Below are 69,386 nucleotides of genomic sequence, written 5' to 3'. Positions count from 1 at the left end.
TACTGAGCAGCAAGTGATGATATTGATACTGCTGTTGAGCCTGGTGCCCAGCTCACCCAGCGATGGCTCTGCCAGCCCTGAGGCAAAGCACAGCCTCCATCCAGGATGAAGGATGAAGAGGGAATAACAAAGAACAGGGTGTGATGGATCTATTTACAGCTGCAGCAGGAAATAATAATTCCTACTGAAATTCATGGCATATGTGGTATTCACAAACCGCCTTATTTCTTTAGTCTTTTTTTTTTTTTACTGTATCTGTCAACTCCTTCACTTTCCAGGTGTTCCTTTTTTCCAAACAGTACTATTCAAATAACAACATTGCAAGTAAAACCATTTTAAAGTTATTATCTCTTTAGAGAGGTTTTTGCTTTCAGATTAAAAAAAAAAAAAAAAACCCAAAACAGAAAAAAAGATAAATCTATGAGGAAAAAAAAACCTGCAGGAGCCCCTGAGCCTGGAGCAGCCAGAGGGAGCCCAGTTTCTCACAGAGCTGTTAAACCTCACATAAATCTCCACCAGAGCATCTGGTTTATTCTGTAACTTCTTGGGAATTGCTGTGTTTGCAGATTCAGCACAGGTCCCTCCTGGGCTGGGGTGCAGAAGTTCTTTTCATGCTGGTGAACCCTTCCCCTGCAGGGTGGTGAGAGGCAGCAGTGACCCTGGGATGGACGGGGGCCCTGTAGGAGAGAGAGGGCATGGTGCAGATCCTGCGTGGGCTGGGTGCCCCTGGCATCGCTGCAGCCCAGCAGAGTCTCCCAGGGGCAGTTTTGTTTGGAGCTGTCATAGCTGACGTGTGACAAGTAGGAGACAAGTGCCTGGCAAAGCTGCCACAGACCCCTTGCACATGGAATCTCTGCGTTTCAGCCCTGTCCCAACAGATATTCCACACACACCTTGCTCAATCAAATTAACCTTTTTTTACCCTTTCTTAACCCACAGGGTCACTCTGTGTGGTCAGAGGCAGGTTTGACCTGGCGGTGGTGAGGAAGGATTAGGTGTTCACTTCCAACAAGCCCTGGGATGAGCTGGGCTCCCCACTCTCTGAAACAGTCACTGAATTCATCCCATCCTTCAATTACAAGTTAGTGGCTGAAGTCCAGCCCTGGTGCTGGAACTCTGGTTCTATTCCTGGTTGTGTTGCAGCCTTGCTGGGCTCCTTCCCTATTCCATGGATCACTGGGGAGCCTCAGTGCTTCTTGGGGACTGTGCTGGGACCCTCAGCCATCACCCTGCTCATGCTGTGCTGAGCCTGTACCACCACCACCAACAGCAATGGCAGGAGGACACAGACAGTAGCATAGTGATGGAAATTGGGTGCTAACTTCAATTGAGTGACTGCTGCTTGTGTGCCTGGGAGTGCCAGCATCCAGTCCCTGCAGGGTGAGGTGCCTTCTTTGCCCATCCCAGGTCCTGCTTGCTCCCACTCGTGCTTCCACACTTGGTTTGCTCAGTGATGCCATGAGCTGGATCTTTGTGGCTCCTGCTTATTCAGTAGAAAACCAGCTGCTTTCTTCCATCCCATGTGGTGCTGCAAGCCCCTCTCCCACCTGCAGTGGATGTGGGTTGTCCTGTCTTCAACTCTCACATTTAAGTTTCAGCATAAGGAGTGGCTTAGGAAGGTCTCCATCTCCTTGCAACGTGAGAGCAGGAGAGAGACACTGTCAAAAATAAAACTGAGCTAGTCCACAAACAGATTTGCAGCCTGAAGGTTGGGGTTTTGCTCTGTGGATGTTCTCTGATGTCTTATTAGGGTGTCTAGAGCCCAGTTTTTGTCTGGACTGCCTAAACTCCTGCTTCCACCAGGACGGTGTCAGAATTTAATTGTATTGCTGAGTCTGCCCAGTGTCCAACTGATTTGGCCCAAATGGGTGGATGTGCAAAGGACTCATTAGGGAGAATGGATGAACAGGATGGCAGGCACACAAAGATCCCCTTTCCTGGCAGAACCAGGCTGCATTATGGGGGTTATGTAAGTTGCTGAATCACCAGAAATCCCTTTCTGCACATCTGCAGCAGTGGTGTGCAGTATCTTGTCCATGCTGATACACCCAGGGCAGCCCCAGGAAAATCCATGGAGCTGTTCTGAGCTTGCTCCCACTCCTTCCCACAGCAGCACTGCTCTCAGCATCAGAAATTCAGGAGAATATGGGCAAACACGTCTGCCAGGCAAACAAATGGCCAGGTATCATCCCTCTCGACTCCCTGGAACAGGATTTTGTAATTTTGGGTGGAGAAGCAAATATTCACAGCTGTGTTTATTCCCTGCCTATGGGCTCTTCTGCAGAGAAAAACACCAGGAACTTGTGAGCAAACTGCCGGGCATGGGCATCCTCCCTCAGAGAGCCACCTGCCCCCCACGGCCCAGGCAGAGTTCCACAGCTCACCCTGTGTCCCTGTGGAATAACAAAGGACCTTTGACTGTATTTTGCTGCTAGAAAGCAGCAGGTGCTGTTTGCAGACCCATGGGATGTGCATCTGTGGGTGCTGATGGCCCCAAGCTCTGTCCATATCTGGAGGGACCAAGGAGAGATTCAGGCTGGCTTTGGCCGAACACCCCTGGCCCATTGAGCCAGTCCCCAGGAGTGCTTAGGGCTTTCTCCAGTGCATCTTTAAAGACTGCACCAAAAGCACTGCTCTCTGTCTTAGCTCAGTACAGGGAGAAGGAGAATAGCCCTCTTGGAGGCAGAGAAATGTGCTCATTCCAAGGTTTTCTGCCCTTCCACTGTTCTGATCCATGCACATTCAAGTGATGGCACCTTGGCTTTGGGCCTCCTAGCGAAGAGCTGGGCTTTCCTTAGCTGAGCCAGGCAGCCTCTCCTCTGCCCACTGCAGGACCTGCAGCTCTGCTCCTCTCAGGGACCGTGTGTCATGACACAGGGGATGTATGGTCCATTTTCCCGGGGCACATCTAAATCCATCCTACTCTTTCTACCGAGCAATTCCACCAAAGCCCAGGTACTTCCCAACAAGAAGAAACATCCTGATGCTAAACAGGAAGGATGTTAAAGCCAGTAGGAGCCTCCTGACTGTCTTTCCCACTGGTCCCCAGGGCATTGCATGCTTCTCCTGAGGTGGCTGTGTGTCTCCTCTGTGCCCTTGGGGATGCTCCCTCCCTTCCACTGCTCCCCTTCTTCCCCCCTTTGCTCACCCCTATCTGCTCTCTCTGCCAGGCAAGACCAGGACAAAAGACAAGTACCGGGTGGTGTACACGGACCACCAGCGCCTGGAGCTGGAGAAGGAGTTTCACTACAGCCGCTACATCACCATCCGCCGCAAGGCCGAGCTGGCCGCGGCCCTCGGGCTGACCGAACGGCAGGTCAGTGCTGCAGAGTCCTGGGAAAACCACATCCCGGGTGGAGATGGGGATGGGGAAGAGCCCAAGCCCCACCTTGCTCCACAGACATCCTTTCCAAATTTTGGGATGCCCTCCCTGCCCCATGGGGACTGAGGGTTGTCATCCTTGCCTGAGTCCATCCTCATCTTTGCATTGCCGTCTTTTCCTTTCTGCAGGTGAAAATCTGGTTTCAGAATCGGAGGGCGAAGGAGAGGAAGGTGAACAAGAAGAAGCTGCAGCAGCAGAGCCAGCCCACCAGCACCACCACGCCCACCCCACCAGCTGTCAGCACACTGGGACCCATCGGAGGCCTCTGCAGCAGCAATGCCCCCAGCCTCGTCTCCTCATCTCCACTGACGATCAAGGAAGAATTCATGCCTTAACCCTCTTCACCAGCTACAGATCCCAAGAGAAAAGCACTATGCAGCAGAGCCCCGCCAGCCCATGTGCTCTGAAGGGTGACAGCCCCTTCCCAAAGACATGACTGTCCCTGGCTGAACCGATGGGGCAGACAGCAAGGCTGGGCCAGGTGGCACTGGGACCTTCCCAAGGGACTGGTGGGCTCTCCCCTGTGTAAAAAAACATGGGTTAGGTACTGCTCTCCCATAGGAACCACACACCAGTTTGGTCTCTGGTCTTTGTAGCCCACAGCAAAGTCCTGATGTCAGCAGAAGGAAGGGGGTGATAGTGGAGGAGGGCTTTCCTGTGGTGCTCCAGGTGCTTCCTTTGGTGCTCCTGGCAATCCAGCTGCCTGGTGCTTTTGGGCAGTTCGAACAAGACTGAAGTAGAAAAAAGACCTGGCTGGACTCAAGGCAAAATGGATTTCTGCTGAGCTGGTCTTCCGGGAAGTGGGGTGAGGAGGGCAGAGCAAGTTGGGCTCTGGGAACCAGGCAAGACCCTCAGCTGTGGGACGTGACATGGGAGCCCTTCAAACCACAGTGATGGTGGCAAGCTGGAGCGTGTCCTTGACAAGAGTACCTGAACATCCCCGCCCTTGTCCCCAGTGACCCTGGCAGTGCCCAATCCTGCATCCTCAGCTCTGCCCCTGCAGCCACGCAGAGCCACGTGCCCCTGCAGCCCTGGTTCCCCTGGCTGTGCCATGGCAAGGTGGCACTGCAGGCATCCTCCCCCTAGAGCACAGGGAGAGGGTAGAAGGGAGCCCAGCATAGGCACAGTGGGGGCAGACCACCCTGCTGAGCCCTTCCATGGGGAAGGGAAGGAGAACGGAAGGTTTGCCATCGAGACAGGGTCCAAGAACAAGCCCTGGGCTGTCCAGAAGGGCCAACACCAGGAGAGATTTGGGTGCTATTCCAAGGGAGCACAGTAACTGCAGGTACCAGGAGCTGCTGCCAGGTGGGCAGGGGCCTCCTCAGGCATGCAAGAAATGACTGGCATGTGGCCTGGTGTTAGGTGATGGAGAGGTGGTTTTCAGAAAGACAGAGAAGCAATTCTTTTCCTATTTTCTTTAAAACTACAGATTAGAGGACTACAGATTTTGTCCTCCCTTTCTCCCTGCTCCTCCATGCACTGCACTCCCTCTCACCCACTGTGTTCCCTAGGCCACTTAGCTAAACCCCATCCATTCCTGCTGGTGAACTGCAGCTGAGGAGTCCCTTCATCCTGCTGAGTCTTGACCTTTGTATAGGCCCAGGTTAACATACAGCCCAGTTTCAGCAACCCCAAAGGCCAGTGGGGCACAGCTAGGGCACAGCTGGGACACAGGAGGGTCTGTGGCTCCTGCTCAGGGCTGCACCAAGTGCTCCTTGGCTGTGGCTTCTGAAAACCAAGACAGGGATGAGGGAGCATGAGCTTTGCATGGTGGCTTGTGTGACCTTTCTCAGCATTTTCTCTCTAAGCTCTGGGAAGATGGAGCAGCAGACACGTCCCTGCTGCCTGAAGAGCACCCAGACAAACCCTCACACCCCACCTGACACTGCTTGTGCTTCGCATGCCTTGGCTACACCATCCACTGCCAGCCCCCACCACTCCCAGCCCCCAGAACACAGAGTCCCCAGGTGTGCTGTGGCTTTTACAAGTCCCTGTTATCCCACTGTGTCCACTGCTCTGCTCCAGCCCTCAAAGGCTTTGGGTCTCCCTCCTGCCGGTGACACTTCCCACGGCCTCTGTTACCAGGTGCGCTCGGTGATGAGGACAAATGTTTGCGTCGACTCAGGACATCAGCTCGGTTTTTGTGTATATAAGGCAGAACTGGTTTTCCTTTTTATTTTTTAGGCATCAGTGAAAATAAAAACAAGCAGGGATCCTGTGTGACACAGGTTTGTTGCTGTCATTCCTGGCCTGTGGTGCTGTGGCTCCGAGGTCACGCTGGCGCCGATGCCCCTGGGCGCAGCCAGGGTTGGGAAGGGCATCTTGAGGCAGCAGCCTTGTCCTTGTAGCACACGGTGTGCCTGTCCCACAGGGGCACTGCTGGCACTGGCATGGCTCATATCATGGCATGGCGCTGCCACGTCTCATTCCTTCGGCACCAAGAGGGATGGCAGTACTGGATGATCTGATGGCTGCAAACTCACAGCACTGGAGACAGAGGGGGAGAGGGTGAGGCTGTGGTTGGGCTGGCAGAGGCCAAAGAACAAGGCCAGCTGCCCACGGATGTGGCTGCCTCCCATTGGTGCCTCCTGGTCTCTAATCTCATTTTATGGCTTTCGATGGGCTGAATATCCTCCTTGTCCAAGATGAATAAACAGAGAATGAGGATATGAGATAGTGCCTGGGACAGCTGGCATCGGTGCCTGACACTTTTCCCTCTCCATCCCATCGGTGTTCCCCTCGTCTAGCAGGGCACTGAGCAAGGGGCTGCCCTCAAATGCCTGCCCCAAATGGCTCCTCCAGCCACAAAACTCCTCCCTGTGCCAAGCATTGTCTGGGATGTCCTGAGGTGCCAGGGCAGGGCAGCTGGCTTTGGAGGGACACCTGAAGCAGGATAAAGTCCTCGTGGGTGGAGGAGATGGAGGAGTGGGAACAGGATGAGGTGGCATTGCTGAGAGAGGGACAGAGCAAAGGGTTTGTTCCTGAAATTGCAACAGAGGCTGCACCTACTGCTGCACCTACTGCTGTACCCCGGTGACCCCGCACTCACCAGCACGGTGCCAGGCTGCCCATGGCACAGGAGAACCACCTCACTGCACCCCTGTAAGGAAACGTGGGGAATCAGGAACTAAAACAGGCAGGGGGAGGCAAAGGCAATGGAGCTGGTGCCATATAGGGAAGGGAGGAGACTGGATTAGCCACCTGCCTTAAGAGCTGGGATGGACTGGGGAAACTGGGGCTGCTTCTGTGTGCAGACTCCAGCATGGTCCCCATGGTGGGGGCTCCCCCACACTCGTCATCCTCCCTCAGTGGGTTTTGGCTCCCTTTAACGTCCAATTTTGTCTTTGCCACATGGGAGACCAGCTGTGGGATCCTGCCCCGGCAGGGGATGGGGTGATGGCAGCCCAGCACTGTGCATCGCTATTGTCTGCATGGGGGGAGCCTGCAGACAACAGTGGGGAGGGGAACAGAGCCCTGGTGGGCACAAAATGTGCATCTCCCAAATTCACCTGCGGTGTTGGGTGGCCTGCAGGGAGACGAGGGACTGGGACAGAGGGAAGATGCTCCACCGCCCGCCCAGAGAGGCTGCGGGTGCCGTTGACAGGATGAAATTCCAACTGATACCCTAATCTGGCGCCTGCCTGTTTGCACAGCAGGGTAAAAGTCCAGGGAGCCGTGGGCTGTGCCCTTGGGTCCCTGCCACCCGTGTGTGCACAGGGAGCCAGCGCTGGCGGGAAGAGGCAATAAATGCACCCACACACCCAGGCACCCCTTCCCCCTACACACACACACGCCCCTTGACCGGGTGACGAAATGCATCTGCTGCGTTCCCCCTCCCATGTCCTCCCCTGCGCCCTGCATCTGCCGTTTGGGCAGGGATGGGTGAACCATGCAGGGCCCTCCCTGTGCCAGGAAAGGGGCACCATGTCCCCACCAGCTTTGGAACTTGTGGTTCAAACCTCCTGGACACGTGTCCCCTTGACGGTTTCTCCCCTGGCAGGTGACGAACACCTGTTTTTAGCACCTGCAGCAGCTGCCTCCTAAGTGACACATCCCACATGGAACCTGGCCCTTCTGGGGATAGCCTGCCCTCATAGCCAGGGGTCCCTGGGGGCTGTCCTCTACGAGTTCCCACTGTTTCTCCCTGCTCCTCCCTCTGCACTTTCCATCAGCTCCCACTGCCCAGCTTTACCCGTCCTTGGAGGAATCTTGAAACCATCATTAAAATAAGGCCACGCACAGCAGGTGGCTGAGCACACCCGGCCTGCCAGCAGCCTGCAGCATGGCACACTTCCCAGCAGTGACTAACCAGAGCACCGCTGCCTTGTCGCCTTCCTCGTGTCTGCGGCGCAGATCTGGGCACGGTCCCATCCCGCTGCCAGCCACCTTCTCGCCTCTTCCCAGGCGGCTGCCACCCGGATGTGTGTGGGCTGACCAGGCAGGGTGGGCAAGGGTGTTTCCCCAGCCTGTGTTCTGCCCTCTCCTTGCCCTCCAGTGTCACAAAGAGCTGACAGTGCCAGTGTCTGTCGGTGCTGCACTGGGATGGAGGATGTGTGTTGTGCTTTGGCCTATGAGAAGGGAAGGGTTTACTGGGTGTCCCAGGGGTGGCTCAGAGGTGTGGAGTGGGAGAAAACAAAACTTGCTATAAAATGCTTGCAAGCCCTGTGTGTGCTACCTAGTGCCAGCCCCCTGGGGATCAGGGCATGGGGATAGTTGCACACACTCCTGTCCTCGTCTCCTGGGGTTTTTGGGGTCCCTAGATTGCACTGCTCCTTCTGGCTCTTACTGCCTCTGGTGTGTGCTGTTCCATGAAGTGCATTTCTTGCCAGCTCCAGGGTAATGCAAGACTTGGTCCAGCCCTGCAATGCTAAGCTGGGACATCCCAGGTGGCTGGGGTGGGACATTTACTCCCTGGTGGTCCCAGGCAATGAAGAGCTGATGGTGCTACCAGAGCAGCACCAGAAAAACCAGAAAAGCAGGTTCCAGATACAGGACATCCCAGAAGAAATGGTATCAACATGGACATTTCAGGGCACCATCAGCCCTGGGTGCCTCTAATGAAAAATACTGCCCTGGACACAAGAAGATGAGGCTGTGAAGTGTGTCCAGGAATGCTGAATGGCTTGTGTTGAGATCAGTCCATACTAGTGACATGGGGCTGGGACAGCTGTAATAAGGTGACACCAGCCTCTCCCCCCCCACATCACAGAGGTGGCCGTGGGACATCTCTCTTTAGGTGGATCCCAGGGGAAGAAGTCAAAGGGCTAATTCAGATTGCACTGGCACTAAAGGCAAACAAAGCACCCCTGCCCTGCATGAAGGCTGAGGTTGGGACAGTGCTTGATGCAGCCCCTGGCCGTCAGCCTGGCCAACCCCAGGCTCAGCATTCCCAGCCAGCATCCTGGGAGAGGGAGAAGGGGTGGGCAAGTTCAAGGCAGGTAAAACCAGCCTGAGTGAATTCCCAAAGATATTTTTATTTTTGAGGAAGCTGTGAGTGTGTGAAAATTTTTGAGGAAGATGTGAGTTTGTTGGATTATGTAGTTTTGCTCTTTCCTCCTTTCCCTGGAAAATCCAGGTAAATATTAGCCCTGAAAGACCCACTGTGCAAATGCTGAGCCACTTCATCATGCTGGACTCCTGCAGAAATGTGTCTTTATGCTGAGGATACCTTTCCTTTCAGGGAAAATTTTCAGAAGTGCTTAGAGGGCTGTAGGAGCACAACTGCCATTAGATGTCCTGGAGATTTGCTTTTACATCAGGCAGGCTGGGTTCTCTCTGTTCCAGCCCTGTCATTGTCCTCCTCATCCCCAGTGCTGCCCACTCACCTTAAACCTGAGTAAAGCATCTGGGCAGACGTTTGGCTCAGGCTGGAGCCAGTAGGTGCTTGCAAGGACAAAGGACACATCTGGTGTCAGAGCACTGGGCACAGTCCAGGGATGAAGAAGTGATGGACAAGTGGATATTATCATGGGGAAGAGGCACCACTGTGGGTCCTGAGCTGTCCTGGTCCCACACTGGCCCTGGAGCATGTGGGATTGTCCTTTCTCCCAGCCACACGGGAGACAGTTCCACCATGAAAGTGGGAGGAAAGGCACAGACCAGCTCTGCCACCTTACTGGGAATTTGCCTGAGCACGAGGGTGAAAAGCCGGCATCTCCCTGGACGTTGGGGCTCCAGTACCCCACTGCTGACTCAAACAGGGACATCTGGACCCTGGAGATGTGACCTATGCTCCAGCATTGGGCCCATGACATGCTGGGCCCAGATGCTCACCCTGGGGACTGCCCAAGGATTGCTCTTGCCCTCAGCATGGTGGGATGTGTTGGTCCTACCCAAAGGGATTGATGGCTGTGGAGCATCCCCCTCCCTTGGAGTGAGGGCTGGGCTCAGGCAGCATGGGGGACAATCACTTCTGACCTGCTCAAGCTCCAGCTGTGTCCTGTCACAGGAAAATCATCTCAGAGCTGGACGGGAAGGTGCTGTGAGCTTCTGGCATCTGCATTCTCACTGCTGCCATCACTACGTGGGGTGCCCAATGACAGAGTGCCCCCAAAGTCAGGTCCTTCCCTAGGGACACCTGATGCATTTGTGGCACAAGTGAGGCACCAGCCATTCCCCCTCGCTGCCCGGGTGGGGGGCTGAGGTCTCGGAGCCCCGCTTTCCCCGTCAGGAGTGCGTTTGACAGACAGACCTCCCTCCTCCCTCCCTGCTCCGCACGCAGCCATCCTCCACTCAAGGCAAACCTTTCCTTCAGCCTCGCTCCTCACGTCCCCAGCGGTCCCCGGCAGCAGGTGCGCGCCCACCCCTCCGTGCCGGCCATCGTTTCCCCGCTCCCCCTTCGCCCTCCCCAGCGCCGGAGGGAGCGAGACGAAAAGTGTCGGAGCGGGGAGCGCATAGCAACAGGGTCTGGGATGAAGCAGGTTCGGCGGCAGCATCTCCGGAAGGTGAGAGCCGGGAGCAGGGATGCCCCAGGGGTAGGAGCGGGGGACCAGGGGTACCCCCGGCAGGTGAGAGCCAAGAGCGAGGGTACCCCAGCGCTGGGAGCGGGAACAAGGATAACCCCGGGCTGGGAGCGGGGAGCGGGGGAGTCATGCCCATCGCCTCACATCCCGTCCTCGGGAGCCTTCGTGGGCAGCCGACAGGGATTAGTCGGATATTAGTGAATTGTGTTCGTGCGCGGGGGCCAGAGCGAGATCGTGGGCAGAGGGATGGGGCATTTTGTGCCCACCGCTCCTCCTGATCGGGAGGCACCGCTGCCCCCCCAACCCTCCCCTGCCAGCAGGTGCTGCCGGCGCTGGGTGACTCATGTTGTGTCTGGCCGGGTGCTGTGGGTGGCATCGGGGGCAGAGCTGGCTCCCCGCAGCCTGGCACCCCGGGGACGCTGCTCCCACCAGCCCCGGGACTGCCCGGGCTCGGGGTCCCTCCCGCGGATGAGCGCAGAGAGCCGGGCAGTGCCCTTCCCACCTGCAGCTCGGATTGCCTCCTCATCCTCCTCCGTAGGATTTAAAGGGGTGTGGGTGATGGGGGGTCAGCCGGAAGCTGAACTCTGGGCTCAGTGCAGAGCTACAAACCCTTTTTACATGCTGCTGGAAACCCTTTTTAAACCCAACTGGCAGGCTTTCCCATCCTAGGCTCCCCTCCACTGCCACTTTGCTCTTCCCGGTCTGAGTTCCTATTTCCCCCACACTGGGGACTGAGTCCTTTCTCTGAGGACATGGTGGAGCAGCGTGGCAGAGGTGGTGTCTGCCACAGCTCCATCATGGGGATGTGCTGCTGAATGGGTCAGCCCTTCCTGGAGCATCCCGGGCAGTGACCCAGGGCTGGGAGCCTCTTCAGCTACCCCCTCTGCCAAACCATACCCATTGAACACAGGGCAGGTTGACTCTGTTCAGATGAATGAAAACCCAGGAGAGTTTCATCCCTGCCAGGAAATTCCTAGGATATTGGGAAATGACGTAAAAACCCCAGCAGTATCCTGGTGACAGCCAGCAGGCCCTGACAGCCTATTCTTCCACTCTTGTTTGGAGGCACCGTTTGGCTCTTCTCTCTCCTCCTCTTTCCTACAAATTGCTTTTCCAGATGGCTTTGTGACTGCAAGATCCATTAAAAGTGGTCTTTGCCCCTTCCAATGCCTTTCTGAGTTACTTGATGCTGGTGACCCTCTTTAGCATTCATTCAGGAATTCATTTAGTCCTGTGGTGATCAGTTGGGATGGAAAGCAGATGTCTCTGGAGTTATTTTCCCCATTCCCAGTGCTGCTCAAAGCCCTCTGTCCTTCATTACCCAAAAATACCATTGCTGAGCTCCAGATGGAGGACCTTGTGCTCACAGCCACCTTGGGACCCCTGTGTCCAATGCTGGCACTAGGCTTGCCTGGAGCTGGCGGTGGCTGATGGAGAGATGTGCCCAGCCCCACTGCAGCACCTGCCCAGGATCCTGACAGCCTCCTCTTCCTCTTATTGTGATCTGCTTCCCCTTGGTGAGTTGGAGTTTTAAACCTTCTTACCAGACATATTTTAGACATATGGAAATACCTCTTCATTAGAGAAGACCTTTCTCAGGCTCTAAGGATTTCAGGTTGGTTTTTGCATAATAGTAATTCCAGAAGAGCTGAGTGGTTGTTTTCATTTATTGGATTATTTTCTTTGGGGTTTATTTGGTAGAAATGGACTAAATCCCACCAGAGCCAGCGGTGGGAGCCATGGTTCGTGCTGTCCCTTCCCATACCTGGCCAGGCTGCTGAGCAGCATCTTCCTACCTGAGCAACTGCCCTCCTCTGCCTGCCACAAACTGCCTCAAAACTTCCCCAGGGTTTTCAGATGAAAACCACAAGCATTTGTATCCGTGCATACTCCCTACACTTTGGACATTGCTGTAATGAGTTTGCTTCAGCCTCAGCCATCTCCAATCTCCCTGTGCTGGCTCCACCACCACTCATGGCATCTGCTGTGATCCTGGGCTGGGGTCACCCAGGGTCAGTGCAGCTCTTTGAGGGGCTCTTCCACACCATAGCAGTGCTTTATTTACTTCAATTTCTAAGTGAAGATACTGCATTTGAATTAATTTTTAAGCTTTTTAAATTTTTTTTCTCTCAGAGATTAACAAGCAATTCAAACTAATCTGAAGTGACTCACACTTTAGAGACTCACTGTGCTCAGCTCCGCAGGGGAGAAATCTGGTGCCGGGTGGCATTTCTCTTGCTCACAGGCTGTGATCCACGCACAAAACACTGGCAAAATAACCCCACAATGCCAGCTTGAATGGAGACAAAATAGGATGAAGACATACCTTTGATCTGGCTGGAGGTTTTCCACTCAGATACAGCTGAATTTTGGTTTAAGTAAATTGGTTTAGAGAAAATAATTAGCACAGAGCCATTTCCTTATAGACCTGAGCTGTTATCTTGGCAGAGACTAAAGTGCTTTTTCTTCTCAGTGACCTTTGCTTTGCTGACTTCTTTAGGAGCATCTCCTGGTGAAAAATGGAAAGCGATGCTGTGTTCAAAGAGGCCGTGGTTGCCAAGGGAGCTGTTAGTCCCCGTCTGTTTATAACTGCGAGACGGGAGCCCGGCTTGAAGGATGGCAGCTGATGGTGGAAAGCACTAGAGCAGTACTGGAGCACTGGAGCACTTCAGCTACTGCTGAAAAAGAGAATTCCTGTTATGACAGAGGCTGAAAGAGAGCGTTAATCCCAAAAAAAACAGGTCTAGAATCAACCTGGTGTGTGAGATTTCCAGCAGTCTGAAGTAGGGAGGTGTGCTTCTCTCTGCTATTTGGGACAAAGATGAGCTGGAAGCCTTAAGTATTGTGCTTTGTAATTCATTTCGAGTCAGGCAAATAGGCCAGCTTTTCTGTGATGTCTGTGGAAAGGCTGGGATTTGGGGGAATTTTGAGCATTGCAGTCATGGAGCCTTTGTGTGTGTTCTCCAGCAGCATCCCTGACCTGTATCTCCTCAGCTCGTCCAATGTGGACAACTCTCGTTGTCCTTGGGGTTTATCTGACACTTGAGTGGTTTCTACTTTCTGCCCTGGGGTCTCAAATCTAAACTGTAGAGCTCCAGATAAGGATATTAAAAAGGGGGGCAGTCACTATTGAGACACAAGTGACAAACCACATCCCATGGCCCTTGAAATGGGGACTGTGATGGGGATCGAGCCATTTACAGTTTGGAAAAGGTCCCGTTGGTTCCTTTCATTTCCTGTTGTTGCTTCTGTGTTGATTTCTGTGCTACATCTGATGGACAGGCACCAGCATGTAATGAGATCTTGCAGCTCTACCTGTGCCCTCCTGAAGGTGTTTAGGATTCAGACAGAGATGGAGGAATTAGGCAACAGGATTTAACAATCTCCCAGCATCCTTGCTTGCTGGTTGTCTGTGATTCAAACCTGGAAAACAAGAGCTCCCCAAGCAGTGGGATGGACTGGGAAGCATTTTTTTGCAGGGGGAGGACCCGACTGTGATGGCCCCTACCTGGCAGGGATCTTTGTGAATACGGGTTTTAGCTGCTGCAATATCTGGGAGGGAGTTCAGAGTAGCCTGTCCATCCCCTGCAAGCACAGACAGCTGTGGGTCATGCCCACTCTGTGTTCTGGGCTAATTAGCAGGCACGGCCATGGCTTGGAGGTGTTGCTAAACCACAGAGCTGTGTTGAACAGCTGCAGGAGGGCTGCCAGGTAGTGACGGTTTTATAGCAACAGTATTTCATATTTTGACTTTTCAGCCTGTGTTTCTGCAACTTTTTTCTTCTGGCCCTTGCCTTGTGATGGTGGCACCCAGCAGGGATGGATGGGCTTTTCACAGAGGAGCTTGTATAAGAGCTTTACCGGAGCTGTACATTTCAGGTTGTCTCTGGGAAGAGTTTTTCCTGGTTTGTCCTGTCCCTCAAGGTGTTTGTGCAGCAGGTGGGGATGGGGATGAGTTTGCCTCTGTGCTTGGTGCCTTTGGGCTGCAAGCAGCATGTCTGCAGTGCCAGCAGCTGGGGGTTTGGGGTGCACCCTGTGAAGGGTGGGAGCTGGCAGCCCTCTCCATCAGCATCATGGCTTGGTGTCTCCATGGGAACCAGCAGCAGGAGCATCCTCCAGTCCAGTCCAGCTGGAGAGGAGGAGAGGAGGTGGCTGCCACCTTCTCTGAGGCCGTGAAAGGGCAGCACTGAGCTCTGGCCTCCTGGGGACTGGGGTGTGCTGCAGGCTCTGAGCACATGTGCACACTGGTACAGGAGACCCACAACTCCTTCTGGCTGATCCCTCCAAACCTTGGTCCCTCTCCCTCAATCGCATGCCGTGGGTTTGTTCCCTACGATGATGAACAGGGAGATGGCTGCTTTTGTTTCTTTGGAGAGCCCAAGAAGAGAAGGTTCCCAAATGGGGTCCTCCTGCCCTGGTCCTGGTACCTTGTCAGCAGGGACACCAGAATCCTCCTGTGCCTCAATGCAAACATGATAAACTCCCATGCCAGGGCACAGCAACACATGGGACAGGATCCTCGTTCCACCCCTTTGCACTGCCTGGTTTTGCTGTGGGTGTAGCTGGTTTTGCTGTGGGATCCCATCTGGGAGCTGCTGGCTCAGGCTTTCAGCTCTGGAGGGAGGGGAGTCAGTGGGGATGCCTTCCCTGCTCTCCTGAGGTCAGGAAATTGGGGAAATTCAGACTGGACACCTCACTGCAGACCTGATGTACACCCACACACAAACACGGAGCTGCCCTCCTGGTGCATCACCCCAACCCAAATGGATTGCAGGACTCACACTTCCACTTGCAGAGCTGAGGTAATGGGGAGGAAGGGAACGGGTTAATGCCCTGCCTGTGCTGCATTGATCCAGAGCACATTAGGAATGCTGGAAGGAGGTCTCTCCTCTCTCAGCAGGGACAACTGGGAGTATCACTAAGTTCCCACAGAGCAAGCTTTTGGCAGTTGGAAAAGTGTGAAAAATGCATGGAGCATTTAATAGCAGCCACCCGAGTGCCTGGCATGGCAGCACACATGGGGCTGGGTGTCACGCTCCCTGGCACGCCACAGTGGCTCTCCCGCTGTCCTCACGCCCATATTCTGCAGGAGATCCAGAAAGTTTATTGTGGCCCCCTGAAAAGATGTCTTTGGAACTGGAGTTGCAAGCTGGGTCCTGGTGAACCTTCCCAGGATGAAATGGGACAATCCTGCCTTTCCCAGGGGAGCCCTGGCCGTGGGGGATCACATTTATCCCTTTTGTTTGCTCAGTGGCAGAGCACAGCATTGGCTGAGGTGGGGAACAGAGAGCTGCTGGGACAGGGTGCTCCCAAGGGACCAGAGTCAGTGCTGTGGCTTGGGGTCACAAATTCACACGCGAGTTCTTGGCACTTCTTCCTTCTCTCCCATTCTTCATTCTCTGTTTTTATTCCTTGCTCAACCCCTGTCTGCCCTCTCCCATGCCCTGGTCCCTCGCTCAGCCAGTGACACCAGATCTCCTGGTAAGCCCCAGCAGCCAGGATGGGGACCTGGGCTCCGAGTGCCCAGAAGACAGAGGGAACTGGACAGGGCGGCTGGATTTCCTCCTCTCCTGCATTGGATACTGCGTGGGCCTTGGAAACGTCTGGAGGTTTCCCTACAGGGCTTACACCAACGGAGGAGGTATTTGGGCATCCTTTGGGGCAGTCAGTCTCCCACACACTGACCTGGGCTGGCAGGATGTCCCTGAAGAAACGTTCCTTCCCCTTCCTGGGGCTGGAAAGTAGCAGTTGTTGTGGGGTGAAGCCTCCTCCTGCCCCCCATGCTTGTTTAGCGCTTTAACTACCTGTACCCATGTGTGGAAGGGACTTGCCAGCCCATCTCTGTATTCCTGACCTTGGAGAGACCCCTGGCTCCATGCTGAACTGAACACCAGCTCTCCTGGTATCCAGTAGCTTCTTGGTCTGGTGTCCTCCAGGTCTCAGCAGGGTCAGCAAACACTTCCCAGCTACCGAAGGAGGGAGTGAACCTTTTGCAGTGCAAGAGCCCCCGGTGATGGTGCAAAGTGTTGGTTCAACTCCTCCCAGAGCAATAATAACTGGAGAATTTCATGGTGTTCATGAAAGATTCAAAGAGAAAAGGAAGTTGGGAGCAGAGGGGAAGCACAGCATCAGGTGAATCACAGCCCCTTTCTCCTGCACTAACAGCGAGCTCTTGCTCCTCGCTGCCTTCCTGATTTTGATGTAGATCCCTCAGAGCCACACATACTGAACGAGCTTTATTCCCTGTCACAGTTGGGCTTTAGGTGTTTGTTCTGTATTACTTTCAGGATTTTTTTTCTTGCTTCTTGCAGGAGCTTTCTTGGTTCCTTATTTCATCATGCTGGCCATCTGTGGGATCCCCATCTTCTTCATGGAGCTCTCACTTGGCCAGTTCTCCAGCCTGGGGCCACTTGCAGTCTGGAAGATAAGCCCTCTCTTTAAAGGTGCGTGAGTGAAGTCCAGAGCCTCTGAGGGACATGTGCAAGAGCTCTTTGATGAGGACATGCACCAGCAGCTGCATCCCGTGATCCTCAAAGCTCTTGTTAGAATCAAAAGAATCTGGGGGAAAGTGTGGCAGGCTGGAATGTTGAGTTAGCTGTTTTAGTGGCTGCAAGATATGCATGAGATTTGTCAGTCTTTGAGGGCTCTGGATGGCATGACCAGCTCTAGAAATGGTATGAAGATTATTAAGCCAGCTATTGTACAAAATAGAGCATGAAAGCTAAGCAATACCTGTTAAAAACAAAGGTAAGAATAAAGCATTCAAAAAAAAAGAAAGTTCAGAGCAAATACTTTTATTCTCAACATTAAGCTGGTATAAACGTTTTTGTATGAAGCAATAGATCTTCGATACAGAGAAGGCATGTCCAGATGTTATAATGCCAATAAGAGGCTCCCCCAGCAGGTGAACCTTGGACTGGTTGAGCATTTGGCTGCTGAGGTGCAGTGTCTGACCCTGCTTTTGGATGTGCTTTGCTCTGCTCCATCTCACTCCTTCTTTACCCTCTCCTTCCTTCAGGCGTTGGCATGGGCACGATCCTCATCGTCTCCTTGGTGGCCATTTACTACAATATGATCATTGCTTACGTTCTCTTCTACCTCTTTGCATCCCTCACAAGCGACTTGCCCTGGCAGCACTGCGGCAACTGGTGGAACACCGACCTGTGCCTGGACCACCACGTCATCAAGGCGGGGAACAACACCCTCCCCGTCAACATCAGCAACACCGTCAGCCCCAGCGAGGAGTACTGGAGGTAACGAGGTCAGCCCGACCCGCGTGTGGGGACGTGGCTGGTGCCTGGTCAGGGAGAGGATGGGGATGGGATGAGGGGTGAAGGATCTGCACGTCTCACAGCACAGATGCTGCAGGTCTCACCCATGGTTGGTGGTGTGGGTGCAGTGATGGGCTCGTGCTCAGCTGTGGGTGACATCTCAGTTGAGCCACTGGGATGTGGGAGGTGTCCATGTTCTAGTGCTGTTTTGTTGGCCTGGAGATATGCTAGACTAAAATGCATCCCAGGTCTGGAATGGCTGGGAATTTGCTCTCAAGATGCCAGGTATCCCTTCTAGGCTCTTTAATACATGGTGGAGAAATCGCTCCAAGTGCTCCTGTTTGCTTGGCAAGGAGCTGCCAGTGCCTATGATTGTTGACAATGTTATTTTGCAGCAGGGGCATTTCTAGGGTCAGAGGGCCTCTGGAAGGAGGCAGGGGCTGCCCATGGCTGCTCACTCGCAGCTTTCCTTCCTCCCTAGCCGGTATGTCCTGCACATCCAAGGAAGCTCGGGGATTGGGGATCCTGGGAGGATCCGCTGGAACTTGTGTCTGTGCCTGCTCCTTTCTTGGACTATCGTTTATCTGTGCATCCTTAAGGGAGTCAAATCCTCTGGCAAGGTAAGGGCTGGCTGGTCTCCTTTGGGGGGACCTACAGCGATGCTCACCAGTGCGTGTGACTCTGCACCTCTGGGAAAAGTGAGACCCACAAACAGCATCCGCAGGGAACAGGATATTTTGGGGATGCCTTGCACACCAGACACCAGCAAGGCTGACACACTGGCCCTGCTGCAGCCTGAGAGCCCCAGGACGATGTGTTCCACCCTGGGGACAGGGCATGGGGGCAGCACTCAAGCCCTGCTCTCATTCCGAGCTCTCCCAGTTGGCTCTGCTCTCCCACAGGTCGTGTACTTCACTGCCACCTTCCCATACCTCATCCTGGTGATGCTGCTCATTCGTGGCGTGACCCTGGAGGGGGCCTGGAAGGGGATCCAGTTCTATCTCACGCCCCAGTTCGATCATTTGCTGTCTTCCAAGGTGAGTAGGATGTTGTGCAATTTGTTCAAGACACAAAGATGAGTCCTCTCCTTCCACCTCCTGCATGCAACAGAGGCAGTTCCCTTACTCAGGTGTCTTTTCTGGCCACACCCTAACCTAAAGCTCTCTTGATTGCTCCTAGACCAAAAATCTTTGTCCCACACCTTGTCTGGGCCACTATTCCCATATGCTCCCACTCCATGCATGCGTTTATGGCTCTGCATGGACGGACAATACCAGGGCTCCCCTGAGTACCAGGACCATGGGCAGGATCATCCCAGCCCCTGTGATGGGCTGGGGGTGGCAACAGGTGCCCATGGTGGATTTGACTGTTTATTGTTCTCAAGAAACCCCACCATGTGGAGTGGGGGTCAGCAGTCATGGTCACCAAGAGACCACCCAACTTTACAAGGCCATTTAATGCCTCACTGGGCTGGCCCTAAAACATTCTTGTTAGCCCTTCCATTACCCAGCTGATCCATTATGAGTGGTGAGTGTGTTAACAAGGAAAGGCAAATATCCCATAGGCCGTGCATGCTTGGAGTGCTGGGGAAGATGTGCCCAGGGCTCTGGGAAAGCAGATTTCTAACACCATCTTCCTCATGTGGAGGTTTCCCAAGCCCTGCTCTCCTCAGAAGTGCTTTCTTCCCCCAGGTGTGGATCGAGGCAGCCCTGCAGATTTTCTACTCCCTTGGGGTGGGCTTTGGGGGCCTCCTCACCTTTGCATCCTACAACACCTTCCATCAGAATATCTACAGGTGGGAGCCAGCTGCTGTCTTTAAAAAAAAATATGGGTTGGGGGGAGCCATGAAAACCTGAGCTGATGGGTTCAAAGCCAGCAGAAGCATGTGGTGCAGCACAGTCACCCTGCTCTGCTCCTTGCACTGAGGGGATACCTGGCAGCTTGTACAGGCTTGAGAGGAACAGAGGGATCTATGGGAGAAAATTCTCCTGAGAACCAAGGCAGAGCACCCAGCTCAGAAGTTTTGGGCTGTAGGTGCTGAAAGCTGAGGATATTTGAAGCTGGAGTTTGCCCTGTCCCCGGTGTAGTTCACCAACAGAGGTGCGTGTTAGATATTTGGTCTGATCCCATCCACAGGGGACAGAAAGTTTTGGAAGAACCCCACAAAATTATCCATGAAATATATGCTCCTTTTGACCCTGGCAAGCCTTGCCAAGAGAGGCCCTGAAGGACAGTCACTGGGTCACCTTACTGTGGCACCTGGGGCTGGCAATGTCCCCATGCACTTACGTGGAGTGGGAAGGAGCGAGCACGTTCAGAGCATCTTCTTCCTTCTCTGTAGGGACACCTTCATAGTGACCCTGGGCAATGCCATCACCAGCATCCTGGCAGGGTTTGCCATCTTCTCTGTTTTGGGATACATGTCCCAGGAGCTTGGGGTCCCTGTTAACCAGGTGGCAAAAGCAGGTGAGGCCAAACAAAGATGTTTTCCCCTTCCCCCTCTGCCTGGGTGTGCTGAGGAGCATCCCTTCCTGGATGGAAGGCACCTGAGGGTGTCAGCATGAGGGATGAAGGTGGATGTTCAGCTGGCGAGGGGGAGGGAAGGGGGGAGACAAGTTCCTGTGGTGTAAATATTGAGTAACAAGTGATGTCTAATGAAGGTCTGAGCAAGGAGCAGGCTTTCTCCACCCTCTGCTACAGAACCCTTCCTGCCCATCCTGCCAGAGTCCTGGCAAGTCTCTGCCATGGTGCTGCTCTGCTGAGCTCTCCTCTCCTCTCCTCTCCTCTCCTCTCCTCTCCTCTCCTCTCCTCTCCTCTCCTCTCCTCTCCTCTCCTCTCCTCTCCTCTCCTCTCCTCTCCTCTCCTCTCCTCTCCTCTCCTCTCCTCTCCTCTCCTCTCCTCTCCTCTCCTCTCCTCTCCTCTCCTCTCCTCTCCTCTCCTCTCCTCTCCTCTCCTCTCCTCTCCTCTCCTCTCCTCTCCTCTCCTCTCCTCTCCTCTCCTCTCCTCTCCTCTCCTCTCCTCTCCTCTCCTCTCCTCTCCTCTCCTCTCCTCCACCCCCCCTTGTCCAGCTCTGTCACCACCTTTTCACCCTGCTGTCCTTTTCCTCCCCTAGGTCCTGGTCTGGCTTTTGTGGTGTACCCCCAGGCCATGACAATGCTCCCCCTTTCTCCATTCTGGTCATTCCTGTTCTTCTTCATGCTGTTAACCTTGGGCCTGGACAGCCAGGTAAGGACAGAGCCCACGGAGCCAGCCGTGGACTCCAGGCAGCCTGAAGGCTCAGGGGACCCTCTCCTCCTGTGCCTGCAGTTTGCATTTATGGAGACCATCGTTACGGCAGTGACAGATGAATTCCCCTACTACCTGCGGCCAAAGAAAGCTTCATTCTCAGCTGTCATCTGCATTGCCCTCTTCCTGATGGGGCTCATCCTCACAACAGAGGTATGGGTATGGATCCATTGTAGGGACCAACTAGGGACTCTTTTTAGGGAGAACTTAGGTCAGGGCCAAGTTTTCAGACATATATTCATATCAGACCACCAGGTGAATGAGAGGCGAGCCTGGACTTCCAGAAGGTGTGAGGTCCAAGGGGACTGGCACTGTGTTATTCCCATCCCTACCCCGACCCCATAAGGAGACTGATGCCTCTTGAGGCTGCTGACTGCTGTCCTCCCCAGGGTCCCCAAAAGTCAGAGGGTGTGGGTGGAGGTTTATTGGGATGATGGTCCTGGAGATGCTGGCCTCTGTGCTTTGTCTCCGCAGGGTGGGATGTACTGGCTGGTCCTGCTGGATGACTACAGTGCTGGCTTTGGTCTCATGGTGGTGGTCATCACTACCTGCCTTGTGGTGACACGTGTCTATGGTAAGGGTGCCTGTCCCCACAGGGGCACAGGGAAGGATGGGCTGTCTGTATGGAGAGAGGGATTTAGAGGGAGCAGTAGGGAAACCAACAGCCTCACAGTGGGGCATGAGACTCTGCTCCCACCAGCTGTTTCTTCCTGGCTATCACTTGATTCACCTCTCCAAAGATACATGTGGTGCTGAGCCTGGTCCTTCAGGCAGCACCAGCTGGGCTCCCCTCCTGCATCTCCCAGATGGGTGGGGGGAGACTCTGCTGTAGAGGATGCAAACCACTGCTTGTGGTCAGCGCAGGGCAGCCTGGTACAGGCACAAGGCTGCAGGGCAGGGATCAGAGATTCTGAGTCCCTCTCCCTCCTGCAGGCATGAAGAGGTTCTGCCGAGATATCCACATGATGCTGGGATTCAAACCAGGGCCCTACTTCAGAGCCTGCTGGATGGTCCTATCCCCGGCAACAATGATGGTAACTGCTCAGCTTGAGCTGCTGGATGGTGCTGGAGAACCATGGTGCTGCCAGTATCCCTGGGTGGCCTCCCAGTGCGACAAGTTGCTCTGCTGGCATCTCCCGCCCTGGAGACCATCCTTCTGCTGGGAGGTGCCCATCATCTCCAGGTGTTTTTTGAGCATGAGACCTCTGGGATGACCTCACTTTCTTCCCATCCCACAGGCTCTGCTGGTGTATAATATTGTCAAGTACCAGCCCTCTGAGTATGGCAACTACCGCTTCCCCACCTGGGCCGAGGTCTTGGGCATCCTCATGGGAGTCCTCTCCTGCCTGATGATTCCCATGGGCATGGTGGTGGCTGTGCTCCAAGAAGAAGGGACGCTGTGGGAGGTAGGAGGTACTGGGGCCTGCCATTTCTGGGGAGCACCCCAGAAATGTGCAGCAGTGATCGCGACCCCCTGCCAAGCCAGTATTCCCTGGAGTGTCTGTATCCTCTCTGCTGGAGGTGTGTGTCTCCATTCCCCCTAGCTGCCCATGGGGTGTGAGAGATGGCACACCCCAAAGCATTCCCAGCAGCGCTGCTTCCCGTGATGCCAGGCGGGTACGGAGTAAAACTGCTGCCCAAGGGGAAACCCAGTGTGCATTCCCACTCCCAAACAAGCCTGCTGTGCCCTGTGGGGAAGCACCTTGTCCCCAGCATGGGGCAGCCATGGGCACCTGGGACTTCGCACCCACTCGTCAGGAACAATGACACAGCAAGGCAGGCAGCTGCCAGACTGCACAGGCAGCCCAGATGGGATCCCTGCACTGAAAGGCTTCTCCCAGGAGCAGGTTACAGAGCTGCTGGCTGCTCACAGCTTTCCCAGCCCTTCACTGCTCTCCCCAGGCTGTTAAAAGCAGAGAAGCAGAGCCTGATGCCCTCCCCAGGTAGCAATCCCTTGCTGGAGCACTTGCTGGCTGTAACCTGGCTTGACACAGCCACGGGCACTGTGACATGGCCAGAAGCCACCTTGGCTGAGGCTAACCCCTTGTCTGGGTGGCTCTAACCCCACACCACAGGCTGTAGCCCTGCAGTAGCCCCTCACTCCTGCAAGCCCTCACCACCAGCACCCCCCCAGCCCACAGCAAGGCACTTAGAGCCACCTTCCCAAAAGGTTTCAGGACAAGCTTTTGACCCCATCCCATCCTCACTGGGGGTTCTTTCAGTCCCTGGGGGCTGGCAGGGCACTGAGAGGGGTGGGTGAGCTGCGAGGTGGGGTGCTGCCTGGGGAGTGGAGGGTTCAGAGTGCCTGTGCTCCCCCTGCCTGTCCCCTCACAGCGAGTCCAGCAAGCCAGCCGGCCGGCCATGGACTGGGGCCCATCCCTGGAGGAGAACCGCACGGGCGTGTACGTGGCGAGCCTGGCCGGCAGCCAGTCCCCCAAACCCCTGATGGTCCACATGCGGAAATACGGGGGCATCACCAGCTACGAGAACACGGCCATCGAGGTGGACCGGGAGATGGAGGAGGAGGACGATGAGGAGTCCATGATATGAGGGGACCCAGTGTCCCATAGGCTGGGTGGGAGCTCACCCTCCCGTTTTGCACAGGTTGCACTGCAGCACTTCAGGACAGCTTGGGGAGGTCTTTCAAGGAGTAGTCAGGAGCTGCTGACCCTGCCAGGTTCCTCATCATCACCCTGGGCCTTGCCAGGACAGAGCTGCTGCCTGTCCTGGTGTCCCCTGTGTTTCTGTTCAGTGTGACAAACTGTGTGATGAGTCCATGTGTTTGTGTGACAGTGTCTGGTTGAAGTGTCAGAGCTGTCCCACTCCCACCCTCAGCCCCAGCCCTGCCATCCCCACTCAGGGATGTCCAGGCTGCAGGAGGTGGGGAGGAGGAGAAGGAGCTCCTGTGTGTTGATCTGTTCTCTGTTTGTCTGTATTTGACTCCAATAGCCCATAAACACGTGAGATAATCTGTAACAGCCTCCATGCCCCGAGGACAGTGTGTGCCAGAGTGCTCTGATCCCGTGGAGGTATTCCAGCAAAACCAGCACAAATCGGTGTCCTCCCAAAGCAATTTGACCTAATAAAGGAGCAGTTAAAAACAAGTAGAAGAATAAAAGAAAAGGCTTTATAAACAAACCAGGCTGTACATCCCCCAAGGACCTTGGCGTGGGTCAGGGCAGCTCTTCCCTGTGGTGCCTGGCAGAGTTGGGGTGACTCGAAGGAAGAGAAGAGATGTAACCTGTCCCTCATGTGTGCAGGAGGTCAGGGACAGGTTTCAGCTGGACCCAGTGTCCAAGGAGGACATGTGTCTAGTGCCAAGGGAGATCCAAGGTGTGGCCCCAGCCCTGAGTGCAGCTTTTCCCAGTGAAAGGAGAAGGGCTGGGTTTCAGTGTCTGTGTGATTTTGGGGTAGAGCAGCCCACACCCCACCTCCTGCCGACACTGAGGGTCTTGGTGACCTCCTGGGTGGGGCTGTTTGGACGTGACACTGCCAGTCCCCATCATCCCGGTGTCATATGTGCCTTCTGCCACGTGCCATCAGCTCACCAGTAAAAGTGCTGTGTGACACAGCCTCTGCCTGGGTTAACTGGGGAGTCCTCAGCATGGAAGAAAGGCACATCTAGAGGGGCTTCCAGGGCTTCCCATGCACATCCAGCAGGCCACAGCTCCTCCTGGTCTTTTTTCTACAAATCTTTCTCCTGGTAAACGACAAAACCCTAGGACAAACCGAAAAATTAGGGTCTATGTCTAGATTATGGATGTGCTCCTGATGCACTGGGTCCAGCACTGTGGCCTGAGCTCCCAGGATGAATTCTGGCAGGAGGCTGCAGTCTTCCTCTTTCCCTACAGGAGATTTAATTATTGCCTTTTCCCCTCCTAGAGCATAGGATCAGCTCTTACACCGTGTCCTCCTGCCTGCTCACCTCCTCTTGTCCAGGGATGCTGAGTTCATTCCTGGATGGCTCTGGCCTTCCTTTCTCCTGCAGGACCACGGACAGCTTTCCCCATCCTCCTCACCATACCCACCAAGGCTGCGGCCAGTGGGGGCGATGGCGGTCCCCCAGCCCCAGCTACTCCAGGCATGTGGGGCTCCGGCAGCACAACTATGAGGTGCCTTCGACTGCTGGCCCCGGGTTAATCATTAGAGTCCGGCCATAAAAGCGTGGCTGATGAAAAGTTCAGACCATGGTGGCTGGGGAGCGGGGAGGGCCTGCCATAAACATTTATGGGCCCAATGAATCCCTCACTCTAACCTTGACACTATTTACTGAGCAGGAGGCCTCAGGAGGTCACGGTGCTGCCCAGCCATCGCTGTGGGTGCTGGCCAGGGAGCCTGGGCTGGGCTGGCCCCTGGAGGGGCACACAGGGCTCTGTGTGGGGTGATGCACTCCGGTGTTTCATGATGTCGCTGCCGGCCTCAAAGTACCAGAGAACCGGGAGAACCTGATGCCTTCCCACAGCATGGAGTTGAAGCTGCTCTGGGCTGACCAAGATGGTCCAGTCTCTGCATGTTTCTCAGCTTTTCCTACCTGCATGTGGTCATGCCATATTCCCCAAATCCCCACTGCAATCCTGGGATCCTCAGGGCTCTCCCTTGGCAGCTGCCATCAATCAGCACTGTACTGCAGAGCGATGGGAGGGATGGAGCCGAGGCTGTGCCAGGGGATGTGGTTGGGAGGCAAAGCTGGCAGTGAGGGAGGACACCAGGGGCAAAAGGCACTGGGGCAGTGGCACATCCGGAAGACACGTGTCCTGCGCCATGCGTGGCTGCCCGGGGCTGGGGGGGATGCAGCAGTGGGAATATTCCAGTGCTGACACCTGCCGGGGCTGGGACAGATGGCAGGAAGAGGGGGCAAAGGGGCACCCCGGGGCCTGGGGTGGGGCAGGAACAGGGAATGTGGCAGCCCGGCTCCAGTCCCCCTGAGGTACCAGCCCACCTGCATGGGCAAAGCCCAGCAGGTGCCCCTGGGAGCCCCCCCAAAATCTCCCTGGACTTGGCTGGCGGTCCTGTGCCCCTCACCCTGCAGCACCAGCTTCCTCCAAACTCCCCCAAACTGCCCAGAGGTCACCCCCACCCCCCATCTAGCCTGAACACCTGCTGGGGGCTCCCAGACACCTGCAGCCCGCAGAGCCCTGTCCCTGGGAAAAGGGCTGGATTGCAATGAGCTGGGTCTGGGCATGACACTGAGCTCCCTGAAACCCCAGAGATACTGGACACCAGGGGTGGGCCATGTCCAGAGTACCAGCATCCTGCAGGCAGCAGGATACCTGCAGCCCCTGCCCAAGGCTTGGTCCCAGCCTTAATGCTTTCGAGGACAGGAGTGTGGTGACGGAGGGACAAGGGGGTGGCAGACGGTCTGAGTCACTGCAGTGACGGAGAATCATCTGTTTCCATGCTCAGAAGTTGGTAGCTATTTATTGCACTTGAACACCAAGAATAAAACTGACACTCGCCCTCCCTCCCACACCCACCCTGCTCCCCGTCCCCCTCCACCGCCCACCCCAAACAGAGCATCCGATTTGAGCAGTGATCATTCTGTTCACAGCCGCAGGTTCAAAAAAGACAACGGAAAAGGAAACAAAATCAATCCTCCCCCCCCCCCACCCCCCCCAAGTTCCCACTGAATCCAACACGGTCACACTGCTCAACAGTTCGAGTGCACTTACAAAAAGAGAAGAGAAAGGCTTCAGCTGCAACCGTACAGACGGACAGACACGAGGGGACAGGCAGCTACCCCTCCCCGGGGCCTGAATTTTTGTTACGTGACAAAGCTTGGTATACTCTTAATTATAATATATTTTTTGCAATCATCTTAAATAAATATTTCCATAGAGATTTCCTGTAAGTATATATATTTTATATATATATATAATATATAAGAGAGAGAGATAGATCTCATTTTTTTTTTTCCTTAAACCACTGTTAACATATTTTCCCTGCTCGTCCAAAAAATGTTACAAAAGCCCTAAAATTGTGCAACAGTTAGAAAAAAGGGACAACAATCCAAAGAAGGAAGGAGCCACTCAATACAGTCCCCTCCACTGCTCCCTCTCTCCCACTCCCTGTTGATGACCTGCACGAGGGAAAGAGATTCAGATGAATCTGGTGGCAGAGTGGCCACCAGCCCCTGCTCTGGTGTCCCCACAGCCTGCTCACGTCTGTGTTTCCCTGTCTGATACAGATGGACTGGGACCTGCACCTTGGGACATGGGCAAGGGTGAGGTCTCTACTCTGCTGGCTGGAGGATCTGTGCAGCATCAAGAGCGTGGGGTACACCATGACGTGTCCTGTGCTGGGGAAGAAGGGTCAGTCTGTCTCCTGGGGTGGTCAGAGGAGGTTATGGGATCTCCTGCTGGCAGACACCTCTTGGTCCATGGGGCTGTGTGGTTGCCCTCTCACACATGGCACTGCAATCCCACCATGGGCTGCAGAGCCCACTGGGAGCTCCAAGGGGGAGTAGATGACTGCTGCCTGCTCCAGCTTCTGGGGATCCATGGGCCATCCATGGGAGGAGAGGAAGGTTTGGGATCAGACAAGGGTTTGGTGCCTGGCAGAAAGGGCACTTCATGCGGGTTTTGTGGGGAAAGAGAGCTCTCCCAGCTGTGCCTGGCTGGGGTGAGGAGGAGGGTGCCTGCTCCTCCAGCATAGAGCAGAGGCCCAGGAGTGACCTCTTGGTCTTCCAGAGGGGTTGCATCAGCAAGATGGGAGAAATTACGATGTTGCCCGTGGACCTTGGCAGCCAGGAAGGGAAAACAGGCAGCTCCCAAGCCCACTTGTGGAGCTGGGAACTCAACACCACTAGAGCAAATGCTCCCAGTTAGACATCCCCTGTGGTCTGGAAGAGGTGGAAGAGAAGATGAGTTTGGAGGACTTCTGAGTTTGGTTTGACCCAGACACCAGGAGACCAAAGGAGAGGAGTTCTGTCTGTGCCAGTAAATGAAACATGCCATAGCCTGATCTCCAGCCTTGAGGCTGATGGGACTGGAGGTCCATGGTGGTAAACTCTATCCCAACAAGGTGGCCTTGTCCGTGTTGCTTATTAGGAACATCCCTGGACCTTGTCATTCCCAGAACCATGATGGGATTGTTGGGGCCATGCCCGTTTGCAAGTGTCAAGGACAGTATCAACAGCTTAAAAGTAGAGATGTAACAGCAGCATCCCTGGCTCTTCCAGCCAAAGAAGGATGGTGAAAACTTATTTATATAGCTCTCCTGCAAGTTTAGGAGAAATTAACAAATGCAAAGGAAGACAGAGACAGATGTTTTCCATGGATACTGAAAGAAATGGTGGTGGTCCATCAGTGCTTGCTGAGACACTCTGGAGATACAGGAACCTGCTCTGGAGAAGCAGGGCAAGGTGGGGCAGAGACACCAGGCAGGACAGACCCCTAAAGTGCAGGTGCTTAATGCTGCCAGCATGGGCATGTTGGGAAGTTGAGTCTTCCTTGGTCAGGCTGCAGCTTGACTGGAAGACTAGAAGGAGTTTAAACTTCAGACTCTGCTTCCCTTGGAAAGGAGTGTTGCAAGGACATCCAGCTGCCTCCTGGGGAGATGACCTTAGGGAAACCTCAAGGAGAAGAAACTCCCTCCAAGAAGATGCCTCAAAGCCTTCCTGGGAGCCAAGATGCTTCTCCCTAGAAGTGACTGTGGGTTCTCAATGAAAGGAGATTGTATCTACCCCATCTCATCTGTTATTCCCAGCGAATCCCACCACACCCCTAGTCCCAGTCCTTTCTCCAGTAGCAGCTGCTGGAGCAGCTTCACTCTCACAGCCCACCCAAGGTCCACAGCTATCAGCAGCTTCAAAACCAGGCTGAGATGGCATCTGCCCTTCAGCCCCCATGCAGAGCCCTGCTGCGATGTCTCCATCATCATCCACCTTATACCAATTCCCAAAAATCCTCTTGACACCTGGAGAGCTTGGACATCAGAAGGTGGATGACACTGACCGCAGCTGGCTTCAGAGCCAGCTCTGGAGAGGGGGAGAGAGAGAACTGTGAAAGAGCTGAGTCCTTCCTTTAAAAATTAAAAAAACTTCAGCACTACGTGACTACAGGAAGAAAAACAGATCTGTAAAAACACCCAAACTCTACCTTAAAAGTTAATCCTTTCCCTGTATGGATCTCCCTGCTTTGGGGAACTCTTGCAAGCCTGTGGTGCACAGGTCCACAAAGGGCATGGGGACCCCCACAGGCACCCATGGATCAGCTCTGTGATTTGCCCCCAAAAAGGCATCTCCTACATACATCACCAGCAGCCATTGCACTGCTGGCACAGAGGAACACATCAAAACACTTCTCAGGGCCTGTCCATGCCCCAGCAGTTTAGATTTCTTCCCCTCCATCCAGTGGGAAAATATTTTTGCAGTCTGCAAGGATGCAGCTGCATTTGGCATGGTGGCCGTCCCTGCCTCAACAGAGAGCAAAGCATTCAAAACCACAGAAAAGGCAAAATACACGCTCAGAATTTACATGGAGGAAACATTTCCTCTTTTTTTTTTCCTTTTTTTTTCCTTTTTCTTTTTTTTTTTTTAGGTCCAAAACAAGCAGTTTTTGTTCATTTCTTTGTTTTTCAACACACGCACCGTCTAGAAAGTTAAACACCATGCAGACAAAGAGAGTGGAGCTAGAAAGTACCCCGGGGCAGCAGTGCTGCAGAAGCCTCACGTCAGTGAGTGAAGAGGCTCCAGTCGGAAAAAAAGAGAATGTGAAACGGAAGAATTGCCGGAAAAACACCCACCCTTGGACCTCTGCCTGATGGCAAAGAGGTGAGACCAACATTCCCCTTCCCGGCCATGTCTTCTGTCCTGAAAACCACATGCTGGTGGCACTCCCAGAGCCACCGCTGTGGTTTGCCCTGCAGGAAGACCCATGGGGTGCAGGAAGGCGCCATGGCAATATGGGTGCCCCTGGAGGTGGGTGCCTCTGCCATCCAATGCTGTGGGACAGAATGGGACAAGCCACCACGGTGTGAGGAGGGGGCTGGCAGCCGTGGGACCCCTGGCAGAACAACCCCACTTCAAATGTAAACGCAATGAAAAACAGCAATCCCCGAAAATCCCCCCTCCCTCCCCACTTAAACAGTTGAATGTTTCTAGTTATTACATAAAGATCCATTTCAGCAAATACTCAAAATCAAGTTACGAAATACACGGTAGGTTGGTTTCTTTTCCCTATAAAAAGGCATGCGCTCAAAGGAGAAGACAGCGAAAGGCTTGTTTGTTTTTGCCGAAGCACAATCAGATTCTGCAGTTTGTCACTAAAGCTTGCATTCCTTGTTGTCGCTGGAAGGAGTCACATGGAGGTTTGTGCCCCGAGCCAGCAGCCAGCTAGACTGCCCCTGTCCCATCCTGGGAGTCAGGAGCAGGGGAACACCAGTGCTGTGGCGGGGGGGCAGGGGTGGGTGCTGGGGTAAAGGATCCAGGCTGAGTGGTGGGTGAGCAGGAGGGCGCAGGGGCAATGCTACTGCCCGGATATGGATGGGAGAGCCCCAGCTCCCGTCTGTGACGATGTGGTACTGCGAAGCAGTCGTCTTTCTCATCCTCTCTTCTCCCAGCATTGCCAGTCTCTGCTCCAAAGGGAGAAGGGAGGAAGGAGGGAGAGCATCCTTCTTGGCACAGCAGCTGCCTGGAGCCAGGGTGCAAACCTACTTGCTCTCCTGGGAAGGAGCCAGCCTGCGCTGGGAAGGGAAAAAATACAGACAATCTTTACTCACCCATCCAAACACGGCCCTCCTTGCACAGGTACGCGTGAAAAATGGACTTTGCAAATGGATTGAATTGCAGTTCCCCGGCCGAGGCTGCTGGGAAGCAGGAACTCAGGTCGGGAGCAGGCGGAAGTCATGGTGGCAGATGGGGACCTTGAGAGCAGCAAAGCAAAATCCACCAGCACACAGGGAGGATGCAGCAGAGAGCGGCTCAAAACTGCCCTCCTCTTCCTCAGAGGGCTTCCAGCAGAGGTGGGGATGGAGGCGGATGATGAGTCTGAGCCCAGTTCAGGAGATGTGCTGGGTAGTGAGGGGGCCCACCGACGCTATGCAGCCGATGAGGGAGGCCTGTACACCTGCCAGATGCTTGGGGTTAAGTTCATGGTTTCTCTTTTTCTGATTCATGCAGAGGAAGGGGGCCCAGCGCCATGACCCCGGCAGGGGGGGGGTTTGATGGGATGCTTGCGCTGCACTGGCGGGGCTGTCGTGTGTGTGCGGTGAGAAGCGAGGGGTTATTCCAGCGGGAACCAAGCAGCAGAGCCAACAGCCAAAGTCCCGTAGGTGAACATGTCGGAGGAGGTCTCCCCTTGGTAGTCAGTCAGTGACAAACCCAACCCGGGCAGGGCCACGCTTCAGCTGCAAAACACAACCCAGGAAGAGCCGAAATTTGCTTTGACCATCCCTTTGGCAGAGCATCCCTCTCCCCTCATTGCCATCTCACAGCAATCAGCCACCTCCTCCCCATCAGGGATCCTTGGGACAGGATCCCACGTGCTGTGAGCTTCAATGCTGCAGCGAGCCCACACCCAGCCCTCCTTATCCCCTGTGCCCCGTCCCCGGATGCTCACAGGGCTTACTGCGGTAGGACCGAGGGCGCGCCAGATCTGTGGAAGTGAACAATCTGCCATTTGCCATCCCGGCGGTGCCAGATGCGGGTCTCCTCGGACTGGGCAGTGCGGGGGATCCCTCCGGAGTCCACGTACTGCGTGATGCGGATGTAGGCAATGCAGGCGGACTCGTCTCCCATCAGGTGGATGTGGGGGTTCAGGATTGTCGTGTGCACAGGCTTGCTGTTCCGGGACCACACTGGAGAGGGGACAAGCACAAGGGGATTTAGGCAGGGGAAGGAGTTTGGGTGGCTCTTGCCCAGGGTGGCAGCAATGTGGGAAGGGGAGACACTTGTGTTATGCTCTCTGCTTGATGGGGCTGAGTAAATGCTGTACATGTGGGTTCAGCATGGGCTCACCTAGAAAACAGCTAACCCAACAACTCCTCTACAGACTCCTGGCCCCAGCTGACCTAACACCTCCTGCTAGGATCCCCCAAATCAGCCAGAGATGCTCACACAGCCACCCTAACCCTATTCCCTTCAGCAAATTGATGGAGGTCAAGACAAGTACATGCGAGGTGGGAGGGGTCCCTCAGAAAGCAAGTGAGCTGCTTACGGTTTTCGAAGTAGAATCGGTGGAAATCCAGGCCTTCCACAAGGTTACCCAGAGCCTCAGGCTCAAAAGCAGTCATTCCAGGGTCACACATCTTCCTGGGGAGCCGGGAAGGAGAGAGAAAAGGGAGAGGTTATCTCACCACTTCTGGTATGAGAGCCTGAAGAATCCAAATGCCTCCTGCTCAGGATGGTTCCTTCAGGATGAGGAGTGTCTGCACCAGTGAGTAATTCTTGCAAAAATCTGACCTCATCCCTGCATTCTGCCCAACCCACCTCAACTCCTGCCCACTGGCTGCAGCCAGGACCCCACCAAAGCAGGGTGCATTCTCCATCAGTCACCCTCTGCAATTAAAACTCCTCAAACATTGCCATCTTCTTTACAAGAAAGGAAGACATCAGGGAAAAAACTCGTATTATCTGCTCTGTATCAAAATATCCCTGCTGCAATCCTCTGAGGCAGGGACGAAGACCTGCACTCACTCAGACATCACTAATTAAATCAGCCTTGGACACAGAAGAGGTGTACTCTGAACAGCATCAGCTCAGCAAGAAGAAATCATCTATGCTTCAGAACAGCCTGTGGCAATCTGGATATAATGGATTCCATGGATGCAAACACTTCTTTCACCATAAATCACATTTACAATTATTCCTCCTTCTGCAAACCAAAAATTGGGCTCATCTGTGACAGTGAGACCAAAGAGCTGTGGTCAGCTGAGCAGGAGAGCAGCATCAGGCTTGGAAACTGATGTCCCCTTCTCTTGCACGGTCTCCACTCTCCCCCACTACATCAACCTGGTCACCCTGCCCCAGGCAGCAGTGAAACCTCCTGGGCAGTATTGTAAGAGTCCCAGACCCCGGTCTGGGAGGCTGAGCCCTCACCCAGCCCAAACCTGCACTGGGCACACTCACGTGTAGGACTCGAAGTCTCCATTGCTTATTGCTTCAATCAGCTGCTCTGTGACTTTAATGATTTCTTGCTTCCGTACTGTTGGTTCAAAGAGAAAAGGGAAATAAAAGCATAAAACAAACCAGAAGTAGTTGCTGGTGTTACCATATTGGTGAGAGATCTTTGTCTCATCAGAAAAAGACCACAGGATGTGGGGTGACTTTGGAAACTGTACAGGGAAAAAGCAGGAGAGCGACTTGGGATAGAGATGTGGGGAAGGGCTCCTCATCTCCAGATTTTCAAAGTCAGGGAAAAACTGAAAACTTCTATAACTTTCCAAAGAGCCAAAAGGTTAATCACCAAGTGGGAAGCTACCCTCAGCCCAAAAGTTGGGACAGGCTGGTCTTGGCTGAAAAGTGCTGCTAAGCTGAGACCCTTTACCCCATGAACTCACAGCAGAGGCCAGCTAGGGCAAGCTGGACCAAGGATGCTCTCACCTCCCTCTGAAATGGGAGGACAGGGTCTCAGCAGGGAGGAGAACAAGCAAATGACATGTGCAGCCACACCAGGAGACACAAGAAGGGACCCAGCAAAGGGCACAGACCTGTGCATCTGCTGCCAGGGATTCCAGGCACTGCTGGTTCATCTGGGAAGGGATGGGCTGCAAGAGCAACTTTGGCCCCCAGGGATGCAGGAGGAGCTGTCAGAGGTAACCCTGGGCTTACTGACAATGCTCTGCTTCAAATGCAAATTGGCATCATGCTTGACTTTTTTCCCTTTGCATTGTGACCAATGAAAGGAGAAGGAGCGTTCCTAGGAGTTGTCCAGAAAGGTGAGGGAATTCCATCACTTCCTGAGCACCACCTGCCTCCACATCCAGGCTCAGGGAGCCCCTCTCCAGGAGGATGAGTTGTCCCATTAGCTCTCATGTCAGGCCAAAGTCCATCTTACTTTGTGCCGAGATCACTTCATCGAGAGACTTTACAAATTAACACCGATAAATTATTCCCTGGGTTATTCTTAGAAAGCTGCCTCTGGCAGGCAGGCGGGCGGCAGACGGGGATTTCCCCTGGAGGCTTTTCCCGAAGGGACATTTATTTTAAAAGAGCAGCTGGGCTGCTATCCCTGCAGATTTCTGCCATTTCCACACCTGCTTTCAAGGAACATCCCTGTTCACAGGAGCACCCTGCTCCTCACCAGCAGTGCCCCAGCTGCTTGTGTCAGCAACCCAGCAGTGAAAACACCTGAGGAGTTAAAGCAACTTCTTAAGGGCCCTGAGGCAGCTCGATGGTGGTGGGTTTTGCTGTAGCAAATATCTCGTGAGGGGTGGCCAGACCCATGGGCAGCCCTCCTAAACAACCTGCCCACCTTCCCATGTGCCCCCACTGGTACCTTTGGTGTCTTCGTCCTCAATGGTGGTGTTGGTGCTCTCCGACGATTCCTGAGCAAAGAACAGAAAGGAGAGATGGGGTGGTGAGAAGGGTCTTCTCCCTGTGACGGACGGAGCTTGTGTGTTCGACAGCCCCCCGAGTCCGACCCCACAGCGCTCAACTGTGCCAACAGACAGAAACCAAGGAAAACGCCAGCAGGTCCAACCTGTCCTCAACCACAGCTCTAGGGCAGCACTGGCAGAGCCCTCCCTGACCTCCACCCCTTGTCGCCAAGGGCACAAGAGGTGGGCTGTGGAGGGTCTCGTAGGAACGGCGCTGCCTTTCCTACCGACACCTGTGGGGACAGAGATGGGGGCAGGTCCAGGGGCCATGTGGTGGGTTCCTAGGAGCGTTGCCGGAGGGGCAGGGAGAGGGGCTGTGCAGGGGTGGAAGACACCATGTTGACTGTACAATAAAGAGAGAGATGTACAAATTAACAGCGAGGAGGAGCTGGGATGAGAAAGAGGGGACTGTGCAGGAGTGAGAGACCACACTGACCGCAGAGTAGGGAGAGAAATGTACAATAAAACAGTGCTTCCAAGACCCACATGGACCACTGAAGGCTGAGACACAGCTCTTTCAAGAAACAGCTGAGCACTACACAGATTTGGGGGGAGAGGGGTACTGACCCCCCGTCTCTCTCCGGGAGCCTCATCAAGGCAACTCTGCTAGCGGAGCTAGAGCAATGGCTCTGCTAGCTCTTCCCAGCAGAGCCTTGCTTGTGTATTACCCAGAAGACCCCGATGTAGGTTGGCAAGGTGTCCCATGACCATACAGTCCCCGCAGAGGCATGGAAGGTGTTTCTCCAAGGCTCCTTGGACCGATGCAGCCTGCAGACCTGAGTCAGGAGAACTGGGAGAAACGGCATGAGAACCCATCAGCAAGAACCAGGGCTGGCTTCCCACCAGCTGGTGGCCAGCAAGTGCCTGCACCAACCCTGTTAATGGGGTTTGTGGGTGATACGGCTTTGAGGATGTTCCCTCCAACCCCTCTGTCCCTTCTTCCCTACCCCGAGGTAACTTCCAAAAACGGGGGAAGCTGGAACATGTGGAGAGGCCCAGCAATATCGGCATTTAGGAAGACGAAGGACACTCACCATTAACTGAACGCTGGAACTGGACTTTCTTTTCTGGAAAAACAAGGAGAAGAGATGGAACAGGAAGAGACACAGAGTGAGAAAGGCTGAGAGCTGCACATGAAAGGCAGCAGCTCCTGAGCCACCCTTCTCAGTCCTCATGGAGGGGCAAACGAAAGGCGCCGAGGGACTCGTTGCTCCTGTGGGGATGTGCCGCCGGCCGCAGTGTTGGTGGTGACTTGTCAGCTCCCTCTCCACATTCCTGGCAGCACCTTTCTCTCCTGACCTGCCAATATCTCTGGGGCTGCTCATCCCAAGGACCTGGCTAGTCCAAAAGGGAATCCTCTAGGAGTCAATGACCGCTCTGGAGGCCTGTGACCAGGCCAGCAAGCTCACAGGAACAGAAGCAGGATACTGAAAAGCTAAGGCAGCTTCACCACAGCCCTGTGCCCAGCGTGAATGCTGTACTGACTTCTCTGGACCTGCCCTGGGTGCATCTGCTGATGGCACTGACCGGTGTGGAGATACTTCTTCAGGTTTAGCCTAGGACTAGACCAGTCCTGAGCTGACTGGTTTAAGGCCAGCCTGGCCTTAAGGCCTCAAGGCAGGCCCACAGTGTGGGAAGCAGTCCTGAGCACAGCTCCAGTGCTTTATATCAGGACTCCAAAGAGAAGACCTGCACATTTATCTCCATCCTTGACCACTACCACTAGGCTTTAAGGTTTTTGGGTTGGATGACCTCATATCCACTCTTCTGCTTGCAATCCCAAACTATTTCTGGACTCACCTTCCTTGCTGTGCTCTGCTCCCCATCTCCATCTTTAATTTAGCTAGGAGAAAGGGGGACATACATGCTGACCTCATACCCTTTCTGCACCTCTGGCTCCCAGGGAATGAATCCCAGTGTGCGTCAGGGAATACCAATGTGCAGAAATCAGAATCTGCAGTGCCAAATAACAAAGTGCTGTACCAGCATATTTAACGAGGCACCAGCTGTGCCTGCCCTGCAGAGGGAAAAGCAGCACACACTGTGCAAATCTCTCAGAAAAGTCCATGGAGCAACCCATTAGGGTGCATGGGTGGGCTACAGCATAAAAACTGATGATATCCATTCCCCCTCATTGTTCGTTTCACATCCTAATTGGCTCCCACCAGCATCCTCAGCGAGCTTCTCCCTCTGCTACTGCTGCTCTCCCCGTCCTCACTAGGTCATAGAATGATGGAATCACAGAATGGTTTGGATTGGAAGGGACCTTAAAGATCATCCAGTTCCTAGACCAGGTTGCTCAGAGCCCCATCTAACCTGGCCCTGAACACTTGCAGCGATGGGGCACCCACAGCTTCTCTGAGCAATCTGTTCCAGTGCCTCAACACTCTCACAATAAATAATTTCTTCCTTATATCCAGTCTAAACCTGTCCTCTATCTGCGTGAAGCCATTCCCCCTTGTTCTATCACTCGATGCCCTTGTCCAAAGTCCCTTTCCAGCACTCTTGTAGCTCCTTTAGGCACTGGCCCATCTGTCAACTCTCACCCTTCCTTCACCAAAAAAAAAGACATCCTAAAGGGCAGAGCGAGCTGCGGTATTTTGTCAGGAACCTCATGGAGAAAGGGAGCTACTGGAGCTGGGCTGTTGCAGGAAGGACTGGCAGCTTCTGCTATCCAAGGACATGAGACGGGGCAGCAAACTGCAGAAATTTCAGACGCAACAGAATGCAACACAAAGCAGTGACCGCGTCGAGTCTGGACATACAGTAACAGGATGCGACACGGGCAGTGAGCTCATCAGTTTAGGACGGGACAGGATGCGACACGGGGCAGTGATTCCATTAGTTTACAATGGGACAAGATGTGACACTACACAGGGCAGTGAAAGTATCATAGCTGCTGGGACGAGAGGACCTCCCACGGATCCCAGAGCAGGGCTCAGGGGGGATTTCTGGTCCCAGGAATGCTTTTAGTAGGTGAGGAACCTCCTCAGGAGGGCGAGTTTCAAGCTGTCTGAGCCTGGGCTGGCACCGTGCTGGTGTTGGAGGGCTGTGCAGACAGGCCAGAGGGCAGCTCCAGCTGCCTGCTGCCCACCAGCACAGCTTTGGGCAGGAAAGGCAGGGATGGCTGCCTGGGATCTGCCTGCTCTCATGAAGATGGCTAGTCCAGCATGTTACTCCAAGTGTGGACACAACTCTTCTGACAGTGGCCCACACCACGTGGCCCTGCTCTAAGCAGGCAGGACCATTCCCTTCCCACCGTCCCAACCACTCAAGGCAGGCTTCCAGGTTCCTACCTTGGTTTTCCAGCCAGTTAAAGAAGTTACCACTGCTCAGCAGTGTCCTGACATCTGCTGGTTGCCCAGTGGGCCATTAGAGCTTCACCCACAACACCCAGCCTCCCTGTGCCCCCCTGAATGAGTCATGCTGCGGGTCCCCCCAGGCTGAGCATGGGAATGAGAGGTGGGGATGGTTATGCTGAAGGTGGACAACGCAAGGAAGCTGTTGGGAGTGAGCTTGTCTCTACCTTGTCTTCTCCTCCTGCACCTTCCTGGCCATCTAGCCAAGCTGTCTCCCCTTTACTTGTTGGAAAGGGGGCAATAAAAAAGCAAATCCATTCTCAGAGCTTGTCCACACTCTTCAGAGGAGTGCTGATGAGTAGACTGGACTCAGAATGAAGCCTCATGATCTGCTCCCTTCTCACCAGCAAGGGCTGAGGGCTGGGGATGCAAACCAGCCTCTCTGATCCTGCTCTGAAACCAGACTCTCCTCACTGAGTTTCAGTGATGAGCCAGAAGGCTGTTCACCCAAATAAACTATTTTCCTACAATCGGAAATGCCTCTTTTCCCAGGATAATGTCTGCCCTCAAAGCTCCTTCAAAGTCCAACAGGGAGCATCATTAGCAAGTTGGGCTGGCAAATGGTTGTCTACCTCAACACAGAAATTCAAAGCTGTCTCTTTCTGCTGGAAAATTAGATTCAGGACTGTGCCTGATGAAGCCTCTTCATCCAGCAATCTCTCCTTTAATAGCTTAATAATGCATCTTCTGTTTGCTCTCACCTGTGCTCCAGCAACCTGTACCAAGTCAGTACTACCTGTGGTGTCACATCTTAGGTGACTCTCAGAAGCAGCTGGGACCTCAGAGCAGCAGAGGACAGGCCAGCAGTGGCTGGCACTTGGAGTGCTGTGACTACCATGGGATCTGCCAGCACCAGACCTATTAATTCTGTCCTGGGAGTCCCATGAAATCCTGACAGCGCAAAGTAATGTTCTCCCAGAGCCATCCAGGCCATCAGCTTCATGCTACAGAATAACACTGCATGGCCAGAGTGGCCTCTTGTGGAGCTGAGCTCAGGTTTGGAGGGTTGTGCATGGTCTCAGTCCTTGCAGGTTTCTCCTGTCCCAGCTGCTGGGTCTGGGAAGAGTGGGAGAAAGATATGCCATCCCTAGACCTCTGGCTTCACCAACCATTCGTACTCAGGAAGGAAGAAGCTGGCTGAGGGCTCTGCTCTTCCAAAACCCTGCACCCGTCACAGCCCAAAAGCTGGGTCCCTGCAAAAGGGCGGGAGAAGGTTCTGCAGGTTCTCCCAGCAAAGGGTCCCTGTGGAGGAAGGAGAGCAGCCACTCTGCAGTCGGGCTCCTAAAGCTCTGCCTGATGATGGAGGAGGTCACCACGATGGAGGATGTCACCATGCCAGCTCTCCCTTGCCGAGTGATCCATTGTATTCATGAAGGGAACAGGTAAGGAGAGAAAGACCCTCGCATGGACCATTCCTTCCTGCAGGAGGAGTTTGACAGAGCTCAATAAACACCGCTATCCATCACATCTCCATGTCACCAGAAGCAGCAGAATTTTGCTGCCTCCTGGAGCCGCCTTGTCCTGGAGCAGAGCTGCGGCCCCACCTCGGAGGGCCTGATGAACCTGCATGCTCTGCAGGCCAAGAAACGAGATCCACTGAGCACCAGCTTGTTTTTAGAGAATCACCAAGCTATTTACTCTGTCGAAGCAACACCATGTTTCTTTGCTGTCTGCACTGGGCACAGGGGACAAGCAGCACTGCCAAGGGGGTTAAAAGCACCCATGTGTCACCCAGCAGCACACCAGCCCTCGGGACAAGATAGGACAGGAATTGGGGCCAGTCTCACCAGCTGCAGCAGGACCCCCATGCTGAGCGAGCAGGAGATGAGGCCACCCATCCCGCTAGATAGCTGCTGTTGAAGCCGTGGTTCTGGGCTGCAAAGCTGCCTCCTCCTGTCCCCTGTCCCGGTGCAGCTTCTGCCTCTCCCCCTCCCTGGGGGCAGCGAGGGACAAGCGCATTTTGTCGGCAATGAAACAGCAGCGAGCTCCCGCCGGGCACCCTCCAGCACCAGCCCACTCCCTGCGCCCGCTGCGCTGCAAAGCCTCCTGTGCGCTGCCTGTCCTGGCAGGAGCCCAGCCGGTGGCACGGGGACACACCGGGACAGCCGATCCAACAGCTGCCCTTTAAAGTGCAAGGTGTCGCGGGGACTGCACTGACCACGGGCACAGCACGGAGACCCCCACCGCCAGCAGGGCATGGAAACGCTCACCGCCGGCACGGCACAGAGACCCCCAGCACCGCCCCAGCAGCAGAGCGGCAGGCAGCAGAGGGCACCGGGGGTGGGCTTACCTTCACGCCGTCATTCTTCTTGTTGCCACCACTTTTGCCTCCTGGAGAGAGGAGGAAGGAGATTAGCAGAGCCAGGCAGGGCACCAAGACCAGGAGGGCGAGGATCAGCAGCATGGTGCCGGGGGCCAGGGCGGCAGGACCCCCAGGAGCGGCTGGTGGGGTTCTTCTTCTCTCCGGCAACCCCCGGTGCAACCCGTGGGAGCTCAGGGGCGACCTTGCCAGCACTGTCCTGTCCTACCCCAGTGGCTCTTGGCCAGGGGCATGACCCGTGTCCTATCGTCACGCCAAGTCCCTGGGGCGGCTGGAGGGGGCCGGCTGGGCTGCCCGGCAGAGGCGGGCTCTGGCCGGGCGGTGCTGTTGACCCGGCGTGGTGCAGTGTGGAGAAATGGGCTGCCCGCCTGCCGCCCTCTAATTTTAGCCCCATGCTGCCGGGATCATGTGCTGCCGGCCCGCCGGCCCGACAGCTGCAAGCCCGCATTTTGACAAGGATGAAAAGCAGGCGCCTTCCCCTGTGCCCACCCACCGCTGCCGACACTGCCCCAGCCCCCCGGCTGCACAAACCAGCCCACTCCCCTGGACCCCCAGCTCAGGGGGGATCGGTGGAGCCCAGTGCCTGTTGCCCACCAGCCCTGCCGTGCCCGGGGAGACTGCTGAGCCCTCGGGCCGTGCGTGGGATGGGCAGCACTAGGAGAGATGCTTTTGAACTTCCTGCCTTTTGATGCTTCCTGTCCGCCTCTCCCGGCCTGACATCGGATCCCCCCAGCTGCTGGACTCCTCCAGGGCCCGCCACAAGCGCTAAATGTGTCAGCACGATCCCCCCACGACAAATGCAGATACCAGCCCTGGCCACAGCCCTCTGCCCTGGCACCCCTGCCCACCTGCTACACTTGACACTCGGGGAGCCTCAGCAAAGCACCCTGAAACACCCAACTAACCCCAAACAGCTGCCACCAGCCAGCTCAGCAGCGTGCAGGGTTTGGCTGGTGTGCCCCAGCCCTGTAGCACCGCCGCAGGGCCATCCCCAGCACTGGGGAGGGCTGGAGGTGACAGCGGGTGGATGAGCTGTGCAGTCACATGGCTCCATTTGGTTCCATGCCTGGGGAATCGCCTGTGAAATCCCATCTGCAGCGAGGTGTCCCCAGGTGGAACAGCTCTCAGGGAGAGCAGAGGGGCTTCTGGCTGCACTGAGACCTCTCCAGTGCACAGGCTGGGCTGCCATGCTCGGTCCTGTCACTGCAGCAGCCCTGGGGATGTAGGGAGACAGGAAGAGAGTGGGGACTCCTGCAGGATTAGCATCCACCTGCCTGGGGAGGGACCTGAGAGATCCTGCTGCCATCTGCCTGCAGTGGCACCCAGGGGCCTTTCCCTACTCCCAATGCAGAGGATGCTCTCCCTGAGCCACAAACGTCTCTAGGAGGACACAAAAACAGCTGCTTGAGCTCTGGCTGCCCCCAGCACCCACATCCCCATCCCAGCACAAGCCAGATGGTTGCGTACAAACCCCAAAGCCCTAAAGCATTGTGGATCACTGAGCCTCAACTAGACACCTACTCTCTTGCATCCCAAGCCAGCAGCTAGCCTGGAGGTGCCAGGTGACCTCTCCTGGAGGAGCACCCAAAACCACACATCCCCAGAGGCACAAGGCTGCAGCTTCAGCCTCCCTGTGACACATGAGGCAAAGCCAGCTCTCCAGGGACCCTACAGATTTGCCCTGGGTATCCTGTAAGAAAGAAGATGAGTCCCAGAGACAGCACCTACCAGAGAAGTTCCTGGTGGCCAGCATGGTGGTGAGGATGGCTCCCTGAAAGACAAGGAAGGCAGAAGGAAAGGGTGTGCTGGGCCCCGGCCCCCTGCACCCTGCTGCTCCCCCCATCTCTGGGGGAGGAAAGCCCTGCTCAGCACCTGTCCCCCAGCCACTGGAAGGAAGGAAACTGGCCCACGGACTGATATTCTCCTCCTGCCATCAAAAGCAGCTCTCAATACCTGACCCCATATCCCCAGCATCAGGGCATTGGGTTGCATTCTCCAAAACTGCCTTCCCTCCAAGATTAAAGGGATATTAAATATCTGCAGGGCACTTTTCAGTCTCATACTACCCTGTCCTAGATGAAGCACAACCCCACTGACTTGGGCCGGCAGCTGGCAACAAGGGGACCCACTGAGAGGGGAACAGGATTTAATTGTGATTAAAGCTGTGCCAGCTCAGAGCAGCAGGGCAGGGATTGCTCATGGGAGCCACGCAAAGATCATCACCACAAAACAACATTCGTAAAAATCCTTCCCCTTCTCCAGTTGAGTCTACTAACTAGTTGCTCAGCGTATAATGAGATTACTTTGGACTAATTGCTTACAGTAATGGATTACTATTTTGAAGCGCATGCCTGAACTAATTTGATTACTTGTCTAGCTGAAAAGTAATAATAGTTTATAGCCAGTTTCTTTGCTTGATAATCTTGTTAGTAGCCTGCAGCTGTACTGCTCTGTGCCACACTGTGTTCAGGCCTGGAGCGCTGAAGGCTCCAGCTGTGGCACAGACCAGCCTCATCCTGCTCTGCAGGAGGCATTGTGATTTCCAGAGCCCATTCCCAGCGCCGTGCTGCCGGCTCAGGCTTGGCAGCACGCAGGAGATAGGTGCCTCAGGGAGGTGCTCAAGCATCAGGGAGATGATGATTTTAGAGTGGTCCAGGCTGTGGCACACAGTAGCATCCAAGAAGGGAAAGGCTGTGTGGCTGCTGGGGTGGGTGAGCTTTTTGTCTGTCTGTGGATCACTTTATTTCTTGGCTGCAAAGTGTCTTGGCCATCAGGCAAAGGGTCTCACTGTGCCTTTCAGGCCCGTGTCCAGCCCCAAAAAGAAGCTATCTTGACAATGACTCCAGTGGAAAAGTCCTCATCCCAGTGTCCAGTGTGACTCAGTGCTTTCCTTCACCATGGCTTTCTTCGAGCAGTTGGGAACCCCAGCCAGATGAAGCTGTCACCCCACTCAGTCTCTTTCCCCTTTTTCACAATGGGGGTCCCCAAATGCTCATCACCCCCACACCACTGCCCAGAGACACCACCCTGTCATTTCCCACACAGGGAACAAGCCCATCAATGACCTGACTGTGCATTTAGCAGCCAGCTTGGACAGAGTTACCTTCAGCTTCCTCCGGGCGTTGAACTTCTTCAGACAGTCCACTGTCTCCTGCCTGTGCATGCATGACGCCACAGTGGCACGGTGCTGGGGGGAGAGAGAGCTGGCTCAGAGCAGTGCTGGGGGGAAGGGGCTCCCCCAGCCCCACTCTCACATGCACACACACGTGGAGTGTGTGATCTCCCATGGCTGAGGCACAGGCAGCAGCAGCAGCAGATAAAAATTTAATGGGCAGTGGGAGATCGAAGCTTTGGAGTCAGCAGGATCTGCTCTGGTGGTGGGGGTGTGCGGAAAACTGGCCGCCCCCTGAGTTAACCCCTTGACTGACCAGCCATGTTTAGCAATGTGCTCAGGGTTTGCACATGTGTGGTTAAGCCCAAGGTCTCCTCCTGCCTTTAGGATCTGATTCTGAGCGAGAACCAGCAGCTGAAACAGCAGGATGCAGTGAAGGGTGGAGGGATTGCTGCTGGGGTGGATGGATGGATAAACACGAGCCTACTCCCATTGCCTCTGAAGAAAGACCCCCCAGCACAGCGTGACACCGAGAAACCAGCCTGTCCCCACCAGGGCTGGGAGCATGTGTGTCCCTCCCATCACCAGGTCCCCCAGGAACATGCTGTTTGCATTCACAAGCTTTTGTCTGCTGTAAAACCTCGGGGGAAATGCTCCTGAGAGAGCATTGGGAGGAACCGTGCCAGGAAACCATCTTCCCAGGATGGAGATAAGAGCTGGCAGAATGTTTGATAATATGTGATCCCCGATGAGATGTTCTCCCCTTGTGAATCCCCACATCTCTCTACCTTTGGGCCCAACTCACCGATATCCAGGGGTGCTTCAGAGCCTCTGCTGCTGTGATGCGCTTGGATGGGTTTATGGTCAACATCTTGTTGATGAGATCTTTTGCTTCAGGAGTGACCGTGTCCCACTCAGGGGAGGGGAACTGCCAAAGCAAAGGGACCAGGGTGAGAGATGGCAGAGAGCCCCTTGGCACTTGGGTTGCTTCTCCTGCAACTTGGGACAGGTTGGAGAAATGGTAGCAACTGGAAAGAGCTGCCAGGTAAAAAACTGAAGAGCAGGAGTGGAAGAAGAAAGCTGGAACATTTGGGACAAGACCTGTCTCTCCCACAAAGTGGGAACATGAAACATGCCAATGTGTGTGCCTGGGCATGGCAACGTGGCGAACACTCTGCAACCAGGGCAGAGGAAAACACTTGTTCCCACCTGTCTGAATTTGTCCTGGCTGCTCTTCTAGAGCAGCAGGCTGCAAAGCAGGGACAGCAGGAGAGAGAGGAGACTGTGAAAGGGGGCAGCAAGACAAACCCACTCACATCATAAGCCCCAGCCTTGATCTGCTGGTAGAGTCGGTGTTGGTCTTCATCCCAAAAGGGTGGGTACCCCACCAGCAGGATGTAGAGGATGACACCTGCCCAGGAGAGGAGACAGGATCAGTGGGAGAGAATTCATTGCTGGAGGCCGGAGCATACACAGCCTGGGGACTGGTCAAACTCAAGCAGAGGAACAGATATTAGGGAAATACGAAGATTTGCTCGCTGTTTAAAGAGCAAAAGGCTTGGTGGGTCCAGCTCTGTGCTAACATGCTCAGCACTTGGAGAGGTTCAAGGCTCTGGCAGCCCACCATGCAGAGCCCAAAGTGGGTACCCTGGCAGGGGTGGGTGATGATTCCTCCCCATCGTGGGTGGAAAAAGGCTCCCCTATGGCTCCAACTACATGGAGGCATTGCCTGACTCCACCAGCACCGCAGGGAAAAGAGGCAGCACCTCCCCTGACTGAGAGCTTTGGGTACATAGCAAGGGGGCTGAACCTTCAGAGAAGGATGCCACCGGACTGGGAGAGAGTGTGTTGCCCGGGGTAATGTGCCACCTCTTGGGTAAATCCTCCACCCTGACCTCCCTGAGATATGACTGGCAACTGCGACGTGGGGCATGCTGGATGAACATCCTGCCTCATCCCGCCCAGCCCAGCCCGCTCCCGGCATTCCAGCCTCGGTCTGACTTACCGCAAGCCCACAGATCCACGGCTTTGCCATAGGGGTCCTTCCGGAGCACCTCGGGGGAGAGGTATCCCGGGGTGCCGGCGAAACCTGGGACAGATAGTCCGTCACGCCCGCCCTCAGGCAGCCCCCGTCCCCGGACAGCTCAGCAGCGGGGAGTGGTCCCCGGCCGGGCATAGCGAGAGCCGAGAGAGCTGGCACATCCCGACCCGATGGGACAGACACCCTCCTTCCAGAACCGTGTGTGTCTCCCGAGGGCAGAGCAAAATGTGTCCTTCTGCCACTGCCAAACCCCAGAGGGTGCCTACGGCTGGAGTGCTCTGCTGTGCACTTCCAGCGCTTGGAAGAGGCTTTCCTCCCACCGGTCTGCCCCTGTTGCCGGCTTGTCCATCTCACCAGGACACCTCGGTAACTCACAGAGTCCCTGTGGAGCTGTTTGCTCCACATCAACCTGCTCATCCACTGTACCTCCTGGGCTGGTGCTCCTGGGACTCTCCCATGACCCTGGGCTCGGAGTCCTGGAGCACCCCTGAACTAACATGCCAAGGAGGGCTGGAGGATACCCCACCTCAGGCCAGTCCTACTCACCAAACCAAGCTTGCTGGTCCCCTTCCACCTCGATGGCGAGGCCAAAGTCAGCCAGCTTGACGGCAGCACCCTTCAGCTTGGATGCCAACAGCAGGTTCTCGGGCTGCAGAAGGAGATGGGGGTTGGAGAGGAGTGAAAACCCCCCAGGGGCTCTGCTACTGGCAGGGGGAGCTTCCCAGCACAGCACAGAGGAAGCTCTCAATGTGCTCCCTAACTGCTTTGACCTGCTCTTTGTCCTGGTGTCCCTGGATCCTTAGGGGACCATGGACTGCAAAGACCTCCCTACCCCATTTCCCTTTTTTCATTTCGCTCCGGAGCTGGTCTTTGCTCTGTGGGTTTCCCGCAGCCCTACACGTGTTCCTCCCTGCTGTTTCAGCAGCCCTGAAGGACTCTGAGCATTGTTCCACAGTGTTTTGCATCACAGATGGGGTCCCCTGTCCTCCCACAGGCACTCTCCCTGCAGCTCCTACCTTCAGATCCCGGTGAACCACCCCCATCTGGTGGCAGTGCAGGACGGCCTCCAGGATCTGCTGGATGCAGTGGCTGTGGGAAAGAGGAGAAAGCTCACACAAGTGGCCTGCGAGTTTTGTCAGACACTTCTATTCTAATGCATTTCACCCTTCTCCCCATCACACTTCCCACCAGCAGCCCTGCAGCACCGCTCAGCATCCCCCTCCACCAAAACCCACACACCTGTGGAGAGCAGTTCTAACCCAGTAAGAACCCAACAGAGCTGTTGGACACCCAGTAATGGTGAGCAGGAGCTTAGGGAACACAGCTGAGCCTGTGGGGACCCCACAGGAGCAACACTGGAGGCGGGGAGCTGCAGACCAACAGTGGAACAACAATGTCAGCAAAGATTTAGTCTCCAAACCCAGGCAGAGCAGATGTGCTCTGTGCAACCTTTGCTCCAGCCCCACTTCCCTGATCTCCTCTAATGCAGGTGGCTCTGCTGTGTCTGCTTGCTTCATATCTAGTTCATTACATTCCAGCTCTGCTGCGTGCGTGAGACAGGAAGGGAAAAAGACAGAGGCACTGATCGCTTCTGCTCCAAAACAGCTTGTGTGCAAGGCAGAAGGTCTTTATTTACATGTATTTTATTTTATTTGTGTGACACTAATAAGTGGATGGGCTGTAAGTGGATTCAGTGCAGGCAGCCCATTAAATGAGATTGTTTTCTGCCTAGAAATAGAGGATATTTCCATGCAGAGAGGTAGTGTAGAGTTTACCACCCCCTTGGACATACATACAAGCTATGATTAGCCTGGGGGTACAGCCAAGAGGCACAGTGATATCTGGAGATTGGAGAGGGCCAGATCATGTCCCCTCAAAAGAACGAGACTAATACTGTCCCCTGGTCAAGCTGCAGTGACCAAAGGGGTGGCTGAAATGGCTCTGCAGCAGGGTACCTGGAAAGTGCCGGTGGGAGTGTGGAAGGGAGCAGAGCTCCAGCACAGCCTGTCTTGACTGCTCCTCCTCACTGCTTTCAAGTGGTAACTGCCAGAGAAACACTTGCAGATGGCTGGAATGCAGCTCCAAGGGGAAGGAGTGACATCCACAGGGCGTCTGTTCTATCGTGGCCCTGGCTGGGCACCAGCCTGGTGTTGGGTTTCCTCCCTGCCAGCCTGGGGAGCCCTGGTGCCCGCAGACCAAGGAATCCTGATGCACCCAGACAAGGGAGCCCCCAACACCCTGCTCATTTACAGTGAGGTCAGATGTTGGCTATCCCAGCATGCTGGGGAATGAGGGTGCTGTGGGCACTGGCTGGGAGCCATCTGATTCTAAGTGCAAACCAGTCCTATGGCAGCACAGGCACTTCTTGGCACAGGAGTTGAGTGAGTTAGAAAGAGCATTTTGGGTGGGTTTGGGGTTTTTTTTGCACCACACTTCTGGTCTATGAGTATGTGTTGCAGAGCGGCTGTAAAACACCTCCCAGCACAGAATGAGCTGGTGCTGCAGAAAGCCAGTCATGTAGGACCCTGGGAGGGAGCAGCTTGTGGAAGAAGGGGACGCCTGCTGTCCCCTCCACAGCCCGGCTCACCTGGCATCCGCTTCGCTGTAGTACTCCCTGGCCACAATGTCCTCAAACAGCTCCCCGCCGGTGACCCTGCGAGAAGACAGGGCGTTGGATTGATTGACAGCACACTCAGCCCTGGCAAGCCCCCCAAAAATGTCACTGCACCATGCATGGGGGGAGAATCGGGGGTGCAGCACAGGGACCTGCCCTCTGCCCGGCTTGGGGGACCCAAGTTTGGTTCAAACCCAGCCTGCAGGAAGGACTCGGGTGAGGTGGAGGTTGTGTCACCCCAGGGGAAGCGGGGAGCTGCCCGTGGGTTAGGGGATGCAGTGAACCATTACTCACAGGTCAAATATCAGGTAGTGGTGGCCCTCTTCGGAGATGCTGTCATGGAGCCTCACTGTAGCAGAGACAGAAGGGTTATGGGGTACACCTGGCTCCCACCCCGCTCCCTGGGAACGCCTTTGCTCCCCTTTGGGCAGAAGCAGGAGCTGGGGAAGGGCACAACAGGGCTATTCCTCTTGTTATTGCCACTGGCTGGGTGGGGGTCCCTGCTCTACAGGGGACCCCAGCCATGGCCCCAGCCTGGGGCAGTTGTGCGAGGCTCAAAGGTCACATCCAAATCGGGGACTGCTCCGGGGCTGTGCCTAGCCAAGGTTCCAGGCAGCTGCTGGGCTATCTTGGGCACTGGGCAGGCTGCAGGCATGGGTGTCCCCAGTCCCATCAGGAGAGGTGCCCGAGGAGAGGGAGAGCTCAGCAGGGAGCTGAACTGACAACTCTGGCACTCAAGGGCCTTTTTGTATTTTCTGCTCATGACCTTCCTTTTCTCCTTGGAAATCTCCAGAGGATGAATTTCCCCATCTCCTGGCACCCTCTCCCCTTGGGCACACCCCTCGCCAGGTACAGCAAGCTACAAACCTGTCACCCTGCAGCTGCACGCTGATTTTTCAGGCTCAGATCCCTGCTCACACTTACAGGCAGGTGTGCAGCAAGGGGACAGGCACAGAAACACGTAGGGTGGGTAAACAGAGAGTTGTCTAGCATCCTCTGTCCCCCACGTCATATTTTGTTTGATTCCCTTGAGGCTATGAATATTTAACGCTTCCTCTCTCTCACCTGGTTTCAGCCTGATGCAACTTTCAACATATTTAAGAATGCTGGGAATCAGGGAGGAAAAAAGAAACATTCAGTGAGAGATTTTGTGGGAAGTTTTACTCCTAGCCCCTTTTACTGCATCTAAATCAGCTGAGCCCTATATGGAAACATCCTCCAGACTCAGTGTGAGCCAGGGGAGATAACAGCCCCAGCACCGAGTGCAGACGCTGCACTGTGTTGCTCTTATCTGCCAGGCCAGCAAACACCACTTTGCTCGTCCTTCTCCCGTCTCCAAGCTCTGTGGGCAAATCCAGTGGCTGCCAAGAGCGTGTTGCCAGCAGCGTCATCTCATCTGGCCAAGGCACCGGGCAAATGAGGTCTGATGAGCTGGGCAGCATCTTTCCTGTCTGTCTCCCTTGTGGTCTTGACTACTGACACAACTTGCTCATCTTATTCCCCAATTATCCTTCCCCACTGCTGGCCTCTGCAGACATCCCCTGTGCTCCAGCATCTGCATCTGCTCCATTTTTCTCTAACATACAATCCCAGCTTTTCTGCCTTCCTCTGCTGGAAGAAACATATTTCCTCCTGTTTCATGTCGCCTGGGAGGGATTTGAGAGTATCACGCCTGGGATCCCACAGAAGCCAAAGTGTTCTCGGGGGGATTAGGTGAGTTCAGTGCAGATAGGACCAGCATAACCATAAGCAAATGGTCTGGATACGTTCCCTGCTTGGGGAAGTCCCAAAGCCTGTGGCTGCCAGGAGCGAAGAAGGTATAAGAGGGAGCAGCTGCTCTAAATATAGCCTGATCCTACAAGTATCTGTTACTGACCATAACAAGAGAGAGCCACGCCGGCCAAACCACTCCAGCTCCAAGCCAAGAGCCAAGGCAGGAGCAGGACACAGCTTCAGGAATGAGAGTCAGAGGACGAGTACCTGGAGTTCAAACTCCAGGGCTGGGTGCAGCCAAAGTTTTCCCAATAAAGCAAGAGTTCCCTGAAAGGAAGCAGTGCTCCCTAATATGTCACCCAGTGCTGTGGATGTGTTGTGGGGTCCTGGGGACCTGGACCTGCCCTTGACTGCCCGTGCACAGGTTCCCACGCGAGGGTCTCCAACAGGCACAGTGCAGATCACAGGCTGGTTCTTCCAGGAATGGCAGCACAGCATTCCCACGGGAGATGGAAGGACCCCACCTTGGTGCAGTGAACAAGTAAGAGGGCAGCAAAGCCCCTTGGGAGCTGGGGTGCTTCTCCCCGGGAAGGGCTAGACAGGGCTGTTTCGCCTCATCCAGCAGCAGTGCCTCCTCTTCCTCACGCCAGGCTGCTCTGCAGTGGCACCGCTCACTCCAGCTCCTGTGTGGGTAAGGAGCCGCCTTTGCTGCACGGAAGGGAAGCTGCAAACCCAAGTTTCCAGGCAGCAGGAGCAGTGGAGGGGAGTGAAAGGAAAGAGGGTGTGGGGTGGGGGATGGAGAAGAGCCTCCTGGGTATAAATAGCAGCAGATTGGGCTTGTTAGCATCTCATGCTGTTAACCCCTTCTAGCCTTTGCAGCTTTGAACCTGCCAGGTCACAGCCGAACAGCGAGGGGTAGTGTAGGAAGGGGGGACAAGGACAGGGACGGGTGAGGTGTTTTGGCCGTCGGAGACCTCGCCAGCCCCACGGGCAGGTGATGGAGAGGGAAGGGTGGAAGACAGCGTTGGGAAAGAGCTGTGGCCAAGCTGGGAACCTGGGAACCTGGGGAACCTGCAGCTACCGTCCTGCAGGTCTCATTCGGTGAGTTCCTCTGGGTTTAGTATTTCTTCCTATTCAGACACTTTGCAGTGCGCTTCCTTCCGGTCTCGGCGGTCCCCGCATGTATTTTGGTGCAAAGGGGAGGCTGGACGTCCCGGAGGGATCCCTGCAGGGCAGCTCCTGGTCCTGCTGGAGCAGAGGCTGGGGAATCCTGCAGGGTCCGGCACCCCGGCAATGCAGGGGACACCTGCCACGCAGCCGTGTGCCCGAGACAGATGGAAGCCGACAGTCTTTTTTGGAACTGAAATATTTATGGGACAGGAGCCACATGGCTCATCCCAGTGGCCCTGGATCTAGCTCCCTGGATCTGCTGCAGCAGCTCCTGGGGAAGGATGGATCCAGGTCACCGGAGCAGTGAGGGGGCCAGGGAGGAGCTCAGCCGCAGGGGAACCCTCCCAGCTCCCGACTGTGGGTTGAGAGGGCTGCAGAAACCACCAAATCCTTTCCCAAAAAGCTTCAGGATCCCGATGGGGTTGGTACATCCTGGGGTGCAGCTGAGGGAAGAGGGGGTTCATCCAGACTATCCACAGGGATCAAGAGCCTGCATCAGCATCACTTCCAGGATGGAATTTGGGTATTTTTTTTACTGCAGTTTTTTCCCCTCCCCTCCTCTCTCTCTCTCTCTCCTTCTGGCCTATTTTTGTCTTTTGCAGGGGCTCAGGAGTTTTCCTGAAACAGCTTTTCCGAAGGAGGCTACTTTCAGATGGACGGTCGGTGGGAAAGTCTTCGCTTCCCCCCGCCATCGCTCCTCCTACACGCCCCGCGCTGCTGCTGCTGCTGCTCCGAGCTGCAGCCGCTTTTTGGAGCATGCAGAGGAATACAGCACCCGAGCCGGAGGAGAGCAGTAAAAATAGCCTCTTGCAGCCTCCTGGGGCTCCGCTTCTCCCTGAGGGAGCTATGGCCAAGTGGGTTAGTCCGGACCTACTTCAGTCCCCCTATGCCCAGTGGGGCCTTTCTTCCCATGGCCCCGTTTGAAGATGGTGCTTCCCACGAGGAAGAGGAGGGATGGCTCTGCAGATCAGCTGGGCAGGACAACACTGAGCCCTTCTCAACCTCTGGGACAAACAGTCCGTGCTGCTGCAGACAGGGCTGGATTATGGACGTCCTGGTTTGGACATGGGAGGGCAGGTGGGCAGCAGAGCCGGGCATGGGGGTGCAGGGTGCACTTACCAATATTGGGGTGCTTCAGGAGACGGCAGATCCGGGCTTCTCGTTCCAGCTTTTGATGATCTGAAAGAGGCAATGGCCCTAAATTAGGATCTGAGAAAGGGAATCAACTGCTCTCAGCTTCTGTTGGGCTCTCAGAGGAGCTGTTGGCACAGGAAACCTGGGGGGAGAGAGAGCAGCTTTTTTTTTCCTAAAGAGTTACATATTTTGGGATAAATTCAGCATCAGGGCCTGATGGGCAGTATCCCAGCACAGATGCAGTCCCTGGCTAAGCCCCCAGGCACTGATGCCATGGGCAATCTTGGGTTTGGAACGATCCCTTGCCCTCCCCTCTCCCTTCTCTTTGCTGAACAATCTCTGATCACCTCCCAAATACCCTGGATTTGTCTGGGTTATCCCTGCCGGCAGCACTGTTGCCTTTTCTCCTATTCAGCCAGGCACAGACAATCAGCCAGGACATTTCTGGCCCCACATGGTACAATTTGAGTGATTGAAGGCAGAGTTGGCCAGCAAGAGGTGTCAGGATGAAACAAGGCTATGGGCTTCGCTCCCCCTCGCCATCGTCAGCCATTCCACACCAGGGCTTTGCTCCCCTACACTGCCGAACCCTGTCTCGGAACTGGCGCCTGTGTCCAAACAGGAAGTCCAGGTCCCACTCCCCAGCTTTCAGCAGGTTTGGTGATGTGACACAACAGAGCTCTGGGCAAAGCAAGCTGAGCTGAGCCAAAAAATCCTCCTCCCTGGGACAGCTCAAAATGAATCTGCAAATCATTTTGTTTCTTCCTCTGCACTTCTCTTCTTGCTCACACCTGACCCAGCCACCCTGACTGGAGGCATTTTGTGCAGGAACTCAGCAGCCAGGACAAGCCAGGATATAATTAGGGCTGCTGTCTCTCGGTGCTATCACTGCTACCTTGCAGGTTCACACCCCGGAGTCTCTCTCTGCATCAAACCAAACCTGGGTGTCTCCGACCGCTGAGACGTGAAAGCAACGCAGCCCCTTCTCTGCAGGGCTGCAGCCTTCCCCAGGGCTCAGTATCCTGTCCAAGAGGCACCCCAGGGCTTGGGCTGAGTTTTGAAGCCTGTGCTGGAGTCTGTGAGCTGAAGGCTGAGATAACCTTGGTGGCTTCATTCAGCTCCCCACAGTGTTTCCCTTGATGGGGGACAACCTTCTCAGGGTGGGACAGGGTGACAAGGAGAGGTTGGAGTTCAGGCTGTTCTCACGACTAAAGTCCGTTGTGGGGTGGATGACAGGGATGGGATGGAGGGACAGTGTGACCAGTGGGGCAAGCACTTCTCTGAGGAGGTGAGTTACAGCAACTCCTACCCCACAAATCCAGCTCCTGCACACACCCAAACCCCATTTTTCCTCCAAAACCTCCACCTTCTTTCCCGTTGGCCTGTGTTGGCAGCCAGGAGGATGTCTGAAGAAACAGACCACGGCTGGGGATGTGTTGCAGCTTCTCCCACCTTCTCCCCACTTCTCTCCTTCCTGCCCTTTGTGTCTGGGGAAGTGCCGTCCTCCCTGCCAGCACTGCACGGTTCCAGACCATTAGCCAAAGCTGCTGGTGATTCCAGCTGGCAGAGCAGGGAAAATAACCCCAGTGAAGCCTCTCCAGGGGACTGCTGGGCACTGCAGGGACAGCAAAAACCCCAGGAGAGGATGGAGAGGGGCAAACTGCCGGAGGAGGCGAGCGGAGGCAGGAGGGAGCAAAGGGAGGGCGGCTCAATCTGCTGCTCCAGGCAGCCCTGCAAACTGGGAGGCGTTTGCCAGCTGGGGTACACGGGCAGGAGCCAAGGGCTGAGCCCAGCACCACACACCCTGCCCAGAGCCTGGCCTTCGGCTTTGGAGGAAGAGAATGATCTGCATCCCTGAAGAGGGGCAGGGGTCTGTGCTGGAGGACCTGAGGGGCTCAGTGCCGGTGCTGTGCCGCTTTGGCAGCACTGTGGGAGGGCGACTGCAACATCCTGGTTTAATTCCAGGTCAGAAAGGAGCTTGTCACTCTTTTCTGCGTTTCAGTTTTGCCTTGGGAGGTCAGCAGTGGAATTGGGAGAGACACCGAGGGAGGTTAATTAAACCCTCCTGGCAGAGTGCTTCCTCCCAGCACCCATCCTGCACTCCCAACAGCTAGGGAGGAGCCGGAGTGGGGACACGGCATCTGCTGCCTCATCCTTTCAATCCTCCTCATCACAGCTCCTCTGTCAGGTGCCTGGGGGCAGAGGGGTCCCTGGCTTGGGGCAAGGGCTGGCTGGTGATTTCTGTGCTGGCTCAGCTCAGCCTCACTCCGAGGAACAGCCAGGATAGACCCACCAGGACAGACCCGCCAGCGCCTCTTTCAGCAGCAAACAGCCAATGTGCTCCACCAGAGCAATTCACCAGATGAGAGCGATTCACCAGATGGGAGCGAGGGGTGAGGGCCCATCTCCAGATAGAAATGAAGTCAAACCCCCACCTGAAGGGATGTTCCCATTTCACTGATGTAGGTATATGAGTAAGAAAACTTACAGACCCCAGAGCAGGGATGGGGGGTCAGCAGGGGCCCTCTCAGAAGATGATGCTCCCAAAATAACTCTGCTGCGCTGTTAGCATGGTCTGACTTGTTGCAAGGCTGTAACCATCATTTTGCTGCAATGTGGTGTGCAGGGTGGTGGAGGGTCTCAGGGACAGAAATGGGGTCCTCTGGCTCCTCAGGCAGATTGGGGTCTGGGAGTGCCCCCCAGCCTCAGCCAGGCTGCGGATGCATCCCTGTGATTGGATGGGATTGGTGAGCAGCCACCAAGACACCTCCTTGGGATGTTCATCCCATCCATTAAGGAGTCTGGTGTGTACTGTAGCAGAGACAGGGTGGGATGAGGGGGTCCCCATCGCACATCAAACACCCCCCACCTCATTGCACATCAAAGGCATCATCCCAGCACCATGCAGAGGGGAAAAATTCCCTACTCCATGAGCCCTGCTCACCTCTTGCCTCCCCCAAAACACCCTCAGTGCTTACCTCGAGCAGAGAGCTTCTTGGTATTGATGATCTTGGCCGCATACTCTTGTCCTGCCAACACCTTCACACATCTCCGGACAATGGAGAAAGCGCCCCTGGGAACAGAAGAAGCCAGAGGTGAAGGGCTTGGTGTGGGCACAGGCACAGCTCAGCACTCATGGCCGTGGGGTGAGGGGCAGCCACAGGCATGGGGCTGAGGATGGGCATGGGGATGGGTGCTGACTGGGGGAGGGACTTGGGGAAAACATGGAGGGATTTCAGCTGGCTTCTCTGCACTGCTGTCCTTGAGGAATGATGGGAGGAGGCCCATGCAGACCTAGGGATGAAGGTGGATTTCTCCCCTCCACGCTCCTCTGGGACACCCCAGGCATGGTGCACTTTTCCTCCTCTTCCTCCTGGCTCTGCCCTACCTGTTGCCAGGAGGGAAGGGGCAGTGATTTACCGGGGGCGCTGGTTCCCGAGGGAAACCGTGATGGCTGCAGCTGCCACACAGCTCTCGGCCACTTCACTCTTGTGTGGCTCTGCCTGTCCTGGACCTTCCAATCACAGCAGGACTTGGCAGTTGTGACCGGTGCCAGATTCCCTCCCACTGCAAAACTGTCACCCAGGCAGGGACAGCCCAGGGGACACTGTGAGGATGGAGCCAGGCTGGACAGGGATGGATGCTGCTGCACCTTGCACACGCATGAGCCAACATGCAGAGCTCTCCTGGGGTCTGGCAGGCAAGCAAGCACGAGTGCTTGGGACGCTCCAAAGACTCCTGTCTGCCCCTGTACCCCGTACCCCGGGTCCTGCCAGCTCGTGGCACTGCCAGTGCCGGCGCAGTGCTGGGAGCTGCGGCACTGCAATCACACACACACACACATGCACGCTCCAGCCCTGCTGAGTAAAACCTTTGTGCCAGGTTCCCTTTCCTGCCAAACCTCTCCAATTGCTAAAATAACAACCATCAAAAGCAATCCCACCTCGTGCCCCACCTTCCCCCCACTCCCCTTCACCCCACTCCAGCTCCCTGCCGAGGAATAAAAGGCCGCAGGCTGGTGAGAGCGGCGGATAATTGATTTTAGCGGCGGGGGCGGGTGGAGACGGGCAATTTGGGTTTGAATGTGATTTTTAGAAAAGCAGGCGAGCAGCGGGTGTGGAGGGGTGGGGATGGAGCCCCAGCAGAGCTGGCAGCCCACGTGCCCGGTGCTGCCGCGCAGAGCATCGCTCACGGCACGTGCCAGGCAGGAGTTGGGGGAAAACATCCTGGTGGTTCCCAGCTTCCCCGTCCTGCCATTTAATCCTGGCTGCTGAAAGAGCTGAGCTGTTAATATCCCTGAATGCTGGGGAGGAATTAACTGGAAAGGGTGGGTGAAATGCTTCATATCCACCTTGCCATAGGTAGGGAGACCAGAGACGGCAGCAGTCCTGTGGTGTTACTCTCTTCATCCGGCTGGGAACCCCACACTGTGTAGGGTTTGTGGGCTCCTGTGGATCCCTGGGACTCATCTTCTCTATTTTTTCCCTAAAGATATGTGTGATGTTTCTGCAGTGGCAGGACAGTCTGCAGCAGAGTGCAGCAAGCAGGGATATCCCCCTGCCCCAGCTCGGGGTTTCACTGCAGAACCCAGCATGAGGCTGGAGCGGTGTAGGTGTCCCAGATCCACTGGAGGTTGGGGACTGATGGTCACTCCTGATCCCAGTGTCCACAGCCACTTGCTCATCTATTTATTAGAACTGAATGGCAAAAAAGGGGGAGCCATGGGAAGCGGCTGTTTCACTTCCCCAGCTATATTCCTGGCTTTTGGCTCCTCCAGACCTTCCTAACAGAAACCAAATGTCTATTTGTGGTCTGTAAAGCATAAGCAAAACCCTGTGGAGGGTTCCGCCCGGAGGGTGGGTGGAACATGGAACACTGGATGCAGGTGCAGGATACCCAGGGGTACAGCACACTTGCTATACTCCCCTCCTTGTTCCAGTCAGGTCCTTCGGTGGGTCTGCACCAGCCAGGAACCCTCCACATTGGGTGTTTGACCCCCAGCCAGGCTCTGTTCCACTGTGCCAGGCTGCTTCCTTGCTACTCAGTCCTGTACAGGATTTTTCCAGCCTAGGGGAAAAAAAGCCCCCCTTTGCTCCATCTCAATACAGCATCTTCCCAGCAAAGGCAGCATCCCCTTCCACACCAGGGGCTCATGGGCACTGCAGGCAGCGCTGTGGGTGCCAGGCAGGGAGCTCAGCCCCACTGTGCTGCAAGAAACCCCTCTGGAAGGAAGGAATCATCTCCTGCTCCCTGCCCATGGGCAGCAGCCTGTCCCTTCTCTCCCAGGGCGCTGGGTCTTTGGATGGGAATCACCCCAACCCTGGTGACAGCTGAGGACCCCCATCTCTGCCTGGCTTGGATGAGACAGCATGTCCCAGTCTGAGCAGGGGACAGGCACATCACCTGCAGGGCCATGGGTACAGACCGTGTCCTTGTCCCCCGGCTGGGTGCCAACGCAGGGTGATGTTGGACCTGCAGCCCCGAGCCCCAGCACTGCTGAGCCCCAGCCCTGCAGCCTCTGTCCCTTGGTCCTCAGGCCAGGCATGACCCCATGCCTTGTCCCCACGGCCTCCCCCACCAGCTCAAGCAGTGGCTCTGCCACCAGGATGCTCCGCTTCTCCCTTTTTCACACCTTCCCTGCCAGCGCCCGGCTGTGCTGCTGCCGCCCTCCCTCTCTTCAACACCTCCTCCTCCTCCGAGGCACTTTATCTCCTTTCTAGAGAGAAGAGTGTGGGCTGGGGATTTTTTGTTCCTCCATTTTTTTTTTCTGTTTAATAAGCCCCCTCTCCTGCAGCTCCGGGAGCGGAGGGGCTGATCCTACGGCTCGGCACGGTAATTGTCTCCAGCCTCTCCCTGAACCTGCTGCGGGGGCGGATTTGGAGGCGCCGATGGAGCTGCACTTCATGTTTGTCCTACTCCGGGGGGCCGTGGGCAGGATCCTCTCCCTGTCCCCCCCTGCTGCCCCCCGCCCTCCGCCTGATTCCCTCCTGCAAGCGTGGGGGATCGGAGCAGCCCTTCACTCGCTCAGCTTTGCGGGGGCTGCCGCAGGAGTGGGTTTTCCCCAGCTCCGTGTCCCCCGCTCGGGACAGATGTCCTACCATGCTTGGGAGGTACAGGGATGTGACAAGGGCTTGCGCCTTGCTGGGCAGACTCTGCAGATCTCCCTCCCCATCTCTGCCTGCCCCCAAAGCCCCACCGTGGTGCCACCATTAGGTGTGTGGCATCTCAAACCCCCACCTGCCCGGGTGTCAGGAGGGGTGACAGCCGAGGAAACGGCAGAGAAGCAGGGTGGGTGCGGCAGCCTGGCACCCAGAGCTGCCGTCCTGCCAGCCAGGCTGGGACACACCGTGTCCCTCACAAGAGCCCGCTCCAGTCCCTTGGGGACAGCAAACTCAAGATGGACCCTTTCTGCTCCGAATTCTTGCAGGACGCTGCTCCCTACCAAGGTCTGGGGAGAGCCGTTCTGTCCACCCCTGCCAGGACACCCCCACAGCGGCTGGCACCGGGAGCACCTCTCCAGAGGAGGAACACTTCCCAGCGCGAGCAGCTGCCGCAGCAGAGCAGAGGTGCGGCACTTCGTCCTGATTTCCCTCTCTAAGCCCGTGAAGCGGAAATTTCCCCATGGGAAACCGCTGATTTTTGAATGTGCCAGGATGTGCTGGAAACCATCCCAGTGGAAAATCCCCAACCAGCCCCACAGCACTTTGGCTAACCCGGTGAAGCCCCTAACTCGGGAACACCTCAGTGCTGCAGCTGCACCTGCCCTCTTGAGTGGATGGAAAAGCTGTGGGATGCACCGAGCTGGGGCTGCTGCCCCTGCATCACCCCAGAACTGGGGCGGTTGGGTGCGATGCTCTCAGGGGCTGGTGAGCCGCTGCGCCAGCTTTGCTCCTTTATTTCTGTTAAAATGCATCTGTCCGAGTGGTTTTACACCACAGTGCTGGGCAATGCAGGCAGCCCCTGAGCCTGGGTGCTCAGCCCTCCGGTCAGCACCCACCCAGCAAAGCATCGCAGCTCAGATACCTTCAGGAGCCCTCCTGGTCCTCCTCCATCACTCCTGGCCTGCCAACTCCCCTCCACATCCCCACAGCCACCTCTGCCCAGCCAGAGCCCCACAGCCTCACCACAGACACCCAGCAGCCACTGCCTCACCTGCTCACCCCCTGCCACCACCACAAAGCCCTAGAGCCCTGAAAAGCCGAGAAAAGTCTGGAAAAAGCAGGTCCCACATCCCACCTTGCCACCAGCTCCCTGGTGGGTGCCCATCCCCCTGCCTGCAGTCCCAGCTGGGGCTGTCCGCGCCACAGGGACCCACGCCCCAACCCAATCCCTTGCTGTCCACCAGCCCCTCTCTGTCACCCTGATGCCACAGGGATGGATGTGAGTATCCCGGGATGGGGGGGCCCATTTGCCTCCACAGAGCTGCACTTTGTGGCAGCACCCTGGTGCCACGGTTTGGCTGGCGAATGTGAGCAGCATTCAGCCCAGCACAAAGTCCTCCTGTCTCAGCCTCTCTATTTCCCTATCTCTGCCCTCTCCCTTCTCCCTCGCCCCCATTTCACACGCCCACGTGCATGTGGGCACACGCTTAGGCACAGGCTGCTCTGCGCCTGGGCGATGCAGGGCTGCGGGGTTGGAGCCTCCCTGTGCCTATGGATGGACGAAGCTTCCCCGCTGGAGCTCAGGCACCCTGAGCCCACCACCGTGCTGCCAGCTGCTCTGAAGGGATGGCGGCCACGCGCCCCAGATTTACACACCAGCTCCAAAAAAAGGCACAGAAACCAAAACAGAGGCACACGCCTGCTCACTCCTGCACCCGTTTTACAGCCACACGCTGGGCGGGACGCGGAGCATCCCTCCACACGGGGAACCTGGCATCCCCTGCTCCACCCGGGAGTGCTCAGCACTCCCCAGGATCCCCTCACTGTGCGCAGGCAGCTCTGTTTGCACACACACACACACACACACGGACATGCACTGATCCAGGCACACGCGATGACACCCGGACCAGAGCAGCTGAGCCCTCCCCTGCAGGAAAGCTGGGTCAGCCAGGGCTATGGCTCACTTGCACTGGGACAGGGCTGGGGAATATCCTGGATCTTTCCAAAACCCACCAGGATTCTCTGGGGGCTGCCAGGCAGACTGGGTCTCCTGCAGGTCTATGTCAAGCCACGGTGGATCCACACAGATAAATTCCCTAAAGAAATGTGAGGGGTGCCCACTGCTTTGGCTTTCCTCCTCAGCTGTCCTGTTCCTCCTCCCGGCTGGAGAACTTCCCAAGGGAGCCAGCAGCCTTCTTTTTTGGGAGTAGCTTTTCCATAAGAGGGGCAGCCGAGCCCTTCCCAAGAAACTCCAGACCACTGGGGTGTCCCGAGTCCCCAGCCAAACACCCATCAGCAGCCCCTGAACTCAGGTGTGGACAGAGAAGCAGGTCTGGGGCTGGCAGCCCCCACCCTCACCCGCGTGCCCTCTCTGATTCCCACTGCATTCTCTCCATGCTCATCTCCTTTCCCCCATCTCCAGCAGTTCCTAGCACTGCCGAGTCTCCCAGCCAGGGCACAGCCCCTCTCTGAGCATCTCAGCCCCGTCTCCAACTTACTTGCCCAGTTCCTCAAAGAGCTGGTACTCCTCGGTGAAGCGATTGCAGGTGATGGTGGCCATCCCGAGGGGCTGGAAATGCTCCCTCCCGGTGCAGAGTTTGGGGCAAGCAGCTCTCCTCTCACTCCCTCCCTCTCCGTGTGCTCCCGGGGCTCTCTCCTCGCTGAGGTAAATAAGGGAATATGTTTGATTGACAAGCCCAGAGATAATGATGAGGGCAATTTGTCTTCTCAGCTTCACAAGCCTTCGTCAGCATCCCCGTCCCCATGGTGACCACCGCTGCCAGAAACGCCCTGTTTCTGTTGCCGGGGCAACTGCTTCCCAAACCCGCCGCCCTCTGTGGGGACCAGGGCCCTGCTGGGGACCCAGCCCGGGGGCTGCCCGGGGGTCACCCACCTGCTGCGGAGGGGGGGATCTCTAAAATACAACTACTAAAGGCAAATTAGAGGCTGTGGCAGTGGTAAAATAATTGGGGCAAAAAAGGTTTCCATGGAAACCGTGGTTTCCATGTTGCAGGAGGATGCTGTCACCCCAGCAACTGCTTATGCCCCCCCCCCCCCCCCCAAAAAAAAAAATACAGGCCCTGGTGGTACCTGCAGCAGCATTCCTGGGGGCCCTGAGGGCTGTGGGATGGGGACACGCTGCGGCGGGAGGGAGCAGATGGAGCAGAAGTGTGTCAGGAGAAGCTGGAGAAACCATGGCAGGTCCCCAGGTCCCCACACCGTCCCGCCTTCAGCCAGGGTCCTCGGGGGGGCTGGCCCCAATCGCACTGCAGTGGAGAGCTGGCTGCTCCCCACTCCCCCCTTTGTCCCCTGAGTCCCCCTGAGGGCTCTGGGGTTCCTGTGGAGCAGCTCCAGAGGGTCCCCCCAGAGAGGGGTGAGCAGCCTGGCCTGCAGCACGCCTAGAGGGGACCACAAAGGCTGTGTTCTGGGGTGCTGTGTCCCTGTGGTGCCCAAGCTGGGGCAGAAAGGGGGAAGTTTCAGAGTGGGAATAGGAGGAAGGTCTGGCTCCCCAGTCCTTGGATTTTTTGTTGCTGAGTCGCCTCTCTGCTGTGCTGAACATAAGAAAGCACAAAAAGCGCAATAAAAGTGGAACTGTGAGGTCCAAAACCTCAGGGAAGGGGTTTCCCTCTGAGTCCCCACCAGCACTCACTGGGGATCCAGCACCACCCCCTCTGTCTACACCACCCCTTGCACTTTCCACCTGCTGGCTTCCCCCAAAAGAGCTTTCTACTAAGCTTTTGTCCCGTTTCTGGATGATTTTGCAGCAGCAGGACCCTCATCACAACAGGAGAAGGGACTCCCTGTGCTGGCTGGGAGGGCATTGCCTTTGGCAGCTGAGATGGATTGAGTTCCCCTTCAGGCTGCCATGGAAGGGTTAAAAGGAAAAGAAAAGGTTCTAACCAGACAAAAATAGGGAGAAATCTTTGAGAGGGGAGAGAGGAGGAGCAGAGAGGGAGAGAAGAAAGGAGGTGGAAGTGGAGGAGGACAGCAAGTGGCGGAGTGAGGAAGAGGAGGGGGAGGAGGAGAAAGGTCTAATGGCTTTTCCATTAATTGCACTATTACCCACCTGCATCCCCACCTTGCATCCCTGCATCCAGCCTCCAGCTCCTGCCTGGTCCCATCCAGGGGACCCTGGTGGCAGAGCAGGGACCAATTCCCAGCCCTGGATGGGCACATGGATGGGGCCACAGTCCCCAGGGGTTGATGACCTCCAGACCCACCCTGGCCATGCCCTGGCATGGGCAGAGCACACCAGGCACCCTCACTTGGGGTGCAGGCAATGCACATGTGCCATCTGTGCCCTGGGGACATGATGGTCCCCAAAATGCCTCCTTGCCCCTTCACAACTCCTCCCCATGTCGCTCCCACAAAAAAGGGGGTTCATTCCCCACCCCAGGGCTGTTCCAGGATGCAGGGGGCTGCCATGGGGGCCGGTACACCCGAATGTTTGTGGGAGTGCTCTCCTCCTCCGGCTTTTTGCTGCCAGCCCCCAGCAGCCCCTTGGAACCCTAGAGGCAAGAGGAAGAGCCCCCCGCTCCCGAGACCCCATGGGCGGCTCTGTGCCCCTGCCTCACTCCCACCTCCCTCCCACCTGCGCTAATGTTCGTGTCCCCGTGAGCTCCGCAATGTGACCTGCCCCCCTCCCCGTGCCCACCCCCACACTGCCACACGTGCTCAACCCCACACGCGTGACTCTGCGTGCTCCCCGAGCCAGGAGGAGGGATCTGTCCCTTCCTTATCCCCGCTGCATCCCTGACACCCCAAACCCCTCACCCAGGCAGGGGGTGATGGCAAAGCCCCCCACGAGGACCCTGCCTCCCTCCCCAGGGTTCTCCTGCCTGGCAGAGACACGGCTCTCCAGGAAAAGTTTCTCCCTCTCTGCTCTTCTCTCTATTCAGTTTTTTTTTTCCTTTTTCTTGACATTTTTCCTTCTGAGGGTAAGGTGGTGTCAGACTTCTGCGTGCTGAACATGCTCTGCTTTGCTGATAATGTTTTCCCAAGCAGGAACTGCTGCCTGGTCCCACTCCTGGGTGCCTGGGGGCAATCCAAGGGGAGCAGGAGCTCTGGGTGGAACCTTCAATCTCTGGGCTGGGGGCTCCCCTGTAGAGGGAAGTAGTCCCAGTCCTCTCCCAGAGGCCTCAGGATACTCTTAGGATGTGTCTGTTCCCAGCCATCCCCAGATTTGCTCCTGCAGGGCTTTGGGAGCCATGCTGCTCTCCTGCTGCCGTACTCGGGTCTGGCCACCTGATGGAGACCTTCATCCCCAGTGCTCCTCTCCATCACTGGGCTGCCTCTCCAAAAATGCATCCTGCTCTCCACACCCTGCTCCAGCTCTGCCTGCAGAGCTTTAGCTTCTGCATCCCAGCAGGGGCTGCCCCCGGGTGGGCACCCGAGGTCTGATGCCGAACCCCAAACACACGGGATGGGCAGCTCAGGAAGGATCCACGTGTCCTGGGGGGGCTGCAGCAGGTGCCCCTGCTCCCAGGGGATGGGGCTTGCAGCAGTGCCTCACACACCAAACGAGCCGGCCTGCCAATTACATATTGCAGAGATCCCAAAATTACTGGGACAGTTTCACATGCAAGCTGGGGTCTGGGGGATGCTCAGTTGCTGTCCTCTGGGAAGCTGAATTTGCGGTTATTTTTAGAGAAGATTATAAATACCGTGGTGAGGAGAGCTGATTTACATTTAAGGCTGTGTTTGCAAACGTGCCCTGTCCCTACGGGCCCAGCACTTGCTCCTGCAACCACAGGAAGCTGCTTTTGGCTGAGACAGGGTGTCCTCAGTGCCACCCTCTCCCTGACAGTGGGGTTCATAGGCGAAGACTCTCCTGTGGACATGTCCATGATACTTGGGGACACCCAGCAGGTGCCATGAGGCTCCCTGGAACCATTGTGCACTGGATCTGGGTGGGGGGAACCTGCAGAACCACATGGCCTCAGATCCCTGGCATGAGAAAGGACACAAGTGCCCCTGATGCAGAACACCTTCTGCTCAGCATGAGGTGCTCGGGGTGCTCTGCCACTCTCCCACTGTGGCAGTTTGCTGGGATCTCCTGTCCTGGTACTGGGCTTCTTCCCTCTCTTGGGTGGGAGCTGCCTGTGGGGCTGGAGAGTCTCTGACGTACCCCCAGTCCTGCCTGACGCATCCCATCCCTATTCCATCCCCATCCTATCCCACTCCCCTCCCCATCCCTCCCCAGCCCAGCCCAGCCCCACCCTCCTCTTATCCTCCTCCCCATCTCTATCCCATCCCAACTCCATTCATTCCCAGCCCATCCCCTCCCCGCTCTCTCCAGCCAGCAAGCAGGGTGGAAACAGCCAGGGTGGAGACAGCCAGTCCATGCCGACAGACAGGCAGCCACCACCCCACCACCCCTCCACCCCTGATGGCCCCGATGCATCCCCCTGCCCCATCCCTCCCAGGCCCCCATCCTACACCCAGCTTCTGGTGGGGTTTGGAGCTGCCTGGAGCTTGCCAGGCGCTTTGAAGGGAGGTTGGGAAGGAGGGGAGCCTCAGCCTGTCTGTGAAAACACATCTCCCGGGTGCAGGGAACTCCACCGCCTTAGCATCTCTCCAGCTGCATTAACCCCTTGGCAGCCAGAGCGCACACACAATCCCAGGAGACTTCAGCTCTCTGAAAACAAGGGATTTTGGCACATAGCTGCATTTTTCCCAGCACAGGCCATTAATGAACATTGCTGTGATTAGGAGAACACGTGGCAGCAGCTGCATCTCCTTTCCCAGCCCAATAGTCAGACACAGCACAGCTGGAATCAGTGGTGAAGGACAACTGGTGTCCTCGGGCTGGAGGCTTTGCTCTCTCCAAGCACCCAGAGATGCTCCTGCCGACTTCTCCTCTTTGTTTTCAGGGACTAAGATTTTCCTTCAGCTGTTTCTTCTTGCAAAGGTTCAGAATCCAACTTTTTTTAATTAAAACACAAATGACAACAGATCCACCACTGTGGCCAGGCTGATTGTGAACCCAGCATCAGCCCAGCAGATCCAAACCTGGAAAGGAAGTGAAACCAGACGAACCTTTCCATGGGGATATTAGCAAAAGGGAATGGGAGAAAAATCAAGCATGTTTTCATGGAAATTTCCGTTTTTGAAGGAAAAAAAAATAAAAGAAGGACTAAACTTGGATGCATTTATATAAATATGGAAATGAAAGCCGTTTCCCGAGCCTTGTCACCACCCCACGTCCAGTCCTGCTCTCCCATTCCCTTCAGCACCAACTGTCCCTTAGCCAATATTTGTTCCCAAGCCCCTGCAGCATCACCCCCTGCCCTCCCCTGGCTTTGGCTCTGCCTGCAGCAGCCTCCTCTTCTTCAGCAAAATGTTACTTTATTTTCAGCAACTGGTTGGCTTTGCCAAATGGCAGCCGGTGCCGCAGCCCCGCTGGTGGTGCACATCCCCAGGGACCAGGCTGGCTGACTGAGGTAGTTTGAGGATGTGGAGCATCCTCTTGGGGCTCATCTCAGCTCGGGTGATGCCATGGGGACCACTCCTCTTGGAGCAACATGCTAAGGGAGCAGGGATGGAAATGGGGCTGATGGAGGAGCTGAGCCCCCATCTGAAACAGCCTTGGGATGTGCCTGCAGGGATGATGGGATGGGATGGCACAGTGATGGGCGTGCACGGAGCAGCAGGGACTGGCACACACACCGCCACGCTCCAGCTTTTCAAACTCCTTCCAGCTCTACAAGAAGAGGCCTCCTCTCTTCTGCCTTGCTGTCAGCTGGTTTTTTTCCTTTGTTTCTATAGAAAATCCCAATTCCCCCAAATAATCCAGCTAAGAGTAAGAAAAAAAAAATACAAACATGTCATTGCATTTTCTTCCCATCCTCATCCCTCTCTCACACACAGGGCTTGAAAGCACACTGAAAGGTATTCAGCGTGCATGCTGCCAATTGTCACATCTTTCAATGACAGATTTTAAATGAATGTTATTTTGCAAGGGAGAAAGAGGGGGGAAAAGAAAAAAAAAAAAAGAAAGCCCACACTGCTCATCCAAGAGCTGACAAGTCCTAACGGGCCTCATTTTCCAGAGACAAAAATAACTATTTTCAAAATTCACAGCAGGGCCTTCGCCTACACACTCTGCACCAAGAGAAACCTGTGGGGAGAAATGTAAAACACATTGTGTAAATGGAAATGCACCATGCATCCAAAACGATTTTAAAGCTATTTACCCCCTTTCATCCTCGCCAGCTCTCCTGTGAGCACACGTACGCGCGCTCGCACCCTGCCGAAGGCGCGGGGGCCCGGAGCTTTGCTGGCTTCCCTGGCCCCCAGCCATCGGATGGGCTCCCCACAGCAGCGGATGATGGGGAGGTGTTTTCCTCCCCACGCGTGCGCTGCTGGAAGAGCAGTGCCCATCTGCGGCGAGGGGATGCAGCGCAGCGCTGGCAGGTGGGAGACGTCCCCATCATCCCCATCCTCCACTGTGGCTTCAAAGTCCTGCAGCTACAGCACAGCACATCAGCTTCTGCAGAGACCTTCTTGAGATCTTCCCTCTGTCCCAGGTTCAGCAGTGGGATGTGGGGACAGGGACAGCTCCAGCACTAGGAAGGGGCAGCCAGGGGTGGTTGGCTGGTTGGGTATGTAGGATTCATAGGGAGGATCAGGGGTGCCTAGAGCCATGCACATGAGGGGGCTGTCCAGGCAAATTTTGGGTGAAAGGGTCTGCTGGGTGGCTGACCCATGTGGAGTCCACCAGAGCCTGGGGCAAACCTGCCTCCCAAATGTGAGGCCAAAGAGAACCACCTGTCCTCTGAGAGCATCCAACCGTGCCTCCATGGGCCACAGCTCCTCACCAGGGCTGCTCCTGGCCCCACAAGCCAGTGGAGAGGGGAAGCTGTAGCTCCACATGAGGTCTCTGTAGCAGCATGACTTAATCCAGCCACACTGATCTCAGGTCTGACATCCATGGTCAGGAATCCATCCCTCCACAAAGAAGCAATGTGGTCTTGAGTTTGGGGGAGGCCCTTGAGTTCCCAGAGCAAGAACAAAGGTTGCAGCCACTTGGCAGCAGGCTGAGAGCCAGGAGTAAATAGAGGGAAATGGTGAGGGTTAACGTGAAGGCAGAGCCCCCCATGCTTCCTCCTGCCCTTGTGATGGCCAACACTTAAAGTTTATGATTGGTTGCAGAATCCTGGAGGAAAGGGTCTCTCTCTTTGGAAGCAGCTGTGCAGGGCCAGCCCAGCTCAGCACAGTCATTCACCAGCACTGAGCACTGCAGCAGAGACCACATCGCCCTTCCTCACCCACTGGGAGCAACTCCCTGTGGCCACCACTCCAGCCGGGGAGAAGTGTTTTGGAGTGAACCCCGGAGCAAGGGAGAGCAAGAGAGCATTGGCCACCTCCCCGCTTGTCCTTCTCCCTCGCTCCCACGCCACGGCACTGCAGTCCAGAGCTCTACCCTGGCCAGGATGGCTGGATGCTGGGGGAGTGTCCTGTCAGATGCGGTTGGACATGAGCCTGGTGTTCAGCTTGCGGAAGAAGGAGCGCAGCTTGCAGATCTTGCACTTCTTCTTCTTCTTGTTCCTGCTTTTCAGGGGCTCCCGGCCGCCTTCCCACTCCTCCCCATCATCCTCACTGGCCCAAGGTCCCCAGGCGCCACCGTTGAAGTCTGGGTGAGCCCGGGGGTTCTCCGCAGGGTACCGCACCGGGATGGCCGTCCGGTTGTAGTGCACCAACCTCATCAGGAGGCTCCTGACCACGTCCGGGCGCTGCTCGGAGAGGTCATAGCGCTCGTAGGGGTCAGCGGTGATGTTGAAGAGCCACACGGACTTCCTCAAGCCATTAGTGAGACGCTCCAGGTTCCACCAGCTCCCTGGGAAGTTGGTCAGGGTCTGCGGGGGGATCCAATCACTGTACCCTGGGTCACCAGTGAGGAGCTTCCACTCCCCAACCCGGATGGAAGCTTGCACAGCCGTGTTCCAGATGCCGAAGCCATCCTCCAAGGAGCCGTACTTGGCATGGTTGTACAGTGGGTCGATGTTGTGCAGGATTTCGGTGCGTGGCGACTCCTTGCCCTCACTGATAGCAGGCCAGACATTGTAGCCATCCAAGCCTTGGACATTGCTCAGGTTGCCCCTGGCCAGGCTGACCAGAGTTGGGTACCAGTCTGTGATGTGAACCAGTGCCCAGCTTGTCCGACGCTTGCGCTTGATCAGGGGACTGTGGACAAAACCAATGCCACGCACTCCCCCTTCCCAGTACGTCCCTTTGCGGCCCCGTAGTGGCCAGTTGCTTCCACCAGAGAAGGTTTGCCCACCGTTGTCTGTGGAGAACACGATCACACTGTTGTCATAATAACCATACTTCTTGAGGGCCCAGGTGATGTTCTTCACCGCCTCATCCATGCAGGTCACCATGGCTGCGTACTTGCGGCGGGCGACGTTGCCCATGGAGCGGTAGCGGTAGATGTACTCCTTGGGGGACTGCAGGGGCGTGTGGACCGCTTGGAAGGCCACGTAGATGAAGATGGGCTCCTTGGGGCTGTGGGATGCCAGGATCTTGTTGACACGCTGAGCGTAGAGGAAGGTGGAATACTTCCCGCTCTGGTCCCAAGCCACGTCCTCCCCTTCGTGCAGGTCATAGCCGCAGACGCCTGGCCCGTCGCAGTTGTCATAGGTGTAGTAATCCACGTTTCCTGTCAGGGAGCCCAGGAAGGTGTCGAAGCCCCGGCGAGTGGGCAGGCACTCCCTCTTGTAGAAGCCAAGGTGCCACTTGCCCACCATGTGTGTGGAGTAGCCAGCTTCCTGCAGCTTCTGTGGCAGGGTGACCTGGTCGAGGGGCAGGCAGTTGGGCTGCCGAGGACGGATGATGGAGTGCTGCAGTCCTGTGTGGATCTGGTACCTGCCAGGAAGAAAGAGGGAAGCAGTGGTGATGAGGAGCAGCACTGGGTGAGGACGTGATGGCACTTTATGTGTTAGAGACCCAAAACACATGCAGATCTCCATGTCACCCAACCCAACCCAACCCAACCCAATGAAGCAAGCTCCAGCCAGGGACAAGGATCTCCTCATCCATCTGTAAGTACCAAAAGCAGATGCAAAGAACACAGAGAGTGGCTCAGCAGACTTCTCACAAAAATGCCACCAGCAGCTGTCCCCACTGCTGCCAGCCTGGCCTCTGTCAGGGCTGGGCAGCACAAGCAAATGGGTTCACAATGCCCTACCTGAATGTCCCCACCATCCCTGTCCTCCCCTGCCTTGCACACCACAAAGATGTCTGGGACCCCTCAAGAACCATCAGGAGAGAAGGGAGGCCTTTGCCTGGACCCTGGTGGGCTTCACCACCCCAGGCAGTAGGTGACCACACCCATAGGCACCTCCCTAGGGCCCACTCCTCAGCAGGAGATAGGCTGGTGGGATCTGCC

At 55.7% G+C, this 69,386-nt stretch overlaps 4 protein-coding genes across 4 annotated transcripts in view; 2 read left to right on the top strand and 2 right to left on the bottom strand.

The window, feature by feature from the left end:
- Positions 1-3,717, top strand: part of CDX1 (caudal type homeobox 1) — a gene marked incomplete at both ends in the record, with an annotated part of 12,129 nt that extends 8,412 nt beyond the window's left edge. The window contains 2 exons of the mRNA XM_082291208.1: positions 3,171-3,316; positions 3,511-3,717. Coding sequence (XP_082147334.1) covers positions 3,171-3,316; positions 3,511-3,717 — 353 coding nt within the window. The remainder of the gene's footprint in view (positions 1-3,170; positions 3,317-3,510) is intronic.
- Positions 3,718-10,293: 6,576 nt separating this feature from the next.
- On the top strand, positions 10,294-23,450 carry SLC6A7 (solute carrier family 6 member 7; the record flags this gene model as incomplete). The annotated part of the gene is made up of 14 exons (XM_082291540.1): positions 10,294-10,326; positions 15,805-15,985; positions 16,656-16,787; positions 17,363-17,597; positions 18,097-18,235; positions 18,518-18,652; positions 19,307-19,410; positions 19,957-20,081; positions 20,728-20,840; positions 20,922-21,053; positions 21,375-21,474; positions 21,834-21,934; positions 22,139-22,306; positions 23,235-23,450. 14 exons carry the CDS (start codon positions 10,294-10,296, stop codon positions 23,448-23,450), a joined length of 1,914 nt encoding a protein of 637 aa, XP_082147666.1.
- A 3,079-nt stretch (positions 23,451-26,529) lies between these two features.
- On the bottom strand, positions 26,530-60,557 carry CAMK2A (calcium/calmodulin dependent protein kinase II alpha; the record flags this gene model as incomplete). The annotated part of the gene is made up of 19 exons (XM_082291638.1): positions 26,530-31,244; positions 31,466-31,694; positions 32,054-32,148; positions 32,965-33,040; positions 34,334-34,382; positions 35,468-35,500; positions 40,083-40,123; positions 41,841-41,883; positions 43,216-43,299; positions 44,030-44,152; positions 44,541-44,635; positions 45,230-45,313; positions 45,812-45,914; positions 46,282-46,354; positions 47,853-47,918; positions 48,174-48,228; positions 51,882-51,941; positions 54,875-54,969; positions 60,496-60,557. The coding sequence occupies 19 exons, from the start codon at positions 60,555-60,557 to the stop codon at positions 31,241-31,243; spliced, it is 1,470 nt and encodes a 489-aa protein (XP_082147764.1). The 3' UTR covers positions 26,530-31,240.
- Positions 60,558-67,458: 6,901 nt separating this feature from the next.
- ARSI (arylsulfatase family member I) overlaps positions 67,459-69,386 on the bottom strand; it is a gene marked incomplete at both ends in the record, with an annotated part of 2,783 nt that continues 855 nt past the window's right edge. Inside the window, one exon of the mRNA XM_082291782.1 lies at positions 67,459-68,863. Coding sequence (XP_082147908.1) covers positions 67,459-68,863 — 1,405 coding nt within the window. The remainder of the gene's footprint in view (positions 68,864-69,386) is intronic.

This window comes from Coloeus monedula, assembly GCF_965178545.1.
Source record: "Coloeus monedula genome assembly, chromosome: 15".
In the NCBI taxonomy this organism is placed as follows: Eukaryota; Metazoa; Chordata; class Aves; order Passeriformes; family Corvidae; genus Coloeus; species Coloeus monedula.
This window is presented reverse-complemented; position numbering and strand designations above follow the sequence as displayed.